The sequence below is a fragment of the Lutra lutra genome, unplaced genomic scaffold (genome assembly GCF_902655055.1).
Source record: "Lutra lutra unplaced genomic scaffold, mLutLut1.2, whole genome shotgun sequence".
Classification (NCBI taxonomy): Eukaryota; Metazoa; Chordata; class Mammalia; order Carnivora; family Mustelidae; genus Lutra; species Lutra lutra.
Genome location: NW_025923846.1, coordinates 70,888 through 142,976, shown reverse-complemented (window position 1 = coordinate 142,976; position 72,089 = coordinate 70,888). Strand labels below are relative to the sequence as shown.

General features: G+C 45.0%; 2 pseudogenes; one reads left to right on the top strand and one right to left on the bottom strand.

Moving 5' to 3' along the window:
• Nucleotides 1-12,594: 12,594 nt before the first annotated feature.
• Nucleotides 12,595-67,626, bottom strand: LOC125092703 (uncharacterized; annotated as a pseudogene).
• Nucleotides 51,794-53,988, top strand: LOC125092702 (uncharacterized; annotated as a pseudogene).
• Nucleotides 67,627-72,089: the final 4,463 nt, after the last annotated feature.

The window sequence follows — 72,089 nt, the reverse complement described above, 5'->3', positions numbered from 1 at the left end:
CAGGTTTAAAGTGAGGGGGTGGAAAAGAATTTACCATGCTAATGGACATCAGAAGAAAGCAGGAGTGGCAATCCTTATATCAGATCAATTAGATTTTCAGCCAAAGACTATAATAAGAGATGAGGAAGGACACTATATCATACTCAAAGAAACTGTCCAACAAGAAGATCTAACAATTTTAAATATCTATGCCCCTAACGTGGGAGCAGCCAACTATATAAACCAATTAATAACAAAATCAAAGAAACACATCGACAAGAATACAATAATAGTAGGGGATTTTAACACTCCCCTCACTGAAATGGACAGATCATCCAAGCAAAAGATCAACAAGGAAATCAAGGCCTTAAATGACACACTGGACCAGATGGACATCACAGATATATTCAGAACATTTCATCCCAAAGCAACAGAATACACATTCTTCTCTAGTGCACATGGAACATTCTCCAGAATAGATCACATTCTTGGTCCTAAATCAAGTCTCAACCGGTATCAAAAGATTGGGATCATTCCCTGCATATTTTCAGACCACAATGCTCTAAAGCTAGAACTCAATCACAAGAGGAAATTTGGAAAGAACCCAAATACATGGAGACTAAACAGCATCCTTCTAAAGAATGAATGGGTCAACCAGGAAATTAAAGAAGAATTGAAAAAAATTATGGAAACAAATGATAATGAAAACACAACAGTTCAGAATTTGTGGGACACAACAAAGGCAGTCCTGAGAGGAAAATATATAGCGGTACAAGCCTTTCTCAAGAAACAAGAAAGATCTCAGGTACACAACCTAACCCTACACCTAAAGGAGCTGGAGAAAGAACAAGAAAGAAACCCTAAACCCAGCAGGAGAAGAGAAATCATAAAGATCAGAGCAGAAATCAATGAAATAGAAACCAAAAAAAAACAATAGAACAAATCAACGAAACTAGGAGCTGGTTCTTTGAAAGAATTAATAAGATTGATAAACCCCTGGCCAGACTTATCAAAAAGAAAAGAGAGAGGACCCAAATAAATAAAATCATGAATGAAAGAGGAGAGATCACAACGAACACCAAAGAAATACAGACAATTATAAGAACATACTATGAGCAACTCTACGCCAACAAATTGGACAATCTGGAAGAAATGGATGCATTCCTAGAGACATATAAACTACCACAACTGAACCAGGAAGAAATAGAAAGCCTGAACAGACCCATAACCAGTAAGGAGATTGAAACAGTCATCAAAAATCTCCAAACAAACAAAAGCCCAGGGCCAGACGGCTTCCCGGGGGAATTCTACCAAACATTTAAAGAAGAACTAATTCCTATTCTCCTGAAACTGTTCCAAAAAATAGCAATAGAAGGAAAACTTCCAAACTCATTTTATGAGGCCAGCATCACCTTGATCCCAAAACCAGACAAGGATCCCAACAAAAAAGAGAACTACAGACCAATATCCTTGATGAACACAGATGCAAAAATTCTCGCCAAAATACTAGCCAATAGGATTCAACAGTACGTTAAAAGGATTATTCACCACGACCAAGTGGGATTTATTCCAGGGCTGCAAGGCTGGTTCAACATCCGCAAATCAATCAATGTGATACAACACATTAATAAAAGAAAGAACAAGAACCATATGATACTCTCCATAGATGCTGAAAAAGCATTTGACAAAGTACAGCATCCCTTCCTCATCAAAACTCTTCAAAGTGTAGGGATAGACGGCACATACCTCAATATTATCAAAGCCATCTATGAAAAACCCACCGCAAATATCATTCTCAATGGAGAAAAACTGAAAGCTTTTCCGCTAAGGTCAGGAACACGGCAGGGATGTCCGTTATCACCACTGCTATTCAACATAGTACTAGAAGTCCTAGCCTCAGCAATCAGACAACAAAAGGAAATTAAAGGCATCCAAATCGGCAAAGAAGAAGTCAAACTATCACTCTTCGCAGATGATATGATACTCTATGTGGAAAACCCAAAAGACTCCACTCCAAAACTGCTTGAACTTGTACAGGAATTCAGTAAAGTGTCAGGATATAAAATCAATGCACAGAAATCAGTTGCATTTCTCTACACCAACAACAAGATCGAAGAAAGAGAAATTAAGGAGTCCATCCCATTTACAATTGCATCCAAAACTATAAGATACCTAGGAATAAACCTAACCAAAGAGACTAAGAATCTATACTCAGAAAACTATAAAGTACTCATGAAAGAAATTGAGGAAGACACAAAGAAATGGAAAAATGTTCCATGCTCCTGGATTGGAAGAATAAATATTGTGAAAATGTCTATGCTACCTAAAGCAATCTACACATTTAATGCAATTCCTATCAAAATACCATCCATTTTTTTCAAAGAAATGGAACAAATAATCCTAAAATTTATATGGAACCAGAAAAGACCTCGAATAGCCAAAGGAATATTGAAAAAGAAAGCCAAAGTTGGTGGCATCACAATTCCGGACTTCAAGCTCTATTACAAAGCTGTCATCATCAAGACAGCATGGTACTGGCACAAAAACAGACACATAGATCAATGGAACAGAATAGAGAGCCCAGAAATGGACCCTCAACTCTATGGTCAACTCATCTTCGACAAAGCAGGAAAGAATGTCCAATGGAACAAAGACAGCCTCTTCAATAAATGGTGTTGGGAAAATTGGACAGCCACATGCAGAAAAATGAAATTGGATCATTTCCTTACACCACACACGAAAATAGACTCAAAATGGATGAAGGATCTCAACGTGAGAAAGGAATCCATCAAAATCCTCGAGGAGAACACAGGCAGCAACCTCTTCGACGTCAGCCGCAGCAACATCTTCCTAGGAACATCACCAAAGGCAAGGGAAGCAAGGGCAAAAATGAACTTTTGGGATTTTATCAAGATCAAAAGCTTTTGCACAGCAAAGGAAACAGTGAACAAAACCAAAAGACAACTGACAGAATGGGAGAAGATATTTGCAAATGACATATCAGATAAAGGGCTAGTGTCCAAAATCTATAAAGAACTTAGCAAACTCAACACCCAAAGAACAAATAATCCAATCAAGAAATGGGCAGAGGACATGAACAGACATTTCTGCAAAGAAGACATCCAGATGGCCAACAGACACATGAAAAAGTGCTCCATATCACTCGGCATCAGGGAAATACAAATCAAAACCACCATGAGATATCACCTCACACCAGTCAGAATGGCTAAAATTAACAAGTCAGGAAATGACAGATGCTGGCGAGGATGCGGAGAAAGGGGAACCCTCCTACACTGTTGGTGGGAATGCAAGCTGGTGCAACCACTCTGGAAAACAGCATGGAGGTTCCTCAAAATGTTGAAAATAGAACTACCCTATGACCCTGCAATTGCACTGCTGGGTATTTACCCTAAAGATACAAACATAGTGATCCGAAGGGGCACGTGCACCCGAATGTTTATAGCAGCAATGTCTACAATAGCCAAACTATGGAAAGAACCTAGATGTCCATCTACAGACGAATGGATAAAGAAGATGTGGTATATATACACAATGGAATACTATGCAGCCATCAAAAGAAATGAAATCTTGCCATTTGCGACGACGTGGATGGAACTAGAGGGTATCATGCTTAGCGAAATAAGTCAATCGGAGAAAGACAACTATCATATGATCTCCCTGATATGAGGGAGAGGAGATGCAACATGGGGGGTCGAGGGGGTAGGAGAAGAGTAAATGAAACAAGATGGGATTGGGAGGGAGACAAACCATAAGTGACTCTTAATCTCCCAAAACAAACTGAGGGTTGATGGGGGGAGGGGGTTGGGAGAGGGGGTGGGGTTATGGATATCGGGGAGGGTATGTGCTATGGTGAGTGTTGTGAAGTGTGTAAACCTGGCGATTCGCAGACCTGTACCCCTGGGGATAAAAATATATGTTTATAAAGCTGTAAAAAAAAAAAAAAAAAAAAAAAAAAAAAAAGAAAGAAAGGATGAATCCACAAGTTTTGTAGCAACATGGACGGGACTGGAAGAGATTATGCTGAGTGAAATAAGTCAAGCAGAGAGAGTCAATTATCATATGGTTTCACTTATTTGTGGAGCATAACAAATAGCATGGAGGACAAGGGGAGATGGAGAGGAGAAGGGAGTTGAGGGAAATTGGAAGGGGAGGTGAACCATGAGAGACTATGGACTCTGAAAAACGATCTGAGAATTTTGAAGGGGTGGGGGGTGGGAGGTTGGGGGCACCAGGTGGTGGGTATTGTAGAGGGCACGGATTGCATGGAGCACTGGGTGTGGTGCAAAAATAATGAATACTGTTATGCTGGAAAAAAAAAAAAAGAAGCAAAAAAAAAAAAATCCTGAAAGCAGCTCAGGACAAGAGAAACTTAACCACAGAGGGTAGATACATAAGGGTGGCAGCACATCTGTCCACAGACATCGGGAAGGCCAGAAAGGAATCATGATATATTCAATGTGCAAAATGGGTAAATTGTGCAGCCAAGAATACTTAGTCCAGGGAGCCTGTCATTCAGAGTAGAAGGAGAGATAAAGAGTTTTCCAGGGCAAACAAAACTTAAGGATTGTGAACACTAAACCAACCCTAAAAGAAACATTTTTGAGGATCCTCTGAGTGCAGAGAGAGCCCAAAGTTAGTAAAAATCCAGAAAGGCCAGAGACAATCTACAGAAACAGCAACTTTACAGGTAATACAATGGCACTGAATTCATACCTTTTGATATCACTTGAATATCATTGAGTGCAAATGGAATCAATGCCCTGATCAATAGATATAGTGTATAAACATGGATTAAAAGAAAAACAAGAACCATCAATATCCTGCTTACAAGAGACTCACTGCAGAGGCAAGGACATGTTGAGATTTAAATTGAAGGCAGGGAGAATCATTTATTATGCTAATGGATATGTAAGGAATGCTGGAGGATCCAACCTTCTACATTAGATGCACTAGATTTTAAACTGAAGGCTATTACAAGTGATGAAGTAGGACACTATAACATAATAAAAAGGATGTATCCAATGAAAAGATCTAATGATTGTAAATATGTATGCCCCTAACTTGGGAGGCGCCAAATATACACACCAATGAATTACAAAATTAAAGAAACTCCATGATAAGAATACAGTAATACAAGAGGACTTTAAGAACCCACTCACAGCAATAGACAGATCATGTACGCAGAAGATGAACAAGGAAACATGAGATTTGAATGACACACTTGACCATATGGACTTCATGGAGATATGCAGAGCATTGTCTCTGAAAACATCAGAAAAAGCATACTTTTGGAGGTTACATGGAACATACTCCAGAAGAGATCACATACTAGCTGAGAAATTAGATCTCACAAGTACCGAATTATAGACATCATAAAATGAATATTTTTAGACTACCGTACAATTAATCTTGAAGTTAATTACAAGAAAAAATGTGGAAGGACCAGAACTATGTGGAGGATAAAGAACATCCTACTGTAGAATGAATTGAGAATCAGGAAATTAAAGAAGAATTTTAAAATACATGGAAGCAAATGAAAATGAATGTAGGACAACTCCAAGTATTTAGCATGCAGCAAAGGCGGTCCCAAGTGGGAAGTAAGGTCAATAAAAGCCTTTCTTAAGAAACAAGTTATATTCTCAAATACACAACCTAACTTTAAACATAAACTATCTGAAGAAAAAACAGCAAATAATGCCTAAATCCAGCAGGTGAAGAAAATAATAAAGATTAGAGGGCAAATCAATAATACAGAAATTTTTTTAAAAAGTAGAAATCACTGAAACTAAGAGCTGGTCCTTTGAAAGAATGAATAAGATGGATGAAACCCTAGGCAGACTCCTCAAAAATAAAAGAGAGAGACCCAAATAAATAAAATCCTGAATGAAAATGGAGAGGTATCTAACAACATGGAACAAGCAAGAAAATATTATGTGCAATTAAATGCCAAGAAATTAGGCAATCTGTAGGAAATCGATGCCTTTTTAGAAATCTATAAACTACCAAAACTGAAATAGGAAGAAACAGAAAGCCAAAACATACCCACAATCAGCAAAGAAATGGAATCAAAAACATCCCAACAAACCAGTCTTGGCCCTGATGGCTTCCCAGGGGAATTCTCGCAAATATTTAAAGAAGAATTAATACCTATCCTTCTGAACCTGTTCCTAAAAATAGAAATGGAAGGAAAAGTTCCAAACTCATTCTAGAAGGGCAGCATTATCTTGATCCCTAAACCAGATATTGACCCCACCATAAAGGAGAATTTCAGACCAATATCCCTGATGAACATGGATGGCAACCTGTTCCCCAAAAAAATAGTTAGGAGGATCCAACAGTATATTCAAAGGATTATTCACCACAACCAAGGGGGATCTGTTCCTGGGATGGAGGGATGGTTCCACATCTCTAAATCAACCAATGTGATACAACTTAAGAACCATATGGCCCCTCAACAGATACAGAGAAAGCATTTGACAAACTACAGTACCTTTGCTTTATAAAAACAACCTGTCGTGTAGGGAAAGAAGAAAATGCTTCAGTATCATGAAAGACCATGCCAATACCATCCTCATTAGTATAAATGTGAGATTTTTTCCCCCTATGATCAGTAACACAACAGGAATGTCTACTCTCACCACTATTGTTGATGAAGCAGGAAGCTGGCTGAGGACAAAGCAAAAGCTGGAACCTTGCATCCCCTCTCCGCCCGCTCCCCTCCCCTTGGTAATGTTTGTGACATTCCTCAGGCACCCCTGACTGCCATAAACAAGAAACAAATAGTTATCTTGCAGAGATCACATCCTGCAAGACAGAGTCTCCCTTGGTTTACAAATGTCCTAGAGATCTACAAACAAAGTTACCTTGTCAATAACACAATTTCCAGAGGCAAATAACTCAGTTCCTCAAGCCCTAAATAAAGTTAAATTTCTTCTAAACCCAAATCTCACTAACAAAGACGCTTGATAGCAGAAATGTGAATGGCTTGCCAAAAGACAACATTGATCAAGCTGCAAGGCGTCTGGTATCCAGGCACCTTGTAGACCCTCTTTAGCATATGAAAGTTCCATTGAAACCTCCCTTCCCCTCACCTTCCCCCCAACTGCAAGGTACATAAACTGCCATCCCTCACAACCCGGGACAGCAGCTCTTCCTGCCCACGGGTCCTGTCCCTGTGCTTTCATAAACCAACATTTTGCACCAAAGATGTCTCAAGAATTCTTTCTTGGTCATCGGCTCCAGACCTCAGCCCACTGAACTTCACCTAGGTTCTAGAACTTCATCATTGTGAAACATGGTACTGGAAATGCTACCCTAAGCAATCAGAGGACAAAAATAAATAAATGGACCCAAAGTGGCAACAAAGAAGTCTATTTTCTTCCTCTTTGCAGTTGACAAGCTATTCTATGTAGAAAATCCATAAGACTCCACCCCAAAATTGCTAAAAACCTATAGAGCAATTCAGCAAGTCCCAGGATATAAAACCAATTTGCAGAAGTCAGTTGCATATCTGCACACTAACAATGAGCCAGAAAAAAGAGAAATCAAGGAATTGATTCCATTTACAATTTCATGAAAAAGCATATGATACTCAGGATTGACCCTGACCAAAGAGGTAAAAGACCTTTATTCTGAAAATTATTGATCTCTTATGAGAGAAGTTGAGGGAGACACCAAAGAATGGAAAAATATTCCATGCTCATGGATTAGAAGAACAAATGTTATTAAAATATCTATGCTACCTAAAGAAATTTACACATTCAATGCAATCTCTATCAAAATACCCTCAACATCTTTCAGAGAGCTGAAACAAACAATCCTAAAATTTGTGTAAAACCAAAAAACAATCCAAGAAGCCAACGGAATGTTGACAAGGATAATGAAAATGGGAGGCATCACAATTCCAGACTTCAAGCTGTAGTTCAAAGCTGTAATCACCAGGACAGTATGGTACTAGTACAAAACCAGACACCTATAGCCATGGAGAATATTGGAAAACCCAGGAATGGACCCTCAACTCTATGGTCTCCCAGTCTTTGACAAAGGGGAATGAATATCCAATGGAAAAAATAAAGACAGTCTCTTCAACAAATGATGTTGTGAAAATTGGACAGCCAAAGGCAGAAGCATGAACCTGGACCACTTTCTCACACCAAATATGAAAACATACTCAAAATGGATGAAAGACCTAATTGTGAGGAAGGAATCCATCAAAATCCTAGAGCAAAACACAAGCAACACGCCTTTGACCTTGGCCAATGCAACTTCTTGCCAGAGGCCAGGGAAACAAAACCCTACATGAACCACTGGGACTTCATCAGGAAAAAAAAAAAGCCTTTGCACAGCAAAAGAAACAATCAACAAAACTGAAAGGCAGAATACAGAATGGAAGAAGACATTTGCAACTGACTTAAATAAAGGTTTCATCTCCAAAATCTAAGAAGAACTCATCAAACTCAATAACCATCCCCCCAAAAAATTCCAATCAAGAAATTGTCAGAAGAAATGAACAGACAAATCTGCAAAGAACACATAAATGGCTTACAGACACATAAAAAAAAAAAATCCTCAACATCACTCTTCTTCAGAGTAATACAGATCAAAACCATCATGAGATACCACCTCACAGAAATCAGATTAATCAAATGAACAGCTCAGGAAAGAACCTATGTTATCAAGGATGCAGAGAAAGGGGAACCCATTTACACTGCTGGTGGGAATGTAAATTGGTGCAACCACTCTGGGAATAGTACAGAGGTTTCTCAGAAAGATAAAAATAGAACTATCCTATGACCCAGCAGTCCAATACTAGGTATTTATCCAGAGGGTATAAATATAGTGAATAGAAGAGGCACACGCCCCCAGTGTTACTCCAGCGATGTCCACAAAAGCCAAACAATGGAAAGAGTCCTGATGTCAATTCACTGATGAATGAATCAAGAAGACTTGGTATAGATTCTCAATGAAATATTACTCAGCCAACAACATCAACAACAAAAACCAAAAACAAACAAACAAAAAATGGAAATATTTTCCCTTAGAACAGTGTGGATGGAATTGGAGGGTATCATGCTAAGTGAAAAGGTCACTTAGAGAAAGACAAGTGCCATAATATTTCACTCTTATGTGGAATTTAATATACAAAACTGATGAATATAGGGGAAAGGAAAGAAAAATAAAACAGGCTAAAAACAGAGAGAAAGACAAACCGTGAGAGACTCTTAACTAAATAGGGTATATACTGAGGGTTGCTGGAGAGCAAGTGGGTTGGGGGATGGGGTAATTGTCTGATGGGCATTAAGGAGGGACCTTGATGTCATGAACACTGGGTGCTATACAGAACTCATGAATTACTAAATTCTACTCCCTAATTAACAATACAGTATATGTTAGCGAACCTGAATTTAAATAAAACTGAAATATAAATGTAAAGAAAAGGGTGCAAAAATGAAAAAAAAAAGAACACTCTTCAACATCACTCTTCTTCAGAGTAATACAGATCAAAACCATCATGAGATACCACCTCACAGAAATCAGATTGCTCAAATGAACAGCTCTTTAAAAATATATAAAAAGCCTCTTCGACGTCAGCCGCAGCAACATCTTCCTAGGAACATCACCAAAGGCAAGGGAAGCAAGGGCAAAAATGAACTTTTGGGATTTTATCAAGATCAAAAGCTTTTGCACAGCCAAGGAAACAGTGAACAAAACCAAAAGACAACTGACAGAATGGGAGAAGATATTTGCAAATGACATATCAGATAAAGGGCTAGTGTCCAAAATCTATAAAGAACTTAGCAAACTCAACACCCAAAGAACAAATAATCCAATCAAGAAATGGGCAGAGGACATGAACAGACATTTCTGCAAAGAAGACATCCAGATGGCCAACAGACACATGAAAAAGTGCTCCATATCACTCGGCATCAGGGAAATACAAATCAAAACCACCATGAGATATCACCTCACACCAGTCAGAATGGCTAAAATTAACAAGTCAGGAAATGACAGATGCTGGCGAGGATGCGGAGAAAGGGGAACCCTCCTACACTGTTGGTGGGAATGCAAGCTGGTGCAACCACTCTGGAAAACAGCATGGAGGTTCCTCAAAATGTTGAAAATAGAACTACCCTATGACCCTGCAATTGCACTGCTGGGTATTTACCCTAAAGATACAAACGTAGTGATCCGAAGGGGCACGTGCACCCGAATGTTTATAGCCGCAATGTCTACAATAGCCAAACTATGGAAAGAACCTAGATGTCCATCTACAGACGAATGGATAAAGAAGATCTGGTATATATACACAATGGAATACTATGCAGCCATCAAAAGAAATGAAATCTTGCCATTTGCGACGACGTGGATGGAACTAGAGGGTATCATGCTTAGCGAAATCAGTCAATCGGAGAAAGACAACTATCATATGATCTCCCTGATATGAGGGAGAGGAGATGCAACATGGGGGGTTGAGGGGGTAGGAGAAGAGTAAATGAAACAAGATGGGATTGGGAGGGAGACAAACCATAAGTGACTCTTAATCTCACAAAACAAACTGAGTGTTGATTGGGGGAGGGGGTTGGGAAAGGGGGTGGGGTTATGGATATTGGGGAGGGTATGTGCTATGGTGAGTGTTGTGAAGTGTGTAAACCTGGCGATTCGCAGACTTGTACCCCTGGGGATAAAAATATATGTTTATAAAGCTGTAAAAAAAAAAAAAGAAAGAAAGAAAGAAAAAAATTATATAAAAAGACAACTCTAGGGGAGATAAGATGGTGGGGAAGTAGGAGGAGGCACTATTTCAACATGTCCCCTAAAGTGAGCTGATTACCTATTAAAGAACTCTGATCACCCATGAAATCAGTCTGAGATTAGAATTATACACGTCTGGATCTATGGAGGCAGAAGACACCAGCGGGAAGGTAAAGCAGAATGGGAACATTGGACTGATATCAGAAGATAAACAAAAGGGGGAGGGGGCCACCAGAAGTGTCCCATTCTAAAGTAATACCCCAATACGAGAGTGCTCTGCGATTGGGGACAAGCATTAACTTGGAGTCTGTTTGAAAGCACTCAGAGAGAGCAAAAATTGTAGGGGGAAATTGGGGAAATTGGGCAGTTAGGGACAGGGGCTTAAGCCTGCTGACCCAGGAGAGACACCGCTTGCGCTGAGCCAGAGAGAGTGCAGCAAAGAAGCCAGGTCTTAGTTCCTGAGCCAGCTGCGAGCCTGAAAGTCTGGGTGGCAGTGCCCATGAGGTTGAGGGAGCCTGGCCAGCTAGCCAGCAGATCCACAGCCTTTTGCACTCTCCACAGTTGCGCTGCATGACCAGAGTCTAAGTGGCCCCCTACACCCTCCCCCGAGAGAGGTGCGGGCTGGTACCAGCCAGTGCTCTCTTGGACCCAGAGAGTCTGACGACTCCCAGCCCGGGCTACCATGAAAATCTCAGTGTGCTATCTCTGCTTGGGACCTCTCTGGTGGTCTGGAACTGCACAGACCACTGAGGATAGTATTTCTCGTGGTTTTGGGTACAAGAGGGAGTTCCTGTGACCCCAGAAACCATGACTGGAAACGTGATCTGCCAGCGGCTGAAGGGGAATTTTTGTGCTGGGGTGCTCCAGTCTGCTGCTCAATCTGCTGAGGCTTCTCTCTGAGATGGCAGTCTGGGTGCAATTTGCTTTCCTCCAAAAACCATCAAAAGCCGCCAAGGGGAGAGAAAACAAACAAACAAACAAAAATCCTCCATAGAGCAAAAGCCTGAAAAACCGGTTTCCTCAGAGTCCAACCCCTTGATGGGGGCAGGAGGACTTAACTCTAGGAACATCATTGACTGAAAACCCACGTGGCAGACCCCTCCCCCAGAAAGCCAACCACCCCGCAAAAAAAAAAAAAAAAAAAAAAAAAAAAAAAGACAAGAGGACAACCACTGCTTCTCAATAGATACAACTTTTATTTTTAATTCGTTCCCACTATTCTGGTTCTTTTCATTTTTTTAAATATATACCTTTTTAACCTATTTACCATCACAATGAGATGTTTAGTACATCAAATTGCATAATAACCTTTTTAACCTGAACTTTTTGATACATATACCTGTGTTTTTCTTTTGCTTTTCTATTTTTTAAATTTTAATTTAATTTTATTTTATTCATTACTTTAAAAATATTCATATAGAGATAACCTTCAAGGTAATCCCCTTTCCCCAATCAATGCTACTCCTATAGGTAAACCAGTTTTAATCCCCCTTTATCTTAGGAAAGTTCAGTCCTTTAACAAATGTATCAAGATACATCCAGGAAGAATCAAATAACCTTCCTCGCCCACGCTGAGAACTTATAACCACTCTCCGATCTTTTTCTTCTGTCAGTGTTTCTATGTATTTGTTTTTGTCCTGGTGGTATATAAATCTTATACTTGCTGTTCTTTTTGACAAGGTTATATTTTTTTAATTTATTTTTTTTCTTTTCAACTACTTTTGTCGATCTTTTTGTTTGTCTATTTATGTTTGTATACTTCATAAATCTTACCTTGGGGCCTATTTGGGTAGACCACCGCCTTTATTTTATCTTTCTCCTCCCCCCCCTCTCTCTTTTTTCTTTTTTCTTTCTTTTTGGTGGAGACTCTTGATTGCTCAGAATTGTTCCAGGGCACACCTTGCTTGCACAACGGTCAATAAATTCAGCTATAAATTCATTCAGACATCTCTCAGCAAAATGTCTCAGAGAAGGAATGCCCAACAGAAGAATAATTCAGAGACTGGGCCCTCTGCATTAGAGCTACTGGATATGGACATAGGAAGTATGTCAGAAGGGGAATTCAGGCTAACAATTATCCAGGCAATAGCTAGGGTGGAAAAAGCCTTTGATGAAAAAATGGAATTGATTAGGGCAGAAGTGAAAGCCACCAGGGATGATGTTCGCAATGTTCTCAATGACTTCCAATCTAACCTAAATTCTCTGAAAGCTGTGGTAACTGAGGCAGAAGATAGAATTATTGATCTGGAAGACAAGCAGATAGAGAAAAGGGATCAGGAGGAAGCCTGGAACAAACAGCTTAGAAGCCATGAAAACAGCATTAGGGAAATAAATGATGCCATGAAAAGATTCCAATGTCAGAGTTAATGGAATCCCTGAGAGGGAGGAGAAAGAAAGAAGACTAGAAGATACATTTGAACATATTCTCCATGAAAAATTTCCCAATCTCGTGAATGGAACCAGTGTTCATGTACTAGAGGCAGAAAGGTTTAGCCCGAAGATCTTAGAATATAGAAAGACCTTGAGACACCTGATAGTGAAAAAGATGAATTATAATTGTACACAGGAGCTCTTGAAAGCAGTTAGGGCAAAGAAATTCCTTATGTACAGAGGAAAGCCCATCAGAATAATGTCAGACCTGTCCACAGAAACCTGGCAAGCCAAAAAGGGCTGGCAAGACGTATTCAAGGTACTAAATGAGAAGAACATGCAGCCAACAATACTTGACCAGCAAGACTGACATTCAAAATGGATGGAGAGATAAAGGGCTTCCAAAGCCAGGAAGGTTTAAAAGGGTATGTGACCACCAAGCTGGCACTGCAAGAAATATTAAGAGGGGGTTCTATAAAAGAGGAAAAAGCCTAAGAATATAATTGAACAGAAATATATGGAGACAACTTATAGAAACAAAGACTTCACAGGTAACACGATGTCAATAAAAATGTATCTCCCAATAATCACCCTCAACGTGAATGGCCTAAATGTGCCCATAAAATGACACAGGGTTGCAGATTGGAAAAAAAGACAGGTCCCATCTATATGTTGTCTACAAGAGACCCATTTGGAACCTAAGGATACATCCAGACTGAAAGTGAAGGAATAGAGAAGTATCTTTCATACCAATGGTCCTCAAAAGAAGGCTGGGGGGCACCTGGGTGGCTCAGTGGGTTAAGCCGCTGCCTTCAGCTCAGGTCATGATCTCGGGGTCCTGGGATCGAGTCCCACATCGTGCTCTCTGCTCAGCAGGGAGCCTGCTTCCTTCTCTCTGCCTGCCTCTCCATCTACTTGTGATCTCTCACTAGAAAAAAAAAAAAAAAAGGCTGGGGTAACGATTCTCATATCAGATAAATTAGATTTTAAACTAAAGACCGTAGTCAGAGATACAGAAGGACACTACATCATTCTTAAGGGGACTATCCACCAAGATGATCTAACAATTGTAAATATTTATGCCCCCAATATGGGAGCAGCCAACTACATAAAACAACTGTTAATCAAGATAAAAAGTCATACTGATATGAATACATTAATAGTAGGAGATCTTAAATTGCCACTCTCAATAATAGAAAGATCATCCAAGCAGGAAATCACTAAAGAAACAAAAGAATTGAATGACACATTGGACCAGATGGAACTCATAGATATATACAGAACCTTCCACCTTAAAACAACAGAATACCCATTCTTCTCAAGTGCACATGGAACTTTCTCCAGAATAGACCACATACTGGGTCACAAATCAGGGCTCAACCAATACCAAAAGATTGAGATTATTCCCTGCATATTCTCAGATCATGTTGCTTTGATACTGGAGCTCAACCACAAGGAAATGTTTGGAAGGAATTCAAACACCCGGAAGCTAAAGACCACCTTGCTTAAGAATGTTTGAATCAACCAGGAAATCAAAGAAGAACTTAAACAATTCATGGAAACCAATGAGAATAAAGAAACTTCGGTCCAAAACCTATGGGATACAGCAAAGGCAGTCCTAAGAGGGAAATACATAGCCATCCAAGCCTCCCTCAAAAAAATGGAAAAATCCAGAACACAACAACTATCTCTAAACCGTAAAGAACTGGAGAATCAACAACAGATTAATCCAACTCCACACACAAGAAGGGAAATAATCAAGATTAGAGCAGAGATCAATGAGCTAGAAACTAGAGATAAAGTAGAATTCATCAATGAAACTAGAAGCTGGTTTTTTGAAAGAATCAATAAGATAGATAAACCATCAGCCAAACTAATCCAAAGAAAAAGAGAGGAGGCCCAAATTAATAAAATTATGAATGAAAAGAGAGAGATCACAACTCACACCAAGGAAATAGAAACAATCATCAGAAATAATTATCAAAAGTTATATGTCAATAAGTTAAGCAACCTAGATGAAATGGATGCATTCCTGGAAAACTATAAACTTCCAAAATTGAACCAGGAAGAAATTGACAACCTGAATCTCCTGATATCTTGTAATGAGATTGAAGCAGTGATCAAAAACCTCCCAAAACACAAGAGCCTAGGACCTGAAAATTCCCTGGGTGGTTCCAGAAATCCTTCACTGCAGTAACTTCCAGAGGACAGATGGTCCTGTCTACTCAGGAAAATACAAACTGAAGTTCTCCCCTGCAATCAGCGGTCTCTGCAATTCACAACACTTACACATCGAGGCCCCCAAATGACCAGTACTGACCCCTAAGCAGGGACATCTTTATGCCTCTATTCAGCAGGAAGGAAATACAGATGGTGAGACCATCCTTCTTCAACAAATTTAATGACGGAAGGGTCTAAACTGTTCAGGAGGACATGAGGAGGGTGGAGAAGGCTAGCTGAGGACAAAGCAGAAGGTGGCACGCCACACCGCCCCTTCACAGCATGTGATATGGGTGACATTCCTCAGACACTCTGGCGGACCTAAAGCCAAGAATAGGAAAAAACCAGGTTCTTCACAAATACAGATCAAAACACTGCAAAACCTGAGTCTCCCACAGTTTACAATTGTTCCGGTGATTGCCAAGGAAGAGACGTGCTTGTCAATAGGCTAACTAATTTCCAGAGACCCGTAACTCCGTTTCCTGAAGCCCTAACATCTCCCTCCCCTCCATAACACTGAGGGAGGCTGAGGCAGAAGGAAATGTCAATAAAACGGAATTTCTTCCCAAACCTGCAATCCCTTGAGAAGGACCTGTGAGAAGAAGAATCTAACATTCCTCCAGGAAGCTCCCAAATATCTTTCTATTAATGCCTTCCTAGAAGGAAAAACCACCTTCACGTGACAAGAGCAAAGCCTCCTGTATCCTGTGTGTCCTCTGTCCTACTGCAACATTATTGCAAAAACTGCCTTTTGCCTGACCTCCCCCGACGCCATCCTAAAGAGTCAGCCTCTCATCACGACCACAGCATAGCAACTCTTTCTACCCATGGGTTGTGTCCCCGTGCTTTAATAAAAATCACCTTTTGCCAGCAAAGCCATCTCAAGACTTCTTTCTTGACCATCGGTCTTGAACTCTAACATGTTTCCTACATCAGTCCTATCTCTTGTAGGGCTCCTGTGGAAATAACCATGCAACACGGCCCCGTTTCTGTCAACTCTTCCAACTCCATCCACCTAACCCACTGCACATTCTGTGTCCTCTGAGGACAGGACACTTCTGTGATTCTTGGGCTAAAACCATCACATGGCACCTCTTTCAGTCCTCGACTTTGTTGAGTTTGCCCATCTTAAACTCCCCAGCATCCCATCCTCACTTTCTTTTTCTCACATGTTTATCTGGTCAATAGGTTCTAATCACCAATACCCTATAATAGGTTTCTGCTCCTGAGTAGATGATTTATTCCTTTCCTTTGTCACCAAGCTCAAATATTAACTCTCAGATGTTTGTCTCACAACTTTCAAAATTTTTCTTTCCCCTAATGCCTCTCTACCAGTTTCTCTTCTCTCTTTTTCAAGCCCTTCTTTCCTTCCTTCCCTTCATTATCTTTTTGTTCTTTGTGTTCCTTCCTCCCTCCCCATCTCTCTTTCTTTGGTTCTGTCATGTTAGTCCCCATACAGTACTTTAGTGCTTTTCATGTAGTGTTCCATGACTTATTCTTCATGTAAAAGACCTAAGAGCTCACGGCAATACCTTCTCTATTATAAGGGATGAAGTGATATCCACACAGGTACATCTCAAATGTCTGCTTCTCTGCAAGTTAGTGGGAAGCTTCATGGTCATGAACCCTGACCTTCCACACTACAGCTGGACATGGGGTATGCTAAGCATTCACCACAATCTCCCGTCTCCCAAGACACTGAGCATATGGGCTATCCCACCAGAAATCTGAACAGTTTCATTTCTCGGCTGAAATGGGTCAAATGGACTGAAATCGCCTGAGTGTCTGTAAAAGTCACGGGCTTCAACACAACTCACCAGTATAGTCTTTGAAACTTAAACATCCAAAATTAAATCAGAAGCTGACGTGGGTGTGAGGCTACTATGTAGAAAGATCTATCTGAATTCTGGAAAGTAACACTGCACCCGACTACAAGTGACTTGCAGAGGTAGATGCAGAGACTATTCCTGAAGGAAGGGGCTGGAATTCGTACATCGAGTCAGGATGGGAGGAACAGGTGTGAGCAATCCATCCACAGCCCCTCCTGTTCTGGTCATTAGCAGAGGGTTCACACTGCAAAAGAACCCGGCCAATGCTGGGGCACAGGAGGAAGATTTCTCACGTCCCTAACCTCACTCCCTGTGTGTTGTGTCCTGGGAAGACAAACCTTGTATTTACACACAATGTGGAAGAGCCGTCAGCCATGTGTCCATGGTGCAAGTGACATCAGAGCTCATTCATCCTGGATCACACCACACATATCTCCCCACTGTGGGAGAGCCTTTAGTCAGGGCTCTAACCTCAGGAGACACGAGAGAACTCACCCTTCCAAGGAAAGTAGACATAGTACGCATGGGGGAAACAATGCAAATGGCAGTGCTCACCTCTGTACACAGCGAAACCACTGGAGAGGCACCTTAGGGATGGAAGGAAGGTGGGAGACCCTTCATTCAGAGAGCTCTGCTCTTATTCACACGCAGGTCCTCACACAGGGTAGAAGCCATGTGGTGGGATTGCTGCACAAGAGATCGCAGCAACATGCATCCCTTTGAGGCCATGGTCACGTTCCCACAGACAGAGACTGGTTGAATGCCATCTTCAGGGGAAAGCATTTAGTCCTGCCACACCCTTATCCAGCAACCGAGGAGCCACACTGGCGGGAACCGTGACAAATACAGTCAACGTGGAAGAGCCATTAGCTACAGCTCTCACATTTGGAGACACCAGACAACTCAGAGAAGAGAAACCTGTGACTGTCATTACTGGGGTCCTGCCTGTACCCAGAGCGCCCACCTTTCTCACCACCACAGAAATCACACAGTACAAACCCCGTGTCTCTGATCACTGAGGCAGAGCTTTCTGCCAGAAGTGGGCCCTTTCCCAACACCAGAGAACTCACACGGGGAGAACCACTAGCGCTGTATCCTGGTGGGAGAAGCTTCAACTAGGGCTCAGGCCTGAGCTTCCACTACCATCTCAGAGTGCATGTCATCCCTCACATGGGAATGAAGGAGCAGGCATCTCTTGGGACCCCCTGTATCATCTCTGCTGCTGAATGCCGATGAAATCCATGTGGGAATCCCATTCCCCACAGAGCCAACATGTGAAGGACCTGGGAGTATTCACACACAAGAAAATCCTCCCGGTGTGATGAGGAAAGGAATGGGCTCAGGTATCCCTTCTTCCTTAGCCAGCAACGACACCCTCACATCGAGGAATCACTGATCCCAATGCAATGGGGGGAAATTCTTTCTGGGACACTCACATCAGAAAATCACTGGGCAAATACCTCCCAAGGAATTTCCTAGGGTGACATTGAGATACAAACTCAGACACTCAAATACATACAACTGGGTCCCGTTCTGAGGAATGTGGTATGCGCTCTTCCAGTAACCAATAGCTAGAAATCAAGCACATCTTCTCTGATCCATCAGTACTTGCACAAAGGTCAGGATCACTGAACAGGCGGGGAATCACAACCGTGCACACTGTGCCAAGTAAGAACGGGGAATTTTTCCTTTACAAACTCTCACAACTGACACAGGTACTGTCTTCTGGTAGGAAGTTGGATCACGGGAAGTAACACTACCAGCAAGAAAGACACCCAAGTCAAGGCTTGAACCTCAACCAAGGTGGGAGGTTCAGAACCAAGACGACTTACCACTGCGATGCACATCCACCAGGGAGATGACAGGGGTCACACTCCTGTATGTGCTGCACTTCCATCTGCGCTGGAGAGACAGAGGCCAGATGCTTTGGATGCTGCCCATGAGGCAACGTCCCCTGAACCTCGAAGCACCACCTGTAAAAACAAGGAGAGCATTTAGTTGAGGTCTCAGGACCAGCACCTGGGGAGACACAGTGTCACCAATGATGGAAAGCAGTCCCCTCCCTCTCAGCAGGGAGTGCAGGTTCAAGGAGGCCAAAACCACAGGGCCCTGCCATGTGTGAAAGACAGCTTTGCTGCTGGAAGATGTTCCCCTAATGCATGATTGGCGATTTGGCTGCCAGGAGTTCCATGAGGCTCAAATGGACCTCTGGTCTTTCCTTGGTAACATGCCTCTCATCTACTGGAACTCAACAGGAAAACAACAACAACAACAATAACAAAACCAACAACAACTACCATCCACTTCCACAACACCCTTCCACTTCAGCGTCGTGGCTATGGCAGACTTCACACTGTGTGCATTTTGCCCTGACAAACACCAACCCTCCAATAAAGCACAGAGCATAGAGCCAGGCTACAGCACCCCGGTGACCTGGCAGGCTGCTGTGGCTGCCTGGGCCTGTCTGCCTCCCACCCTCCCTGGCTCCAGTCCTTTCCTATGAACATCTGCCTGGGCCCTGTGACTCTGGCTCTGCCCCAGGAGCCCCAGGCCCTGGGTGCAGGTCTGCAAAAAGCAGTTGAGTGGCCACAGATCCAGCTGGCCGGCCCTGTGCTCCCCTCAACCCAAGCACCGTGGCGACCAACATGGGCTAAGGTGCCAGATCGGACTGCATCCCTCGCCTTCCTGCTCAAACAGAGAGGCCTCTCAAGCAAGGCACATCAGTCCCAAATAACCTGCCCTTTAGCCCTACCCCCACTGTTTGGATAACCCATGGGGACAGAAGCCCCAGAAACCAACACAACCTCCACTCCAGGCAGCGCATTTCACTTGTCCTCACGTTTTGCAAAGGTTGTCTGATGGTTCCAGAAAAATCCGGCTAAGTTATGGCCCACGTGCTATTGTGGTATTTGGAACCCTTAACCTCCCCAGACTTTGAAAGGTCACCTGACCCATTTTGGAGGGCTTTCCCAGCGACCAAGCCCACTTCTCCTGCCAGCCTGGGACTCTGCCTGAAGAGGAAATTCCCATCATTGCTGGCCAGAGGCATGACACTCTAACTGCCCCAGCTGACCTGAGCAGGATCCCCCACAAGTTAGGGGAGAAGGGACAGAGCTCTCGGCTCAGAGACAAGCCCATATGGCACTTGATGAGACATGACATCGCTCTGGGAGCCGCCAAAGAAGGGGCAGCTATGACAACAAATTCATGGGCTTCATCTTATCATAAAGGGCTACAAACAATGAGCTACGGGGCTTTCTCAGACCTGAGAAGGGGCTGTGACCAGCAGGTCTGGCTGATGTGGATATCAGGTTGCTGTGGGCCCACCAGGCACCGTGGGGCACCGAGCACAGACTTCTCGGCAGAGGCCAAGGCCCATACATGCTTAGATTTCCCAGGAGCCATGGCCTCTCTCTGGCAGCAGGTCTTGGGAAGCAGGAGGATGCCTCCAGGTGTGAAATAATCCCTCAGTTCTGAGGGCAAGACTGAAAGCATCTCTCTGTCCATTGGGTTGGCCCAGCCCTCCACAGATCTCCTCATTCCCACCAGTGACCTGGAACCTACAGTTTCCTCTTCCCAGGATGCCCCGGAGCTATGCCCTTCAACAGGGGCACGCTGTTAAGCCCCTGAGAGAGGCAGGCCAGGACTCCCAAAAGGCAGGGTCACCCAGACCATACATGTCTCACTCACAAACACCTCCAGGGCACACCAGATGGGCTCAAGCCGATGCTCTTGGAGGCCGTCAGGATGACTCCAAGGTGCCGGTATTTCTTCACACCAACAGGTGGAAAGAGACATGGATCAGGGTGTCCAGAACCACCTCCTGCTCTTGGAAATGCACTGATCTTCTGTGGGGAAAGCCCCGGGCATCCCCAGAGGGTCTGTGTGGAGCGGCATCCTCCTCCTTCCCTGACCAGGGACTTTCATCCACCCAGCACAACAGCAGACCCACCCAGCCCCTCTGCGCTCAGGGTCAAGGGGACAGCAGGCTCTTTTCCAGAGGAAGAGCAGAGGCACCAGAACACAACGTCATGGGTCTTGCCATTCCTCCAGAATATCTCTGTGAGAACAGATTGGGAAAGACCCCAGCCTCTGAGCAAGAAATGCACTGTTTGGACTCTTGGGTATTTTAAATTTGTCATTTTCCAGTGGCTTCTACATTGCATTTCTCCTTGCAGTACTAATGAAAGTGAAAAATAAGTGTTCCTCCAAGAATACAAGTTAACCATCAGGTCTAACCAGAAATGAGACTCTAAGTACCATATAGATTGGATGTCCTCAAGTCTTCTTCACAGTGGGATGCAGTCTGAAGGCTCAAGTAGCTTGGATGACCCAGGAACTAGGAAACTGCCACCTTCCAGGGGGCCGAAGGGACCCGAAGTAGGTTGCCAGCCACCCAGACAGTGAAAAGGGATGGTAGGAAATCACACTTGGATCATTGCTGTTTTCCTGTTAGAAAGATGGCAGAAAAGAGATGGACAATAATTCTCAAAGAAGATTCATAGCAATGGAAGCTTTGCTAAGAGAGCCACTCTGAAACTAGAGTGTGAAGGACAATCAGGAAGGAAACCCTAGGCATATCTCTTGTTTCAAGTGTCTGAGCACCATGAACTTTTGACTTCTGGCCCATGGACCTACTCAGTGGCAGATCCACCACCACCTGGTACACATCCATCTTCTCTGGACTGAAAGAGAGACAATGCAACACCTGTTAACTGCCAGCACTCATCGTCATCCTTGCAAATCACTTTCCTGTGCTTTTCCCTCATAAACCTGTACTCACTGCTCAAAATTGGGAGCACACCTGATTTCTCTCCAGTCTGTGTCTTCCAGATGACCATCCCAATTCCCCAAACAGAAGTGTCCTTTTTTTTCGTTTCTTTCCCAGCACCCACTTCTTGACTGACACAAAGATGTACCAATGCAAAGGGCCATGGTAGGCTATTTATACATCATCAGTTTATGGCAAACATCAGAGGAAATGTTCAATGCCAACGTCCACCTCACTGTCGTGGCCGTCGCGACAAATCGACCAGGAAATGTGAGCATAAGAGGATGGTGAAAAGAAATTATGAGACAAAGAGATGGGGGCAGGAGGAGCACTGAGGATGATGTCCAACAGTACCGATTTTATTACACAGCTTATAATCATTTATAAGGCAGACCACAATAGAAGGAGTAATACATCAGTATCTAGTCCGATGACTGCAAGTTTCTATAACAAGTTTACATTAACTATAAGCAAACCTCGTGATGCCAGGTAGTTTCGGCTAAAGCCATTAGCAAGACAAGCAATCAGGGAGTGGGTTATGGGAGGTACAGGAACGACAAGGACCAACGAAGAACTCATGACCCTGACCACATTGTTCCCTTCTGTAGGGAGAGCATGAGGGAAGTCACGTAGGCGAGCACACAACACATAGCACAGACCCTTTCTCAGTGTTACTCAACTTTCCTGTCCTTAACCCCTTGTCAAGGTGTCCGGACTTTAAAGGAGACACAAGCCAGGGCCTGATTTGATCCACGACTCCAACCATGCCATAGCCTCCAACATCTCCCCCTTCTTTTTTAAATAAAGCAAGCATATGAATTTGTGCTTGAGCCTGCAGTCGTTGTTGTCCTGTACGAAACAAGGAAACTCCCCATCCTACAATCAATATAGCCAAGACAATGAATATAATGATAAAAATCCAAAAGGAATATTTCATTATATTTCCAGGATTAAACCCGTGCAACCCATCCAAAATCTGAGATACTATAGTAGCAGGATTTTGTACATCTAGTTGTGAATGTCCTATATTAGCAATTTCCTTTTGCAACTCAACAAGATCTAGACTTACATTCCTATGAAACCATATTCCCTGCAAATGATGTTTAACGGCATCTCAAGAATAATTCAAGGCTTTCAAGGGAGTGACACAAATATGTTGAAATCCTCCATGACATACTAAAGACATTATAGTTCTTAACACGGAAAATTGCCCCCCCCCAAAAAAAAAAAATTCTACTGCTTCTTCCAATCCTTCCAACCGGCTTAAAATTTTTTGGTCTATATGCTCCTGAGTAGCCAAGGCATACTTTGGGCTAGATATTTTGGGCTAGAGAATTCACATTTGTGGCAGTTTGTACAGATTGCGAAAGAGCTATAGTAGAAACAGTAGTTGTAGCAATTAGAGAGATTAATAGTTATCCCAACGATAAGTAATCCTATGAAGCGCTTAAGTCTTTTCACCTGAGCTTGCAGTTCTAATGGTAGCTGATACCCATAATTGGCATACCAGGGATCCTCCACTTCCACAGAGAGGAGTACATACGGAGGTTGCATTACTAAAAATATCATAATGGGGTGTCCTTTTAGAACAGAAAATAAATGGGTATACAATTAGTTAATACACATTCATTACACTCTATGTTATGCATGAGATATTCTCCTTTTGGCCCCTTAAACACCGAAGGTGAAATTGTACCGGGGCCCACAACTAATAAAAAGGGGCGGGGAACACAAGCTTTCACGGAAAATTCCTCCCGAGCAGTTCCATCCAGAGTGTTGTCTCCTACTCTGCGTGTGGCGGGGCCCAAGGCAGCTAGCAGCTTCCACAGCTCAGGATGAATCATTTCCTCTGTAGCAAAGAGTCCCACTGGAAGTGTTGTGTTATGAAGGTAGAGATGACCTTTTTGATAGTCTCTGGAAAGATGAACAAAGGGTCTTTCAATTTGAACTCTAGACACCTTAGACCAGTCAGTAATAGTGAATCTGGGAACAACTGGCGGAGACCTAATCTGCGGCACCTCTTGTACACATTCCTTCCAAATGGGGCGTGGAACAGAGAAATTAAGACTCTTGGGACAAGGTGAATACCCCTGTGGGCGCATACTTAATCCACTAAAGGTAGGGTTCTCCTCTCCAACAATTTCATAAATATTCCATTCCTCCATTCGCCTAGCAATGGCCCCCATATGAAGAATTACTTTGAGAGAGATCACTATATGGGGAACTTGTTCAATCATGCAGCCATTCATTAAAATTTGCTCATGAGAGGGGGCTTGAAAACAAATAGGGACTTGTGCCAAAATTCCAGACCAATTCGTATAATATTTGGCATGTTCTATTCCCTCCGTGGCAATACCTCAAAATGTTCTGAGATATTAGTATGAATTCGGGGCATGGGATCATTCCAAGTATTGGGTGCACCAATGGAGGGTCAGGCAAGTAAGCCCAATAACGAGTGGCTTGAACCTTAGGCATATTAACTAAAGCCAATAAAGCATATAAGACAGCTAGAATGGCCTCATTGGGCCGGGCCTGGTTGACCAGGTTCATGGCTTGAATTATAAGATTTCTCATCTGTCCCAGTCGAAAGAGGGGTAAACGTCTCCTTCGTCTTCGTCTTCTCTGACTCCTTCGATCCAGAGCAATCATTGCTATTCTCTGGCATAGCGGTGAGAAGTCGGCACCATCTTTCTGGGAGCCATCGCGGGGTGTCCTCATCCTGTGGGAAAATACAAACAAACCCTCGCCCTTTTCAAAGCACTGGGTCTGGACCTTTCCATACTCTGGTCAAAGGATCTTTCCACCGGGCGTATGGAAGTGGAGAAAAATCAGGATGCCAGAAGCCCTCAGCTGCTGTCCAACCGATATCATCCACATTTAAAAAATTTAAAACATATAGGGTTAAAGTTAAATGCATATGTGGGGAATATTTTACTTTTCCCTGTAGTATCTCCCCCCTTTTTAATTTTTTTAAGATAGGATTTAAGAGTACTATTTCCACATTCAAAATGGCTTGACCCTGAGAATTATATGGGATGCCTGTAGAGTGTGCTATGTAGAAAATGGCACAAAAGGTTTGAAAAGCTTGAGATGTATAGGAAGTCCCATTATCCGTCTTTATTGCTTCTGGGTGACCCAGAGTGGCACATGCTGAAAGCAAATGATTTTGAACATCAGTAAAGGATTCCCCAGAGTGTGCCGTAGCATGTAAAAATCCAGAAAAGGTATTAATAGAAACATGGAGATACTTAAGTCTTCCAAAAGGGGAAAATATAGTTACATCCATTTGCCACAAATGATTAGGCATTAAGCCTCGAGGATTCACAGCATAAGTTGGTTGGGGATGGTGAATAGGGCAAGTGGAGCAGCTCTTAACTATTTGTCGAGCTTCTTCTCTAGTTTACATAAAGCCACTGCATTTTGATGAAAAGGAGCATGACTTTGAGCGGCTTGCTCAAACTTAGTGGTTAACACCAATTGTGAGTTAATGCATCTGCAATAGCATTGCCCTCAGTTAAAGGTCCAGGTAAGTTAGTATGTGCTCGAATATGCGCGATGTAAATAGTATTACCTCTTTTTTGAAGCAAACATTGAATATTTGTAAAAAGATGAAAAAGTTCCTCATCATTGGTAAGAATATAAGCAGTTAGTAACAACGGAATGGCATGTGCCATGTAATGACTATCACTGTATAAGTTACATGGTTCAGAAAATTTCACCAGGGCTAAATGTACTGCTTTTAATTCAGCTCTCTGTACAGATTTAGTGGCATAAAATGCTTGAAAAGACTCCTGACCCGAATGAGAAGATTTATAAATGCCAATATGTCCTCTTTTATCAGCATCTACAAAAACTTTAATAGCAGAAGCAAGGGGACTTGTCTGAATAGGATCATTACAATAAAACTGTAGAAAAGAAATGCAATAACTTATCCACCGGTAAATGATATCGAAGTTGTCCTGGGTAATTAGAAAGTGCTATCTGCCAATCAAGGTTAAATTTGAATAATGTCTGCACACGGTCAATAGTTAACATTGGTAAAATTAAAAAATCAGGTTCTTTACCTGTGATATGAACAATTCTCTGGCGACCCCTAGTAATCAGTTGTGTTAACAATTCTATTTACCCTGTAATAATATGCAATTGATGTAGTGCTAAATGGATCCATTCCAGGGGTCCTTGAATTTGCCATATCACTGCCAAGGGTAATTTTGATGGCATTAACAATATTAGGTATATCGGTGTGGTAGGATCATATTGACAAAGTTGTGCTTGTGACAATTTATCATTGACTAATTGCAATGCTGCCTTAGCGCTTTCAGTTAAAATTCGAGGAGAGGAAGGAGAACCATCTCCCTTTAGGATATCGAATAAAGGTTTCATATCATCAGCTATTAAATGTAGAAAGGGCCTAATCCAGTTAATATCTCCTAATAATTTTGTGAAAATCATTTAACGTATGTAAAAATTGCGTTCTCAAAGAGATTTTTTGAGGGAGAATTCTTTTATTCTCAATGATGTAACCCAAATATTCAAATGGTACCATTTTTTGTACCTTTTCAGGAGCTATAATTAAATTATATTGTTGTAGTTGATTAATTAAAAAGACAAAAGTACTTTGTAAAATGTCTTCTGTTTCAGCTGCCAATAAAATATCATCCATATAATGTCTGCAATAATCCATTGGTTTGAATTGTACTCAAAACGGGGCAACTGCACGAGACACAAACTCTTGACACAAGGTGGGGCTATTAGCCATACCTTGGGGCAAAACTTGCCACTGATATAGCTTAGCAGGTTCCTTATGATTAGTACTAGGAATAATAAAAGCGAACCATTCACAATCCTGAGGGGCTAGAGGAATAGTAATAAAGCAATCTTTTAAATCTAATATTATCAATTTATATTGAAGAGGAATAGCTGATGGTGTAGGTAAACCAGGCTGAAGGGCCCCCATAGGTTTCATGGTAGCATTTACGGCTCTCAGATCCTATAATAACCTCCAGTTTCCTGATTTTTTCTTTATCAAAAATATAGGAGTATTCCAAGGGCTACAGGACTCCTTTAAATGACCCAATAGCAGCTGCTCGTCTGCCAGGGTAGCCGCTGTTGCCAGCTTTTCTGAAGGCAAGGGCCACTGATCCATCCTTATAGGGTCATTAGATTTCCACTTGATAGGCAGCGCATGGGGGGAGTTCAGTGGCCCTGAAGAAAACCTGACCCCGCTTCTGAAGGTTGTGATTGTAAATGAAGCAGATGGGGTTTTCCCTGTAAATCTTCTCTTAAGCCCTTACCTGAAAGATGTCCCATTTTTTCTATAAGGGTCATTGCAACTGAATGCTGCTTAGATCTGGGGATAGGAGCTGTTGTCAAAGAAACACCCATATCTGTTAAGATATCATGTCCCCATAAATTAAGATCAATTTGTAGCACAAATGGTTGGAATACTCCTTGATGACCCTCAGCAGTGGACCAATTTAAAAAATTAGCACATAACTTAGAAGCATAGACTTGTCCTACACCTCTAATAGAAGTATCTGAATCTACAAGAGGCCAGTTTTTAGGCCAGTGCCAGGAGGCGATTACTGAAACATCTGCTCCAGTGTCCACCAATCCTGAAAAGGCTCGACCCTGAAGGAATAAGGTCAAATAAGGTTTGTCTGCAGAAATTAAATGAGCCCAACAAACATCAGTAGAGCCAAAGCCTCTAGTTCCTCCCTTGCCCTTTACCACTGGATTATTGGTTTCCAGCCATGGCATAATAATTAATTGTGCGATAGGAATCCGAGGTTGCAGTAAGAGCACTCCTACTCTTAAAGTGGCCATAATTTTACTTTCTCCTGTATAATCCTCATCTATCACACCAGGATGGACAGATAGTCCTTTCATTGTCCAACTAGATCTCCTTAATAATAAACCCCAAATCCCCTTAGGTAATGGTCCCCAGATTGCAGTTGTAATAGCCTTGGGAGGTTCCCCAGCTTCCATGTAAACAGGTGTATCCGGGGCCAAGTCTAATCCTGCACTGGAGGGGGTACCTCGATATAATTTGTCGATGCCTGGGAGGTCAGCGGTATTGGCCCTGACAGGGGTGACTGAGGAATCATTGCTGCTATTGTTTGTTGGGGCTGCAGCAAGCCCCAATTCCAGTTTCCCTGAATAGGGTTCCCAAATTTGTCCCTTTGGGAACGACAGTCTTTTGCCCAAAGAAATCCTCGGGGACAACGAGGACATAAGGAACTGGGAGCAGACTTTCTCCCAATATTAAAGGAGGAAGAAGTTCCTGAAGAAATTACTCTCAATTGTGAGCATTGAGCTTTAAAATGCCCAGGTTGTCCACATTTAAAACAAAGACGTTTTTGTAATTGCTCCTTTGTAATCATACGTCTTTGCATTTCTGTTGGAGAAATACCCTTCAATGCAGCCGCTAAAGTAACCCCTTGGATATAGGATCATCCGATCTCCGCACATAAGCGAATATAATCCTCTCAAGTACCTGTTTTCTTCCATGGGTGGATAGCAGCTTGACAGGGAGAATTAGCATTCTCAAAGGCCAACTGACAATAATAGTTCCAGCTTCTTCATCTACCACAATTCTACCAACAGCCTTTAAGAGCCGGGCTACAAAATCCTGATAGGGTTCATCTGAGCCCTGCCGAATTTTTGACAAATCCTCAGTTCTCACTCCTGATGAAGGAAGATGCTTCCATGCCTTTAAGGCACATTGCGAAATTTGTTGATAGGCAATTTCGGGATAATCAATTTGTGTTTGTACCTCAGCATAAGACCCATCTCCTGTTAACATTTCATAGGATATAGGTATATTAGTTCTCCTGTTGTATATAGCCATTTCATTAGCCCTTTCAAAGAACTCTGTTTTCCATAAAAGATAATCTCCCCCTGACAGACATGCCTGTGCTATGATTTTCCAATCTCCAGGGCACAAGTCTTCTAAACCTACGCTATCCAGTAGAGACAAAGTGTATGGAGGAGTAGGCCCATATTGTGAAGTGGTCACTTTAATTTTTTCTAGCATTTTAAAATTTAGAGTATTATAAGCCCTTCAGCCATCAGGCAGTTGTGTCACAGGGTAAGCGGAAAGGGCGGAAGTATCCTCTCCCGCTTGTTGGGCTTGATAAAGTGACTGCTGTAGCGGCATAGTTTTTAGCGGTTCAACTCCTTCAGGAAGTTGTTTTGGATAAACAATTGAGTGTGGACTCACGGGAAACATACTTTTAGGCATAGGCTCCCCATCTCTGTAGGGCATGCCAGATTGAGGATGCTACATTACTGGAAATCCTACACTCGAGTCCTTAGGGGTAGAAATCTTAAGGGATTCAGTCTGAGTTCGTCTATGTGTCATAAAGATTGTTTGAACCCCAATAGACTCAAAATTTTTTACAAAGTGGGGATACTCTGGATGACAAACAGAACAGCTGCGGTCTATAGGGGCAGTGGCAAGAAATATGTCTTTATCATCATTCAGAGGCACTCCATCTCCGGGAGTATCAAAAGGATCAGAATGAGAATTGGTGAGGTCAGCAACTAACTCAGAAGAAATACCAGCACTGAGATGTTCATACTCATTCTCCAATTCATCTCTGGGCCAAATACAAAGCGAATCATGAGAATGCTATAGAGGTTAATTCTATACGAATGTTTGCAGATCTAAAGTCTCTCGAATAATCTTCCCAACTTTTCATGGTTCCTTCAGGGTAATCACCATGGCCCTCTAATTTTCAACTGATTTTTAATCTCTTACCCTACTTTCTGCCAAATTGTAAATTTACCATTCCTCCTTTAGGGAACCAAGGACAAAGATCAGACACCACACCAAAAAATTGCTGTAAGGCCTTCTTTGAGTGCTTAGACCCCTTCTGCTTTAAAAGGGCCTGCAATGCCGTAAAAAAAAAAGATCTCCTGTTTCTTAGAATGAGACTGCCCCATATTATTATGCTCCTGCCATCGCCATCAAACCTGGGCTCCTCTTACGAAATCTTGATAACCACTCACCTGTACTTCCATGCTCCCATGAAACGAGCTCACGGTCCCTGTTCATGACAAATCGACCAGGAAATGTGAGGGTAAGAGGATGGTGAAAAGAAATTAAGAGACAAAGAGATGGGGGCAGGAGGAGCACTGAGGATGATGTCCAACAGTACCGATTTTATTACACAGCTTATAATCATTTATAAGGCAGACCACAATAGAAGGAGTAATACATCAGTATCTAGTCAGATGACCGCAAGTTTCTATAACAATTTTACATTAACTACAAGCAAACCTCATGATGCCAGGTAGTCTCGGCTAAAGCCATTAGCAAGACAAGCAATCAGGGAGTGGGTTATGGGAGGTACAGGAACGACAAGGACCAACGAAGAACTCATGACCCTGACCATATTGTTCCCTTCTGTAGGGAGAGCATGTGGGAAGTCACATAGGCGAGCACATGACACATAACACAGACCCTTTCTCAGTGTTACTCAACTTTTCCATCCTTAACCCCTTGTCAAGGTGTCCAGACTTTAAAGGAGACACAAGCCAGGGCCTGGTTTGATCCACAACTCCAACCATGCCATAGCCTCCAACACCTCACCTTAAATTCAGATTCCTGAAATCAATGGGTTTCCAATTCAGTCTTTTTTGAAAATTTCTTTCCAAAGAACCAGCCCCGGCTGTTGGAAATAAAATGTCTATTTTGGGGTTGCTTGAGTGGCTCAGTGGGTTAAAGCCTCTGCCTTCAGCTCAGGTCATGATCCCAGGGTCTTGGGATTGAGCCCCACGTTGGGCTCTCTGCTCCTCAGGGACCCTGCTTCCTCCTCTCTCTCTGCCTGCCTCTGCCTACTTGTGATTTCTATCTGTCAAATAAACAATTAAAATCTTTAAAAAAAAAAAAAAGGTCTATTTTGACAGAACGTCAGAAATCCATCCAATTTCCTCCATCGTAGTCTTTAAGCTACTCTAAATAGTCATACTTGTCTTCACACCACCACCACCACCAAGGAAACCCTCACCAAGTCGTAGACTCCAATTAATTCTTTTATTATAAAAAAAAACACACCAAAAAAAAAAAAAACGCAAAAAGTGGTGGAGATGACCCGCTGTCCACAAAGGGAGACCCTCCCTGCAGACCGGAAATGGAGGATGGGTGGCAGGCAAGAGGGAGGTCAGTGCACTAAGGGCCTTTGAAATCGGACACGCAGGGAGGATCCAGTGTTTTCAAAGAGTATCTCTCTGTCTCCTGCATTTGCCAAAATGACAGAGATTACTTGATATTATTCAAAACTTAATTTCTTTAAAAGTACATATTTTCATAACATCATTAAGAAAGTTTTCCAGGGACGCCTGGGTGGCTCAGTTGGTTAAGCAGCTGCCTTCGGCTCAGGTCATGATCCCAGCGTCCTGGGATCGAGTCCCGCATCAGGCTCCTTGCTTGGCAGGGAGCCTGCTTCTCCCTCTGCCTCTGCCTGCCATTCTGTCTGCCTGCGCTCGCTCGCTCTCCCTCTCTCTCTGACAAATAAAAAAAAAAAAAAAAAAGAAAGTTTTCCAAAACCGTGCCAGAAAAATGTTCTATCTAGATATCAATTGGATAAAAGGCTATAATTGTGTTACCTGAAGCAGCATGACGATTGTATTGTCATGTGTAAATATATGCTGTTACTAGTTTGGTTTTGTTCCCCCTTTCCATCGTATTATGTTGCAGAACTCATAATATATCTTCATTTACGTTACATTTTTATTAACTTGTTTATTTTGTAATGATTTTACTCACTTTGGCAGAGAGACAGAGCTCCCAAGCAGGCAGAGTGACAGGCCAGGGCAGAGGGAGAAGCAGGCACTCCTCCCTGAGCAGGGAGCTCGACATGGGCTGGATCCCAGGGCCTGGACCTGAGTCAAAGGCAACTGCTTAAGCGACTGAGAAACCCAGGTGCCCCAGGTAGAAATTATTTTAAAGAAATCACGTTATATTTGCTGCCTGTAATTGCCTATATCCCCCGGGTTGTTGCCAAGGAGTTCTGAATTGTCACTTTCCAAGAGACCACACGGCATTGGCCACGCCCACAGGGACTTACAATGGATGTGGCCCCCTGCATGCCAAGCTCCAGGGATTACAAGGATAATGGGTGAAACCAGCAGAGAAGTTTTGGGTCCAAACACTCCAGAGTGCACAGACTGACCTTGGCTGCCAAGAGGGTCCTACCCAGCTGTCATCTGACTCATCCTCTGTGTCCATGCAGGGACACGACATATGCATGCCATGTATGCAGGCCCCGGAGGTGCCATCCAATGGTGGAGACGACCTGCTGTCCACAAAGGGAGACCCTCCCTGCAGACCAGAAATGGGGATGGGTGGCAGGCAAGAGGGAGGTCAGTACACTAAGGGCCTTTGAAATCGGACACGCAGTGAGGATCCAGTGTTTTCAAAGAGTATCTCTCTGTCTCCTGCAGAAAGGGCACCTTGCGATCCAAATTAATGCAACTCACTGAAAAATGACAGACATATGTTTGTATCCTTAACTCATGGCTCAGGCAGTCCGCCCCAAAGACAATATTAGTAACTGTCACCCTTGGCTCCAAAGGGCTCCTGGAAGGAACACAGGGCATTCCTGGGGAGGGGAGCCCCACATTAAGCACTTTTTTAAAAACATATTTTCCTTATTGGACACAGCAGGCATGACTTGGGTGATGGGCAGAGGGAGAAGCATGCCCCCCTGAGCAGGGAGCCTGATGCTAGGTTTGATCCTGAGTCGAAGGCAACTGCTTAAGAGAATGAGAAACCCAGGTGTCCCAGGTAGAAATTATTTTAAAGAAATCACGTTATATTTGCTGCCTGTAAAAGCCTATATCCCCCGGGTTGTTGCCAAGGAGTTCTGAATTGTCTCCAAGAGCAGGACCTGAGCCGATGGCCAATACTTAACCCACTGAGCCACCCAAGAACTCCTAGAGAGACTTTGTGAAACAATCTCATTTAAATAGGAGTTTTCCAGAGTAGCAGATAGTAAAATGAATATTTAAGTCTCCTCGTTGCCCTCAGGAGTATCATTTTTTTAATGTTAAAAAATGGAGTTAGTTAACTTACAGTGCAGTATTGCATTCTGCAGTAGAATGCAGGGACTCATCACTTCTCTCCATCACTCAGAGCAGGTCACAACAAGGGCCTTCTTCAATGCCCATCATCCATCGACCCCTCTCCAACCCACTTTCCTCCATGACCCCACAGTGTGCAGGGATGCCTTCACCCTGAGAGTTCTGTCATGAACCACCACCATGGTGACCTGATGACACGCACCCATCCTTCCGTTTCAACTGTCACTCTGTTAGCGAGCCCCTTGCATTTTGGTGAACAGGTGTAAAGGTCCCCACGATGGGAAATCTCAACTGCTGTTCTACGGGTATGTGCCTATCGATTTTCTCAACTCTCTTCTCTCAAGCTGGCTTCCTCCCTTTTACAGAGACCAGCTTCTTCTCTTTGGCTTTTCCTTTCCACCCTCTGATTTCTCCTCCTGGTCCGATGTCTGCGTTTGTTATTTTTTCTGGGTTATTTCATTGGGATTTCTTGAGGAAGCTGACTTGCTTAAATCACTTCTACATTCAGAAAACCATACTCTTTCTGAATGCCAATTTTGGACACAGTCATACAGGGAACAGACCCAGGTCACACACTGCACTGTTGTCCATGGATCAGGAGAATCTTGGTGCAACCCAGGCAACACATTTGGGGGAACGAATTGCCGGTAACCTCTTCCCAATGGAGATGACAAAATCAGAGAGGAACCATCAGCGGTCAAAATGCAGCTGTTTTTAGGAGAGACACCGCAAGGTATCAGGGTGTTTTCATGGGTTGAGGTGGAGGGTTTCACAGGCCGTCTGCTTGATGCCTGGGAGAGGACGAGAACAGCCTATGCCAATGGGTGGGTGAAAAGAACACATGGCAGCTGCACAGTGGACTGTCTGCTGGTCTCAAAGATACCGCTGGGCTGGGTTCTCAAGGCCCAGCCTAAGGAGGGATACAGGAGAGTGTCTCCTAAACCTACAGTCTCCAGAGGGTATCAAGAGACCTGAAAGTAGACAGGGGATGTTGGGGAAGAATGAGAGAGTAGGGGGGAACTCACTCCAGCCAGGGTAGCCTCACTTCCATCCAGGCTCCTCAGAACAGTCCTCACATCAAGAGTAGGCCATTCAGCATCATACATATCCTTCCTGAAACCAACCATCCCAGCCCACATGGCCACCTCCATGTTCGTTCATACCATGAACTGCTCCTCCAGATTGGCCAGCTCAAGGCAAGCGAGTTCTCAGCGGGGTCAAAGTGTCACCATTGGGAGTGGAAGGCAAGCGAATTCCTGGTGGGGTCCTATGTGACCATTGGGAGTTTGAATCAGCTTGGGAGCCAAGCAGAACCCCAGTAGCCGTGGGGTTCAACTGGCCTTCAGGATGGCCATGGGCGACTGTGCTGACCTTGCAGAGAGGTGAGCGAACGTGGCCAATGCTACACGTTCCTGGTCCTTCACTAGGGCTCCATTTGGAAGAAACCACCACATATTTTATGCCAGGGCCACAAACACAGAGGTGAGTGAGGACTGAGTCTGGTTTCGTGGCACTTGCTCTCCCCTACAGAAATACTAGCAAAGGAGGTTTTAAGATTGTGAGGGCAGCTCTTGTTTCAGGGTTTCAGGAAGTTTTCTCAGGGGCCCTGTGTGAGTGTCAGGGACTCGGGGATCTCCATCCACAGGGAAATGATGACATTCCTGTCCCAGATCCATCCCTCATCAGGGTGGCAACTGGGGACAGTCTCTTCACCACCCTATATTTCAGTGCCCTCCACTGTCCAATGGGGCTTCCACCCCATTGCCACCCCCATCGATGCTGCTGTGGGGAGGACAGGAGAAAGGGAAAGGGATTCTCTGTTGGCTGTCAAGCATCGTTCTCATGGGAAGGATAAAGAGGGGGCTTCCATCCTCCCATGTCTGGATTCACCCACAGCCAGCTGTCTAGCTGAGTCCATTGGCAGTCTGTTCCTCAACACGTGCCAAGTGACTGGGAAGCATCCCGTCCCTCCCTAGGTCCGAGGCACTCCTTGGACTCAATCACTTAGGACACCATGACGGCACCCTAAAGTCTAGGCTGGGGGGCAGGGAAAAGGGGCACAGAGGGTTCTTGGGAACACTCTCAGGTAGGTGTGGCTGCTCAATGGGATGTGAACCCAGGCCATCAGGCATGCTCACGGCACTCTGTTGCGTTTCTGTCATGTCTCTGCTGAATACAAGCCATTGCCCACAGAACCTGTGGGTGTGGGAAGGGCGGAATTCAGAGCACAGCCCACAGCAACCTTTTCCTAAGTCCCACCTGGAGGGAGGAATGCCTGATGGGCAGCTGGTGAGTAGGGGCATGAGACGGTTGGATTAGAAATAAAGAATGTTGAATCCCCCTATGGGCTACTGACAACAAGATGCCAACACTGCTCTCTATTTCTATGCATCTCCCAGCAATCTGGTGTAGCTTCCCCCTGAGGATGTGGAGCTGCCCACAACCACACCAGCCCCTGCACGACCACCCAAGAAGAAAGTCTGGTTCTCCCTCCACGATCAGGTCTACACCACTGGGGACACCGAGGAAGGTACCTTGGAGATTGACTCATTATGTTGATTGGAGATGCATTCTTTCGTTCAGTAGCACAGACATAACCAAAGATTTTAAAATTGCTGAGACACATTTTCCTCTGATTTCACTGGTAGCCATTTCCCTCTATGCCATCCGTCCCCATTAAGTCCACAAATCACGATGAAATTCTCATTCAAACTGGATCCAACAGGCACAGGGAAAAAGTGTCTACTAGCTGAAGAGACGGATCTTAGGTCTTTCTGGAACACACAGGTCTATATAGGTCTCTCAAGGAAACATGGTTCTTAGATGTGTAGGAAGGAAGAGACTATGTTTTCCACCAGTAATGCTGAAAGAAAAATGGAACAGAATACGGCAGGTGGTTTCACGATCTCTCCCCTCCACTTCCACCCATTAGCCACATCTTACATGGGTGTGCTATGTACCTTCAAAGGAACAAAATGACCTCACCACATTTGGGGAACCCAAGTACCCAGTACATTCCATGTGTTTACCATTCTACAAATTGGGCCAATGTATTCAGTGACGTCTTCTCATTCTGGAAACAGACAGAAATCTGTGCACTAATGTCTCACACTGCTGTCTTCCCAATAGCCACAGACAGGCACAGCCCCCAAATCCAACATGGGAGGAAAGGACATATTAAATGGCATCTGTACACATCATGGTGTGCAATTCAGGCATAAGAAGAAACAAAGGTTTCCAATATTTTAGGAAATAGATGGACCTTGGAAACCTAACACACCATTTGAAAGCAAACACACAAGGAAAGAGGTACATTACACGATCCCAGGCTTTGAGGACACTAGAGTAGGGGCATTCGTAGACCCAGAAAGTGGAAGGGATGGTGCAGGGAGGAAAGGGGGTGGGCCGGTCATGTCGTCACAGGTACAGAGGTTCCATGAGATAGGATGGCAATGTTTTCCCCATAGATGGCAGCGCTGTCTACAAAGCATCAGGGATGTGAGCAGTGTCACTGAACGTACATGTACTAATGAATACAACCATCCACATTACTTAGATTCCATCACCGAAAAACTCACTACTCCAAGGCAATAGAGGACTGATAGGGTCACAGCAGAGGTGCAGGGAAGACAACTGAACAGGCCCTATGACCAGGTGAAGTAGTGACAAGCTGGCTTGGCTTCACAGTGGGCAGGAGGGCTCAGGGGACTGCGCCCTGAAACCAAGTGTGCCTTGAGTGTTTCCCAGATGGACGCTGATGAGTTCCCACTGATGACATCCCCTCTGTTTGAAAGTCAAGGCCCTGTTTCCCTTTTCCATCCTGCTCCCCTCCTCTGTGTTTCTATGTACACCAAGGATGTGGGTCCAGCAGCACGTCAGGCCTTGCTTGGTCACTCTTCACATCCATTCACTCTGCCCCCCATCCACATCCAGCAGACTTAACTCCCCTAGTCATTCCTGAGTAGTGCAGCCATTGTCCTGATAGCTCCTCTCTGTCCTAGACCCTGTGGAGGGCCAGTCCAAGGGCCTTCCCAGGGGCTGGACAGAGGAAGGCTCCCCAACTCTTCTTAAGGTAAGCTCACTTCTCTTTCTCAGAGACAGTAATGGTGCTTCCTTGATTTTTTCCATCAATGGAGTTTGATGAAAACTGGCACTCGCAGGGGAAGGGGGCAGCAGTCTCCCCTCGGGGAGGAATGCTGGGTCTGACCTCTTACACACGGTGGACGCAAAAAGGGTGATGACACAGGACAGCCTCACTTACAAACACCTTCTTCAGCAAAAAGGTTTTCTCCTTGAAAAAGAACGTTCTGTCTGTTGATCAGAATGGACTTCGGAGATCTGCCATGAACAGTTCCAGCATCATTCAAAGTGTTCTCTTTAACTCGGGTGGGGGGACATGGACTCAACCATGGGACCTCATCCAATTAACTGCCTGAAGTCGTCCCCAAACCAAAGAGCTGGCCCAACAGTGGACAGGATGCTGGGATCCTCACAGTGTTTCCTTTTCCCCAATCGCAGGTAGACCCTGGGGGGAATGACAGCTGTACGTATTTAACAACATCATGCTCTGGGAGGAAATCTAGACGAAAAAGCAGCCTGCCCCCTGATTTTGGGTTCCAACAAGGAATGGGGGTTGAGGGATACTGACTGAGACTATCCAGTGAGGCACGGTGACCACGTAGATCAGGGCCTGGACAAACTCGAACATAGGGCAGGGATGATTTGTGTGCACGTGGGATGAAGGCCCTGTGTGCATGGGAGCGTAGGTGCATGTCTATGTGTGTCTGTGTGCATGTTTGTGTGTTTATGCATTATGCTTGTGAACACGAATGTGTGCCTTTCCCCAGAGATATTTCTCACACTTCCATCACAATCAAAGTGTCACCCTTTCAATACACTCTCATCACCCTAGCACACTTTACATACTCCTTCCTCTGCTCACTACAGCTATGCCTGGAGGATGTTTCCCTTTGCTTTCCTGAGATGGGCATTGTGCGGATATGAATGATCCAAATCCTTGACCTCCTACTTGGAAAGCCAAGATTTGAGCTTAGGTTCCAATCTGAAAGTTGCTCTGGCCTATGCACCTGTGTTAGTCCCTCAGCCAGGGGTTCATGATGTACCATAGGTGCTAGCTAGTAAAGGGCCAACAGCATCTCTGCACACAGCCAAAAACCTAGATTCTATGATGGTCCCCAACAGGACCCAACATGACTCAGTGACTTCCAAGGTCACAGAAACCAGGGCAAGGATAGAAGCCCATGTTAAAGATTACAGCCTGGTCCCTGGAGTCAAGTGCACAGAGAAAAGCCACATCCTCGTGCTCAAGCCCACATTGCTGGAAAGGGGGTGGACCCGTGGAGGACAGAACAGGGCAACATCAGTCATAGCTGGTCTCAGTGTGTACACACGACCTATGGCAGAAAAGCATCACGGAGGGAATTTACTGTACTTGATAAGATTTCCGTAAGCCCCAGGAAGGTTCAAATTCTCTAAGCACACACTCACACACCACTGGCAAATAGGAAATCAAGTTCAAGCTTGGTTGGAAGCTTTGGACCAACACCCCTGGGGCAAATCTCTTGCAAAGCTGGCCTGCAGCGTGTCAGCACAGACTCTAAGACTCTGTGTAAGGAACTTCCCACTGGTCAGAACACCTGGGAGGGTTCAGTCAGCCACTGTCTTCACGAGAAACACCCACACACACATGGGAAAGCTCAAGAATAGTGGAAGGAATCTATCAAACTCATCAACGTTGCCAGCAGTTTACATAAGCTACGATGTCAGTGCTCTCAAGCGTTGTACATGGGATTTTCGGAAGACAAATGATGAGTGAAGCAAACTACTAGGCTTCTTTTCTGAGGGTTGAATTCAGCCCAGCAAGCAAGACTGCTTTTTATGACGTGCAAAATCTTAGAGACGTGGTGCAAAATCTTACAGAGACGTGATGCACGTCTCTTACAGAGATGTGACATCACAGCATATTGGGATCTTGTGCCCAGAACTAATTTCCAAAGAAGAAGCATGGGACACCTTAGTGGCATGTCACACAGGAGAGGATATGGGACTCAGTCCTCACACAGAAGCCAGGTTAGGGTTCACATGTATTGGACTGACTATTTGGCTTTGATCGGGCTCACTTTAGCTAGAAAGACAAAAACACTCTTCGCGTTTCCTCCCTGCTCCTCTCCAGTCCCTTCCTCTCTGCACCAAAGAGAAGGCCTGGCAGCAGTGCGGCCAGTACCTGCTATGCACCCACATGCACACACTCGCCTCCTGTCCTCATGCATCAAAACTCCCTGCCTACTTCCTGGGTAGCTGCACCAGTGTCCTCACAGTGGCTCTGTATCCTCCTAGCTTCCCCCAAGGGCCTGATGGAAGAGCTACCCATTTTGAGGGTAGAGGAAGAAACTCCAACTCTCCCTCAGGTAAACTCATTTTTCTCCAACATTTTATTTATTTGAAAGACAGAAAGACAGAGGAGAGAGAGAGAGACAGAGAGCACATGAGAGTGCAAGCAGGGGGAGTAGCAGAGGGCGAGGAGGAAGCAGGCTCCCCTTTTGAGCAGGATGCCCAATGTGGAGATCCATCCCAGGACACTCTGATCAGGTCCTGAGCTGAAGGCAGAAGCTTCAATGTCTGAGAGGCTCGGTCACCTCGGTAAAGTCATTTTGTGCTTCTGAGGGACAACCAGTGTTTGATTTCTCTTTCCATGAACATCTGAGCATGTACATGCCAGAGGGGAGAGACAATTTCCTTGGTGCTGAGAGCCTGCAGTGAGTTTATACCATTAACGGACACCATATTTAGACGGGCACTGAGAAAACATCACCACCATTCCTTCGCAATGGATGGTCATGAGCATTTTCCAGGAGGTCATTCTGTCTATGGAAAATGGCTTTGTAATGAGTTGCTGAAGAAAATGGACTTGGGACGTTTGACATTCCAAGCCAGAGCCTTTTCTGGAGCTCATTTACTCTGTCGCTGGATCTTAAATGTAATGACTGCATCCCATCTAGCTTGCTTATGATACCCAGGGCATAGAGATGTGTGCATATGGTGTGCACAGGGTGCTGGGATCCTCACTAGGTTTCCCTTTCTCCAACTGCAGGAGCAGCAACCAGATACGTGTGTTCCCATCACTCACTTTAGTGGGATAGATCTAGCTGAAGAACAAGGTAGGGCTTTTTCTCCTCCTTTGGTGTGGAGAGCTTCCCCAATTCTGAGTTCCTGCTGGGAACAGAGGCTGGGGTGAACTGAACAAACAGCATGTCCTGTAGAAAACCAGACCCTGTACTACAGTCCCTGCAAATCACTAGGCAATTCAGATGGTGTGCCTGGTGCGTATGAGGGTTGGGGCTTGTTCTTGTATGGGTCGATGTGATGGGACCGGGCATGTGGGTGTGTTGACTGGGTGTCTTTCATCAGAAGACATCTCCCACTTAATGAAGTTCAGTGCACAGGTCAAAGTTTCAAAGCCAAACCTCCATCCCCGCTGTGCACACTCCCCTAGGACACCACATTCCACGCTAACCACAGTTCTACCTGGAGGGTTGCTTAGGATTCCCTTTCCTCAGACAGGGATGGGGAGAAAGGGAGGGGCCAACATCTGTCCTAGCTGGGGACATTTCTCAGAAATGGTCAAAACACAAAAGAATCAGAGGCTACTTTAGTCTACCAAAACATCATCACCAGCCTTACAAAAACACTCACATCTTGAATGCACAGAGGGAAGGCTCACTGGCAAATGGCAACTGCCAGAAAATCTTCATCATTAGCTTGGGGCCCGATCAAACTTCCTGACAATCTGCTACATGACCAGATTAGAGAGTGCCCTTCTCTCACCTGGCCTCAACTCTCTCATGAACTTGCTGGTTCCGGATGTGGGGTGGGGGTTGGGTCCTGGGAAAATGGGTCCTGATGACTCAAAGGACACACCCACATGCCACAGGGAAGGAAGACTGGGAAGAATCAGCACTTTGTGGATGGGGACTCTGTTGGAATGCACAGATGTCACTATGTAGAAATCCTGTGTCTTTGGTTTTCCTGACCATGCATGATTCAGGAACAAATGTAAACCCATAGGGTACTTGTGCTTGCATTGAATGCAACCCTGCCACACAGTATTCTTCTAAAGAAATACAATCTCCTAGAAGAGGTGAGAGATAGGTAGGAGCAGCAAAGAAACGGTCTTAACAATGACCACGACACAGTCGCTGGTTGGAGGAACTTGCCTGTCAGTACAATGGAGTGTGCATATTAGTGTTTACCCTTTTTCGGGTTGAAGAGGTCACACTGTTTCAATTCCCTGTAGCTAAAGTTCAGAGTCAATGTTTCTCTCTCTATTCCTGCTCCTTGCCCTGACCTCTGTTGATGCAGCAGCAGCTTGCTCAGTCCATACCCATGTAACCCAAGGTCTCCATACACTTCCATGCATTCCCACCCCGAGCTAAAATCCCTGAGCTCTTCCTGCCGAGCCCCACCAGTGGACTGACCATTTGTGTATCTCTCCCTAGCTTTGCTGGATGGACAGGCGGGTGAACGTTCCACAGGAATGACAGAGGAAGACGCCCCATTTTTCACCAGGGTGGTATGTTAATCATTCTTTGTGGGAGACACAAAAGTCTTTTGGCTTTTCTAATCAAGGTCACATACAACAATCTCAGCATGCACAATTGACATGGTAGGGAGAATCTTGAGTGAGCATCTGTTACCAAATGCTACCTAATCCCAAAGGCAGTGCAGGGGGGCGGGGACGACCACAGCAGGATCACCTACCATCTGGAGGGCAGGGAGCTTTGGTACAGGTAGCAGCTATTCCTCCTTGCCACCTATTTTGTCCAGTGGGATGGAACGTGGGACCTGTAGGAAGACTGGGCGGATTTGGGCAGGACTCATTTTGCTCTCTTCATACTTTGGGGCTCACGGGCCTCTAGCACACTTCCCCATCTGGTTTTCTCCCATCCCCCAGGGAATAAAAGAGCCACGCAAACAGGACAAAGCCTGATTTGATGTTCCTACTGTTTTCCTTTCTGAAATCACAGGTGTCCCTGCTGGAGGGGATGGCAGTAAGTGTTCTAGACTCTAGAGTCACTCACTTGTTTGCAACAACCTGGAAAAGGGGAAAGGTGGGGCTTCCTTGCAGGCTCCATGATGAGAACCATCCTGATTCCAGGTCCTGTGGGACTGAGAATAAGGGTCGGAATAACAGAAATGGATTTTCTGGGCTCATGGCCCTGTCCCCGGAAACTACTTCGCTGCTCTTAGGTGGTGCAGGTTTGGGGGCAGGGAGTATGTGTGCCTTGGTGATGGACTATTTCATAACTACTCCAGGCCCTGTAGCTCCAACAGGAGGCAGAGTTTCTATTCATGTTCCTGCTCTGCTCCAGGACCTTTCATCCTCCATCCAGAAAGGGCCAACTGCAGCTCAGTCCAGACTGATTAGCTCCCCACCTCCACACACTTGTCTGCACGTACACACCAAATAAAGCTCACTGAGCGATTCCTTAGAGCCCTGCCGGGGTCCTGACACTCTCTGTGTGTATCTACCTAGATCCCCCGGCAAGCCCATGTGATGGCCTTGACGTTGACAGCACAGAGGGAGAGGCCCCATTTTTCACCAAAGTGGTAAGTTAGCCTTTCTTCATGTGAGGTACAGTAACCCTTGTTTCTCTTATTCTTGAAATCAGCACGTACAACATCCGTAGTGGGGAGATTATTGAGAGAGCGTCTGTTAGCCATGGAGACCACATTCCAAAGACCCCACAGGAAACAGCAGGTTCAGTTAATGTCCACAGGGTAGTGAGCTTTTTCACGGGTGCTACTGACACCACCTTGCCACCCAATGGACCCAGGGCATGCAACCTCTAGGTGGATTCCATATCACTGCCCATGACCCTGCCCATCACCAGGAGGAAAAAAAAAAAAAAAAAAAAAAAAGCTGTGCACACAGGACAAGACATGACTTGATGTTCATCATGTTTTCTTTTCTGAAATTGCAGGTGGCCCTGCTGTAAAGGTAGAGTGGTAAGTATGCTGTGCTCTAGAGTCATTCATTGCTTTGGAGCAACCTGGACAATGGGCAAGGTGGGGCTTCCTTGCAGGCTCAATCTTGAGAACCACCCAGAATCCAGATCCTGTTGCAATGAGACTAAGGGTCATGTTCCAGACCGAGACCCAAGGCCTCGTGACTCTGCCCCCGGAAGCTACCGTGCTGTTCTTCAGTGCTGTAGGATTGTGTGCTGGGCATGAGGTGTGTTGACATGGGAATCCATGTGCTATGGTTCTCAGGGTTGGTGTGTCTGTCAGGTGGGTGAATGGTATGTTCTCAAATGTGTCTGGTCCCCTCAACATGGCGATTAATGGTGTCCACATTCTCAGAGAAGTTTCCCATCTATGTCATGTCATGAACGTCAATTCATATGAAAACTTTTCATCATCTACGATTGAAATAGGTGTTCTTTCCTTGCAAATACACATAAATTCCCCTAGAAAACAAATCCCGTCGCTAACTAGGAAGGACTAGACTGTGCCCAAAGACACAAGTGTGTCTTTTCCAATCCCTGTTACTGAATCAATGTCCATGGGTCTCTCCCATCAAGGTAGTTCTCAGGCATGAATGGTCACAGTACCTCCCTCTTGACACTACACTCACACACATGTCTCTGCATCAGAGGCCCCATGATGCATCTTCCCAACCTCATCGGAAGCACTGAATGCTGGGGCACATTCCTCCCTTCTGTAGGTGGCTTCCAGGGCAGCTTTGTGCAACAGCCCGTTCAGGGAGGACCTGACAAAGGAGCAGTGGCCAGGAACAGATGGGGCCAACTCAGTCCATGTTTCTCCGTGGAGCTCTACCATTTCCCTGCAGATACGGTGTCTAAGAATGCAACTGGCCTTCTCCCAGGGGAAATTACACACCCACCACTGGTCCTAGCTGGGGCTCTCAGAGGTGGCCCCAAAAGGTGTCCTATCAAAGGGGGAATGAGGTTGTCTTCAGGGACTGAGCATCACTGGGGGGACCTGGGCCCCCTCCATGCAGGAACGAAGGGTGCTCTGTGCATTGCAAGGTGGCGAAAGAGTTCCTCAAACCTCAACAGGTGTGACAGGACAATCAACACACATCTCACTCACCATCTGTCCTTGCAAGAGGAGCTTGTTTTATTCGGAAGGTTTGGACCAATACACAAGTCAAGGGAGTTCAGTGCCTGGGAATGGAAACAGCGAAATCAGGGTTTTAGGGTTCTTTGGCAGCAAACAAGACTTTCTCTCATGAGAAACACGTTTTTTGACAGAATCTGATTTTCTGCCATCTCTTTTCCTTACTCACATCTGCAGGATCCACGGGAGTACCTTTCGCTGCTCTGAGGACACCCAAGAGGCTGTTCCCGGTTAGTTCCACCATTCTGCATTCCACTAATTGCATACAGAGTCTTAAATTTTCTGCATCCTTCCGACATGAGTTTTGTTTATTTTATTTATTTTTTTTATAAACATATATTTTTATCCCCAGGGGTACAGGTCTGTGAATCGCCAGGTTTACACACTTCACAGCACTCACCATAGCACATACCCTCCCCAATATCCATAACCCCACCCCCCCTCTCCCCCCATCAACCCTCAGTTTGTTTTGAGAGATTAAGAGTCACTTATGGTTTGTCTCCCTCCCAATCCCATCTTGTTTCATTTACTCTTCTCCTACCCCCTCTACCCCCCATGTTGCATCTCCTCTCCCTCATATCAGGGAGATCATATGATAGTTGTCTTTCTCCGATTGACTGATTTCGCTAAGCATGATACCCTCTAGTTCCATCCACGTCGTCACAAATGGCAAGATTTCATTTCTTTTGATGGCTGCATAGTATTCCATTGTGTATATATACCAGATCTTCTTTATCCATTCGTCTGTCGATGGACATCTAGGTTCTTTCCATAGTTTGGCTATTGTAGACATTGCTGCTATAAACATTCGGGTGCACGTGCCCCTTCGGATCACTACGTTTGTATCTTTAGGGTAAATACCCAGCAGTGCAATTGCTGGGTCATAGGGTAGTTCTATTTTCAACATTTTGAGGAACCTCCATGCTGTTTTCCAGAGTGGTTGCACCAGCTTGCATTCCCACCAACAGTGTAGGAGGGTTCCCCTTTCTCCGCATCCTCGCCAGCATCTGTCATTTCCTGACTTGTTAATTTTAGCCATTCTGACTGGTGTGAGGTGATATCTCATGGTGGTTTTGATTTGTATTTCCCTGATGCCGAGTGATATGGAGCACTTTTTCATGTGTCTGTTGGCCATCTGGATGTCTTCTTTGCAGAAATGTCTGTTCATGTCCTCTGCCCATTTCTTGATTGGATTATTTGTTCTTCGGGTGTTGAGTTTGCTAAGTTCTTTATAGATTTTGGACACTAGCCCTTTATCTGATATGTCATTTGCAAATATCTTCTCCCATTCTGTCAGTTGTCTTTTGGTTTTGTTCACTGTTTCCTTGGCTGTGCAAAAGCTTTTGATCTTGATAAAATCCCAATAGTTCATTTTTGCCCTTGCTTCCCTTGCCTTTGGTGATGTTCCTAGGAAGATGTTGCTACGGCTGAGGTCGAAGAGGTTGCTGCCTGTGATCTCCTCAAGGATTTTGATGGATTCCTTTCTCACATTGAGATCCTTCATCCACTTTGAGTCTATTTTCGTGTGTGGTGTAAGGAAATGATCCAATTTCATTTTTCTGCATGTGGCTGTCCAATTTTCCCAACACCATTTATTGAAGAGGCTGTCTTTCTTCCATTGGACATTCTTTCCTGCTTTGTCGAAGATGAGTTGACCATAGAGTTGAGGGTCTATTTCTGGGCTCTCTATTCTGTTCCATTGATCTATGTGTCTGTTTTTGTGCCAGTACCATGCTGTCTTGATGATGACAGCTTTGTAATAGAGCTTGAAGTCCGGAATTGTGATGCCACCAACTTTGGCTTTCTTTTTCAATATTCCTTTGGCTATTTGAGGACTTTTCTGGTTCCATATAAATTTTAGGATTATTTGTTCCATTTCTTTGAAAAAAAAATGGATGGTACTTTGATAGGAATTGCATTAAATGTGTAGATTGCTTTAGGTAGCATAGACATTTTCACAATATTTATTCTTCCAATCCAGGAGCATGGAACATTTTTTCATTTCTTTGTGTCTTCCTCAATTTCTTTCATGAGTACTTTATAGTTTTCTGTGTATAGATTCTTAGTCTCTTTGGTTAGGTTTATTCCCAGGTATCTTTTAGTTTTGGGTGCAATTGTAAATGGGATGGACTCCTTAATTTCTTTCTGTCTTGTTGTTGGTGTAGAGAAATGCAACTGATTTCTGTGCCTTGATTTTATATCCTGACACTTTACTGAATTCCTGTACAAGTTCTAGCAGTTTTGGAGTGGAGTCTTTTGGGTTTTCCACATAGAGTATCATATCATCTGCGAAGAGTGATAGTTTGACTTCTTTGCCGATGTGGATGCCTTTAATTTCCTTTTGTTGTCTGATTGCTGAGGCTAGGACTTCTAGTACTATGTTGAATAGCAGTGGTGATAACGGACATCCCTGCCGTGTTCCTGACCTTAGCGGGAAAGCTTTCAGTTTTTCTCCATTGAGAATGATATTTGCGGTGGGTTTTTCATAGATGGCTTTGATAATATTGAGGTATGTGCCGTCTATCCCTACACTTTGAAGAGTTTTGATCAGGAAGGGATGCTGTACTTTGTCAAATGCTTTTTCAGCATCTATGGAGAGTATCATATGGTTCTTGTTCTTTCTTTTATTAATGTGTTGTATCACATTGATTGATTTGCGGATGTTGAACCAGCCTTGCAACCCCGGAATAAATCCCACTTGGTCGTGGTGAATAATCCTTTTAATGTACTGTTGAATCCTATTGGCTAGTATTTTGGCGAGAATTTTTGCATCTGTGTTCATCAAGGATATTGGTCTATAGTTCTCTTTTTTGTTGGAATCCTTGTCTGGTTTTGGGATCAAGGTGATGTTGGCCTCATAAAATGAGTTTGGAAGTTTTCCTTCTATTGCTATTTTTTGGAACAGTTTCAGGAGAATAGGAATTAGTTCTTCTTTAAATGTTTGGTAGAATTCCCCCGGGAAGCCGTCTGGCCCTGGGCTTTTGTTTGTTTGGAGATTTTTGATGACTGTTTCAATCTCCTTACTGGTTATGGGTCTGTTCAGGCTTTCTATTTCTTCCTGGTTCAGTTGTGGTAGTTTATATGTCTCTAGGAATGCATCCATTTCTTCCAGATTGTCAAATTTGTTGGCGTAGAGTTGCTCATAGTATGTTCTTATAATTGTCTGTATTTCTTTGGTATTCGTTGTGATCTCTCCTCTTTCATTCATGATTTTATTTATTTGAGTCCTTTCTCTTTTCTTTTTGATAAGTCTGGCCAGGGGTTTATCAATCTTATTAATTCTTTCAAAGAACCCCTAGTTTTGTTGATTTGTTCTATTCTTTTTTTTTCTTTTTGGTTTCTATTTCATTGATTTCTGCTCTGATCTTTATGATTTCTCTTCTCCTGCTGGGTTTAGGGTTTCTTTCTTGTTCTTTCTCCAGCTCCTTTAGGTGTAGGGTTAGGTTGTGTACCTGAGACCTTTCTTGTTTCTTGAGAAAGCCTTGTACCGCTATATATTTTCCTCTCAGGACTGCCTTTGTTGTGTCCCACAGATTCTGAACCGTTGTGTTTTCATTATCATTTGTTTCCATGAATTTTTTCAATTCTTCTTTAATTTCCTGGTTGACCCATTCATTCTTTAGAAGGATGCTGTTTAGTCTCCATGTATTTGGGTTCTTTCCAAATTTCCTCTTGTGATTGAGTTCTAGCTTCAGAGCACTGTGGTCTGAAAATATGCAGGGAATGATCCCAATCTTTTGATACCGGTTGAGACTTGATTTAGGACCAAGAATGTGATCTATTCTGGAGAATGTTCCATGCTGACATGAGTTTTGGGCTTGAATTTCTGGTTTGGGTCCTCGCTATCCTAGCAGACGATGCAACAGCTCAGTGTCCTTTGGATTCACATTGCCCTCATGATGCCTTATGTTGAGCATCTTTTCATATGTCTGTTTGGCCAGTCATTTGTTCCCTTTGCAGCACAGTCTATTCAAATCTTTTTCTTGATTCTTTCATTTGGCGAAATCCCATTTTTCTTTCTTTGTTTTAGTTTTGTTTGTTGTTTTTCAGTTTTGTCAGTGAACACACCTTTTCTGAAATAAGGATTGCAAATGGCGTCTCCAATCTGTGGGCTGTCTTTTCATTCTGTTCGCTGTTTTACCATTGTATTTATTTATTTTTTTTTTTCAGCATAACAGTATTCATTATTTTTGCACCACACCCAGTGCTCCATGCAATCTGTGCCCTCTACAATACCCACCACCTGGTGCCCCCAACCTCCCACCCCCCACCCCTTCAAAATTCTCAGATCGTTTTTCAGAGTCCATAGTCTCTCATGGTTCACCTCCCCTTCCAATTTCCCTCAACTCCTTTCTCCTCTCCATCTCCCCTTGTCCTCCATGCTATTTGTTATGCTCCACAAATAAGTGAAACCATATGATAATTGACTCTCTCTGCTTGACTTATTTCACTCAGCATAATCTCTTCCAGCTGTTCGCTGTTTTAGAATAGGATGCTTTTTCTAGGTGTCCTCTTGCCAAGCATCGTGATGCCAACATGAGTGCATTTGGCCATTTCTGTTTTGCTCCCACGTGCCCCAGCCTATTTAAATGCCAGCACCATCCTGTTGGCTCAGGGGATTGATCCAAAGTATTGGAAGTTCAGCTTCTAAGGAACCACCAAGTACTTCTTCATATTCAGAAAAGTTTTGATTCCTTGTGTTCTCTATGGTTCCATTGTCTATTCCAGCTGTTTCTCTGTTTCAAGAACATCACATTATGCTTTTGGTCAGTGCTGCACTGAATCTGTTCCCCATTTATTCTAGGAACTGGGGGTTCACCTTAATCTCTTACGGTACAAAGGCCTCCAACAGTGCCTGGCAGGTGTGCGTGAGCCCAGGAATGTCTTATGTATCAACGGCCCTGTCAAGCCAGCCACAAGGCTGGAGAAATACACAGGAGAGTAGGGCTTGTCTCTCGCTCCTGGTTGGTTTCTAACGCTGAGTTAACCAGGAAAGAGTCTGTCTAGTGTCCATTTTACACAGTCATTTATTATCTCAATGAGCTATGGGGAAATCATTAAGGAAAAGAAAATGTCCAGTTCCTCACTCCCACTAGCCACATGTCAAGAGTCCCATAATGACTGGAGTTTTAGTTGGTTGCATGGGGAGGGGAGTGCGGTCATGGGCATGTTGAACTGACACTGAGGTGACTGCTGCAGCACCCTGGTCTTATTAGAAGGGATGAAACTCCAACCCCTGTCTCCTCGAAATGCTCTGGTTTCACCAGCCCCAGGAACATTTGACAGCAGAGCAAAAGGGTCAGGCAGATGCTGCATGGCCCATAGACATCTCAACAGAACTGGGATGAATGGGTGAGGCATTCTCTCTCATAACAGCATTGCTCCTGTTTCAGTTCCTACAGATTTGCATGTAGAGAGCATCAAAGACTCCAGCAGTGAGGATGAAGTCTCTTCAGGTAGGGAATGGCACAGAGGAAGGGAACAGTGGGACAGGGTTCCTGGGAATAAGGGACTGCGCCTGCCGGTCTGGAGAAAGAAAGTGGATAAAAAACCACCAGGGAATGGGATGCATTAGCAACAGGTATGATTTGCTCATTTCATAGTTTCTCAGTGAAAAGAACAGACATTGTGTCCACGGGCCTTTGGGGCAGGCTGGGTTTGTCATCACCACTCGACTCCTTGTGTGGTTAGTTTAAGGATCTTTCCCATCAAATCTGCTCTTGCCTCCCTTTCCCACTGCCACATGTCAAAGCTTGGTCTCTTTGCTCAAGGCCTCTCAGGAATGATGCACAAGAGATTCTGGGTCTTTCTTGGCATGGGCCCAGACCTGGTCATGGTCATGACTTGGCAGCTCCAACCACCCTCTCCTGTTCAAAAGAACCAGGACACTACGTTCTATTGGGAGCCAGGACATGGAAGACAGGTAAGCTCGCTCCCTCCTAACGTCCACTACCAAATCTTCCTGGTTCTGTCCAAGCTGCTGTACCTTCAAAGGGACTCTCAGAGCTGGAGAAGGTAAGGCAAACTTCCTCTGGGTTCACTACACAGGCTCCTATGTCCCTTAGCTTCTGCTCGCCTTCACACCCTATCTGAGTCTGACCTGTGGACATGTTCCCAAGGGAAAAACGTCCCCATTCAGCTGCCCTGGAGACCCCCTGTCACAGGCCAAGGTCCTTCAAGCCTATGTGATGGGGCTTCTGGAGCTGCTTCACACACTTGCTGTCCCAGTCCACTCAACCTCTTACCAGCTGTCGTCTAGGCATAGCACAGAGCTTCTTGGGAGCAGGGCCAGGGAGTCACGGCTCCTCTCAGAAACGGAACTCTCCAGCACACAGTCCTGGCCAAGCTCCCCACTCCCCAGCCATGCCCAAACTGCAAACTTTCCTCAGGCCTGCCCAGGGCCCTACACACACCCCTGCCCCGTCCATTGCCTGCCAGCATCAGCAGGAGCTCTGGCAGGAATCCTGTGATTCAGTGACCACACCGCTGGACATTTTCCAGGGCTGCCCTGAACAGCTGAGGGCACCTACTCCCATCTCCATTCAACCTCTGTAACACTTATGGAAACAGAGGGCATTGTATTAGCTTGAAACATGTCCCTAGGAAGGTAATCTCAGCCACTGGGCAGACATGGCTATGGGGAAGTGGTGGGCCATCTCTCCCTGCACTTCCCCAGCAATCCCAGACCCAGGACAGCTGCTCCCAGCACAGAAGGATCAGGGGTTTGATTCTGTGGAACCAGGATATCTCCTCTCTTCCCTTGGTGGCTCCCTCTTGGACAACATTATGACTGGTGGACCTTGGCAACAGGAAGGACATGGAGCATCACTAAGGGAGGAGGAGGAGGAAGGGGAGCAGGGAGGAAGAGGAACAAGGACGGAGGAAGGGAAGCCCTGCAGAGGCAGTCTTAGGGACAGTGATGGCCTCCAGGAGGGAAAGGATCATACAGATGGGGTTCTGGGTCTTGGAGAGAATCAGAGGTTGGAAGAGCATGTGGGCAACCAGATACCCACCTGCACCCTGTGGAGATCAAGCGGCCAAGGCCAGGGAGGACTCAGATATGAGGCCCCATCCAACTGAGAGCAGAGGCCATTATCCCCAGAGCAGCAGGCCAGAGGTCGTCAGCTCCACTAACTCCCCTTTGTCTCTCTCACGGCCACCCCACCATCCTTGCTGCTCTCTGACCTGGAGGAGCATTCCACGGAAGACAACGATTCCAATGGAAGGAGTCACACTGTGCCTGTAATTCATTTCCACCTCCATCTCTTGGGCTTCTTCTCTCATCTGTCCATAAGCACCTCTTCCCAGCTCTTCTCCTTTCCCTGCTTTGATGACACCCAGCCTGGAGGACCTAATCCCTGACGGACACTCAGGCTTTGCATCTGAACTGCTGCATGATAATCCCTGGGTATCTCTCTTCAGCCCTTTCCTAGCATCACCCTGACCCCTCACCACTGAGTCTGGAAAGCAGCCCTGTATCACAAAGCAGGCAGTAGGCCTGGGAGTCAGCAGGGCACAGATCACCCTGCTGGAGGGTCCTCAGGAAGGGAGCCTGGGCCTGGGTGTCCCCACTTGGTTCTCTGATGCCTGGGAGTCTGTGCTCATGCCCTGTTCTGCTCTTGCTTTCAGCTCTCAAGAAGCTTCCCTTCTGTGGACTTGACAGAAACAACAAGGAAAGCAGAAGATGAGAAGGACTTGGGAACATGGTGAGTTAGGCAGGAAAGGGGGCAGGCAAACATGGATACATGTTCTCCCTCATTGCACTGACTTTGTTGTGGGCACCTCGGGAAACCACACAAAACCTGGGGTGCTGCCCTAGCCTCTGACCACAAAGAGGAGAGGAGAGGAAGGTCACAGTCCCTGCAGGCACTAGGAAGCCTGAGAACATCCCTCAGGGAACCTCCACCTTATCTGTGCAACTCCCTGTGGTGGTTCGGCACTGTCGTCCAGGAGCTGCTGATCTTGGAGGGAGGGCACTGACTGCCTGGAGGGACTGGACCCCAGGCATGCCATGCATGGTGCTCCTCTGGAAATGGCCCCACACCCCATTGATCCCTCACTCTGCACAACCCAAGCCTTTCTCTCCCACCCTGTAAAAATCAGCAGAATGTCTTGCTCCTGGGGCGCCTGGGTGGCTCAGAGGGTTAAAGCCTCTGCCTTCAGCTCAGGTTATGATCCCAGGGTCCTGGGATCGAGCCCCACATCGGGCTCTTTCCTTGGTGGGGAGCCTGCTTCCTCCTCTCTCTCTCTCTGCCTGCCTCTCTGCCTACTTGTGATCTCTCTCTGTCCAATAAACAAATAAAATCTTTTTTAAAAAAGAGAGAGATTTCTGACCAGGCAACCCTTTCTTTCTGGAAAAAAAAAAAGAATGTCTTGCTCCTGAACAACACTAGTTGGGAAGAGACAGCGGTGGGGTGGCCCCATCTCCCACTTCAGGCATCTGAGAAATGAGCAAATAAGACAGGCCCCCAGGCTCATAGGAGCAGGACAGCTCACCCTTCCCAGTGCTGCATCTTTGTTGGCATGGAGTAGGCACCACTCTCCAGCTGAGTCATGTATGCTGATCACTCTTGTAGGACCTAACCAACACCTCCAGTCCCCCAATCCTCCAAGATGCCTTGAGGGAGGTAGCATGTCCCCTCATGGCACCATATCACTGTGTGAGTTTGATATTCTAGAGATGCTCCTCAATCCCTTAATCTGCAGGGAAGACCCATCACAGAAAGGCCACCCTGCCTGTTTCCACCTTGCCCACCAACTGCACACAGCATGGGGCCCATGCAAACTCACTTCCCATGGGAGTCAGGAGCATGCCTTCCCCGTCATGCCTCCTGCAACACTAGTGTGGGCAAAGGCTCCCCCCACAGAGAAGGGCATGTCAAGGGCTCTCAGAGAGGCTGGGGAAGGGACAGCCCACCAGGAGGAGGACCTGACAGTAATGGAGGAAGACGGTCAGTGAAGGGGCCTGAGTGACCCTGGGAGTGTAGCCTTCATTCAGCCCCAGGGGGCCCATGGGAAACTTCCATTTCTTCATGACACACATGGGTCCTGCAGCGAAACCTCTACCTGAACAGCTCAGAAGACGTATCCCACAAAACCCCACAGGCCTCTGCTAAGAACTGCCTCAGGCCACATGCCACTCACTATCTCATACCACTCCACCTGCTGTCTCAACAGCCCCACCACAGGAAAGTCTGCCCACGACCCCAAAACACCAGAGTCTCCAGAGTTGCTCAGACAAAGGGAACCAGGAAGGCCCTGGGGCCTCTCTTGTGGCTTCGATTTGGGGCCGGAGGAAGACTCGGCATGAGAACACAAGGAAACACACCTGCAGGAACAGCTTTCTTGCACCTGACCTCCGCAGGCCAAACAAAGAGAATACTTCTGTGCAACCCACCAGAAGAAGGCACTGGAACCCCAAGGATGAGACAAGAGGACCCTCTGAGTCGGCCACAACACCCAGAGTTGACTTCACAAGCCCTGCTGATGACTGACACTTGGAGCACGAGGCAAAGATCTGGGCCTACAATAGTTAATTGTCTGGTGAGACTGGGCCCCCCTGGGACTGGGGGGCACAGCAGCCTTCCGGTCTTTCCCCTGTCTGCTTCAAGGGCTTCTCCCCTTCCTGATGTCCCTCTAGTCCCTAGAAACCATGGAGAGCATGACAGATGAAGGAAGAAACAGGACAGCCAGGGCCCCTTGACCACCCTGGAATCGACTCGAGGGACAGCAGCCACCCCAGCTGTATTGCCCCAGGGTGCCACCCCTGAACCACCTCTGTTGCTTCCACGCACCTGACCATGACCAATGCTGTGCTAACACTGGCAGTGGTCCCACAAAATGGGCCCCGCTCAGTCCGTGTGTTTTGCAGCAGCAACAGGTGTAGGGAGGAGAGACTGTCCCTAACCGGAGCTTGACTTCTGGAGCACCCATGCACCATGGCAGAGGAAATAGGGCCCCAATCACCATGCTGCACCCTGGGGAAAACATGGGCCTTAAGGACAGTAATGCTAGACACCTAGGGCTTACAGAAATGGGATCCAACATTCCTTTGGTGGGAATACTAGTTGATGCAGTCAATTTGGAGAACAGTGTGGAGATTCTTTAAGAAATTAAAAATAGAGTTTCCCTATGACCTACAATTGCACTACAGGGTATTTACCAAAAAGATACAGATGTAATGAAAAGAACGGCCATCTGTACCCCAATGTTCATAGCAGCAATGGCCAACATTCCTTAGGAAGCATGTTAAAGCATTGCACATTTTGCTCTACCTGAGTCCTCCAAGTTCAAAGGACTCAGGAAACATCTCTTCTCCTAAGGCAACCCTAATCTCTCTCCCTATGTTCAAGAAGAATCTCTTCCCCTTGTAACAGGGCATCATTGGAAACATGGGTGATTTGACCAAGGCTTGGATGGGACTGTCCTATGGAGAGAGCTAGGCAGAGACTCAGATGGGACCAAAGGGCTATAAGGAACTAAGGCTGACTTTTGGAAAACCTGAAGCCATAAAGTCCTTTGGGAATGTTGGCCTGACCCCTTGCTTCCAGACTGCCCCACTGCCTCACCAGGAGCATAAATAATGTCACTCTCTGGCAGGTGTAGGAACCTCAGATATATCGGACATCTCGGGAAGGGGAATGTGCCCAAATCCACAGGTATTGCAGACATGTCTGATGGCAAGCTTTTCCCTTGGCTTCTGGCCTAGAGAGACAATGATTAGAGATTCCTCAAAAAAGTCCCAGTGATGCAGATTCTAAGCGATCACCATGATTGACCACTAGGCTCGCTAAGCTTAAACTGATAATTGCACCAGATCAGTTAAAGCGGGACTTGCTTTCCAAGGATGTGAGCCCTGAGCTGGCTGTCTCTGGGAAGGAGCATTCTTTGGAAGAGGAAAAGTATGCTTCAAAAACCCACCTTTGTGGATGTTCAAGTCTAACTCTGGTGGCCTTTCCATATGTGTTGCTTACTAAGGTAGACAACTTGAGATCATTTTCAGAAACATTTCCACATTTTTCATGGACAGGCAATCCACTTGCTTCTTATTCTGTGGGGATACCAGGACCCCATGGGCTCAGGTCTAATTCAACAACTGGAACATGCGAATGATTCCCCCACGACTGTGGAACTCAACAAGCACCCTGACCAATTGGATGGGGCTGGGATGAGGAACTCATTCCCTCAAAGCCAGAGAACATACGCCACTCCACAGGGTTCTCTGGGGACTTATGGAGACAATGAAGGACCCAGCTGTCCCTGTAACTGGAGTGGAGGGTGCATTTAGGAAGGCCCTTATCTGCCGGACAAGTTTTCTCCCACTAACCAGCGACTCCTACTAACGAGGTTATTCAGGCAAGACCTCAAAATAAAAGGGCTTCTTGGAATGGTTTCTTCCCTCCCAGTCCTACTAATCCAAGAAGCCACCCCATTCAGGTACAATGGCAAACAAAGGCTTTAGCTAAGCATCCAACTGCCTTCCTGGGAAAAGGAACCTCCCGATTCATACAGGGATGGCCCCTGACTCTAAGGACTTGGCATCAGCTCCAGAGCATCACAGAGAACAAAGGCCACAAAACAATGATAAGAGGCCGATTTATCAACTACCAGCTTACATTTCGAGATATGCCTGAACTAACAACGGAAACCAGCCCAACTTTAAACCCAGCGACCCTTAGGCCTGGACCCAACCACTCTATGCCCATGACTCATAACTCTTGAAAAGTTCTTAAGTCGACCAGACTTAAGATGTCCCTACGGAAATGCAGACAGTTGCTTTAACAATGGCAATAGTTTCATGGAAAGGGGTTAAGAAACACCAGGATTGCTGTCATCAGTCAAACTCAGACTGCTGAGGCCAAAGCCTGTCAGCAAACATGCTTTGCCCCCAAAGCAGAGATCCTAGTGCCCACCTGTTGGTTGTAATTGGCAAAAATCTTACAAGCGTTTATCCTGACTCCAACAGGCCTTCCTCGTCCTCTACACCCATGAAGCAATTACAGAAAAGGCTCTTCTTCCAAGCCATAACCCAACATATGGGCCTGAAATAATTGCACATTCCAAGAATGGCCCTCCAAACCCGAGGAGCCCTTGAAAGCCTGACTGCAGTTCAAGGACAGTCAGGATTAGATAAGGGCCCCTAGCTGGGACCCAATGGCCATGAAGCTCTAACCTGTGCCCATGGCTTCCCCAAGCTCCAGAGGCCTCCGGACACTTGGGGTGGGCCTAGATGCCTGGGCGCATTATGAAAACCTTCACTGACCCAGCCAACCTTCCCCATTTCAAGCAACGGTGCACGTGTGCTCCGTTTCATGGACATGGCCACCTAACATCCATCTTTGTCCCTTTTTGGGACTGGAGGATGTCGTGTGGCATGGGGAAGTCCTTACAGAGTACACAGTCAAGGCCCTACATATCGGTCCACTCAGGATTTCTCAATGAAATAAGGGAATGATCCCAAGGCATGAAGCTGTTCTACAAAACAGAGAGACTTTAGATGTTGTAACTGCTTCACAAGGTGGAGCTTGTGCCAATCTAAAGACAGAATGATGTGGGTACATTCCCCACTATCACAAAGAGATTTCTGGGTTCCTAACAGATACCACTGCTCAAATCCGCACTTTCAAGTATCCCTCTCTTTAAGGATTGGCTCAACTCTTGGCCTGGGGGAGGGTTCTCACCCACTATCAAAGGACTCTTCATGGGGATTTTCCTTCTCTTTCTTCTTCTAACCATGTTGTGTTGTTCCCCACCCATCCCCTCTGTCTCTACAGGTGGTGTCAGGAACTCTTCACTGCAGTAACTTCCAGAGGACAGGTGGTCTTTTCCACTCAACAAGATCCAGTCACAACTTCTCCCCTGCACTCAGCGGTCTCTTCATTTCACAACTCTGACACAGAGAGGCCCCCCAACTGACCAGGAATGACCCACAGGTAGGGACAGCTCTACACCCCTATTCAGCAGGAAGAAGTTACAGAAGATGAGACCATCCTCCTTCAACAACCTTAATGACAGAAGGGTCTAAACTGTTCAGGGGCACATGAGGAGGGAGGAGAAAGCCAGCTGAGCACCAAGCAGGAGCTGGCACGCAACACAGCCCCCATCCCCAACATGTGATATGAGTGACATTCCTCAGGTGCTCTGAGGTGCCCTAAAATAAGGAAAGGAAAAAACAGATTCACCACGAATAGAGATCAAAACCCTGCAAGACCAGATTCTCCCTCAGTTTATAAAAGTCCTCGTGATTCTCAAGGAAATGACTTTCTTAACAGGAGGCTAGCTACCATCCAGAGACCCATAACTCCATTTCCTGAAGCCCTAACATCCCCCTCCCTTCCTTCACACTGAGGGAGGCTGAGGCAGAAGGAAATGTCAATAAAACGGAATTTCTATTCAAACCTACAGTCCCTTGAGAAGGACTTGTGAGAGGAGGAAAGTAACATTCCTCCAGGAAGCTCCCAACTAACTTTCTATTAATGCCTTCCTAGAAGGAAAAACCACCTTCATTTGACAAGAGCAAAGCCTCCTGTATCCTGTGTGTCCTCTGTCCTACTGCAACGTTCTTGCAAAACCTCCCTTTTGCCTGACCACCCCCAACCCCATCCTAGATAGAGTCAGCCTCCCATCATGACATCAGCATAGGACAGAAATCTGAATAATTTTATTTCTGGGCTGAAATGTGCCTCAAGTCAAACCATCGCCTGAGTGTCTGTAAAAGTCACTGGCTTGAATACGACTCACCGATATAGTCTTTGAAACTCAAACATCTAAAATTTAATCAGCAGTTGACATGGGTGTGAGGCTACCATGTAGAAAGATATATCTGAATTGTGGAAAGTAATACGGCACCGACTATAAGTGGCATGCAGAGGTTGATGCAGAGACAATTCCTGAAGGAAGGGGCTGTAATTCGTATGTTGAGTCAGGAAGGGAGGAACATGAGTGAGCCATCCTTCCACAGCCCCTCCTGTTTTGGCCATTAGCAGAGGGTTCACCTTGCACAGGAACCCGGCCAATGCTGGGGCACAGGAGGGAGATTTCTCATGTACCTCACCTCATCCCATGTGTATTATGTCCTGGGAAGAGAAAGCTTTTATTTACAGACAATGTGAAAGAACCTTCAGCCATGTGTCCCCAGTTCAAATGACATCAGAACTCGTTCATCCTGGATTGCACCACACACATCTTGCCACTGTGGAAGAGCCTGTGGTCGGGGCTCTAACCTCGGGAGACACGAGAGAACTCACCCTTCTGAGGAAAGTAGACATGATATGCATGGGGGAAACAATTCTAGGGCAGGGCTCACCTCTGTACACAGCAAAACCACGGGATGTTAGGGATGTAACAAGGGTGGGAGACCCTTCATTCAGAGAGCTCTGTTCTTATTCTTCCCCATGACCTCACATGGGTTAGAAGCCATATGGTGGCATTGCTGTACCAGAGCTCAAAGCAACATGCATCCCTTCGAGACCATGGACACATTGCCACAGACAGAAACTGGTTGAATCCATCTTCAAGGGAAAGAATTTAGTACAGCCACACCCTTAGCCAGCATCTGAGGATCTACACTGGTGGGAACCCCGACTGATGTGGTCAACGTGGAAGAGCTGTTAGATACAGCTCTCACATTTGGAGACACCAGAGAACTCAGACCAGGGAAACCTGTGTCTGTCATTACTGTGATCCCTCCTGTACCCAGAGTGCCCACCTTTTTCACCACCACAGAAATCACAGAATACAAATCCTGTGTCTCCGATCACTGAAGCAGAGCCTTCTGCCAGATGTGGTCCCTTTCCCAACACCAGAGAACTCACACGGGGAGAACCACTAGGGCTGTATCTTGGTGGAAGAAGCTTCAACTGGGGCTCTGGTCTATGCTCCTGCTACCATCTCAGAGAGCAGGTCATCCCTCATACAGGAGCAAAGGTACAGGGACATCCTGGGACACCCTGCATCATCGCTGCTGCTGAATGCTGATGAAATCCATGTGGGAATCCCATTCCTCATGGAGCCAACACGTGAAGGACTTGGGAGGATTCACACAGAAGAAAATCCTCCCAGAGTAAGGAGGAAAGGAATGTTCTCAGGTATCCCTTCCTCCTTAGCCAGCAAAGATACCCTCACACCGAGCAAACACTGATCCCAATGCAACAAGGGGAAATTCTTCCCTGGACACTCACATCAGAAAATCACTGGGCAAATACCTCCCAAGAACTTTCTTAGGGTGAAATTGAGATACAAACTCAGACACTGACAATTTTTCACTGCAAACACATACAACTGCATCACGTTCTGAGGGATGGTGAATACAGTATTTCAGTAATCAATAGCTAGAAATAAAGCAAATCTGCTCCCAACTATCAGTACTTGCATAAGGCCAGTATCACTGAAAAGTAGGGGTCTCACAACCATGCACACTGTGCCAATTAAGATCGGGGGACTTTTCCTTTACTAGCTCTCACAACTGACACTGGTACTGTCTCTTGGTAGGAAGTTTGACACATATATACACTGCGTGGGATCCATGAGAACATCAATTGAAGGGTTAACTTAGAATCTTAGAACAAAGGGTGATTGACGTATGTTCACGAAAACATTAATCTATCGATGTATGTAGATCACAAGGATGAATGGCAACAAGACTCAACAAACACATGGTTTGTGATCTACCTCTCATGTGGCCTTAATTCTACTAATATTGTCCTCATAAATTGGAAAAGATTTATAAATTAATTACATGCCTAGAAATATTTCTATTTTCTGTGCTTATTTGAGAGTGAGAGAGCTAGAGAGGGAGCAAGAACAGTCCAGGTTGGGCAGCAGAGAAGAGGGAGAGAAAGCAGGCTTCACATTGAGAAGGGTGCCCAATGCAGGAATTGATCCTCCAGGATCCAGGGATCCTGACCTCAGCCAAAGCTAGATGCCTAACCAACTGTGCCATGCAGGGACTTGCAAATTTAATTTCATGTTTTACAATGGTTCTGTTTTTGAAGAATTGTGTGTATCAGGACAGGAATTACACTCTACTGTTCAGATTCAGGCAGTGAGGGCTTCCTCCCCCTCTATGAGAATTTGGTAGCCAACTGATTTTCTCCACCACCAAGAATAGCTCCTTATCTCTTGGCCTGAGAAGCTGTAAGACCACTGCTGATATGGAAACAGTCCCCAATTTAGAAGATTTAGAACAGGAAGGGATACGTATGCTCCCTTCCATAAACACAAAGCACATCCAGGAATGCCTTCATGGTTCTTTTTTTTTTTTTTAAATTTTTAATTTTTTCAGCATAACAGTATTCATTATTTTTGCACCACACCCAGTGCTCCATGCAATCCGTGCCCTCCACAATACCCACCACCTGGTGCCCCCAACCTCCCACCCCCCACCCCTTCAAAATTCTCAGATCGTTTTTCAGAGTCCATGGTCTCTCATGGTTCACCTCCCCTTCCAATTTCCCTCAACTCCCTTCTCCTCTCCATCTCCCCTTGTCCTCCATGCTATTTGTTATGCTCCACAAATAAGTGAAACCATATGATAATTGACTCTCTCGGCTTGACTTATTTCACTCAGCATAATCTCTTCCAGTCCCATCCATGTTGCTACAAAACTTGGGTATTCATCCTTTCTTTTTTCTTTCTTTTTTTTTTTTTTACAGCTTTATAAACATATATTTTTATCCCCAGGGGTACAGGTCTGCGAATCACCAGGTTTACACACTTCACAGCACTCACCATAGCACATACCCTCCCCAATATCCATAACCCCACCCCCCTCTCCCAACCCCCTCCCCCCATCAACCCTCAGTTTGTTTTGTGAGATTAAGAGTCACTTATGGTTTGTCTCCCTCCCAATCCCATCTTGTTTCATTTACTCTTCTCCTACCCCCTCAACCCCCCATGTTGCATCTCCTCTCCCTCATATCAGGGAGATCATATGATAGTTGTCTTTCTCCGATTGACTGATTTCGCTAAGCATGATACCCTCTAGTTCCATCCACGTCATCGCAAATGGCAAGATTTCATTTCTTTTGATGGCTGCATAGTATTCCATTGTGTATATATACCACATCTTCTTTATCCATTCGTCTGTAGATGGACATCTAGGCTCTTTCCATAGTTTGGCTATTGTAGACATTGCTGCTATAAACATTCGGGTGCACGTGCCCCTTTGGATCACTACGTTTGTATCTTTAGGGTAAATACCCAGCAGTGAAATTGCAGGGTCATAGGGTAGTTCTATTTTCAACTTTTTGAGGAACCTCCATGCTGTTTTCCAGAGTGGTTGCACCAGCCCCTGCATGGTTCTTTTAGTTAAGGGACCAACTCTTGATTTTGGCTCAGGTCCTGATATCAGGGTTGTCAGATCGAGCCCCTGACATGTGTCATGCTCTGCACTGCAGGTGGAGCCTGCGTAAAGGTCTCTCTCTCCCTCCATACCTCCCCTTCCAAACTTGGCTACCAGAGGTTCCATGATGTCTATGCCAGACTAAAGGAGGAGCGTGTAGGACAAGAGGTGACCCAGATGACAATCACCAACTAGTGCCAAGAGACTAAATAAACTTCCTGCTGTTCCCAGAACCAAACAGAAGACTTGCAGAAACCCTATTACAACTGCATTTCACATGACCATCTTAGCGATGCATACTTCTCCTAGAATCTTCATATTAGAAATATGTTCTCATTCATCTACCCTGAATCTTCAGTGATATGAAATTCCTATAGGAGATGTGCAAACACTCTACCTCCTCACGTCTTCTCTACTCTATGTGACCTTCTTACTGACCCTCTTGATTTTGGCTGAGATGATGATCCCAGCGTTGTGAGATTGAGCCCTGTGTCATGCTCTGCAAAGCATGTGGCACCTGCCCAGTGTCTCCCTCTCTCTCTCTCTCGCACTTCCCCTTCTAAAAAAAAAAAAAAAAAAAAAAAAAAAAAAAAAGGCATCTCCACTCAGAGATCCATTTGTAAAGATGCCCAATATTCTTTACTCCAGTTTACTGGCCCTAAAAAGAATGTGTTGACAGAAAACACTATTTTGGAGAGAATGTCTATTTATAAGATAACCCTGCAATAACTCAGGATTCTGCTAACAGAAGCAACCTGTCGTTCAGATGTTTTGTTTGGGGCAGGGACTTGCAGAAACTTCTCCATATGTGCCACTAAGTAATTTTCCCCAAGCAACAAACTCTAGATATTCTGGTTAAGTTAATCGAAAAGAAGAGGGTATCTTTCCCTTTGGAAGAAAGACAGAAGCCAGCAAAAGAGGGACCCAAGTCAAGCCCTGAACTTCAACCCAGGTGGAAGTTTCAGAACCAGGACAACTTACTGCTGTGATGCACATGAACCAGGGAGATTACAGGGGTCACACTCCTCTACGTGTTGCACTTGAATCTGCATTGAAGAGACAGAGGCCAGATGCATTGGATGCTGCCAACGAGGCCAAGTCAGCTGAGCCTTGAAGCACCACCTCTAAAAACAGGGATAGCATTTAGTTGAGGTCTTAGGACCCATACTCCGGAAGACACAATGTCTTACAAAACTGAAAGCATGCTCCTCCCTTCCCGCAGAGAGCACAAGTTCAAAGAGGCCAAAACCACAGGAACCTGAAATTTGTGAAAGACTTAGCATTGCTGCTGGCAGACCTTCAAATAATACATGCATGGTCAATTGGCTACCGGGAGTTCCAGGATATCTATGCCAGTCCCAAGCAGGAGGATGTGGGTCAGGAGATGGCCCAGAGGTCAATCACCATTTGCAACTAGTGACGAGAGTCTAAGTAATGTTCCTGCTGCTCCAGAACCCAAAAAGAAGATCTGCAGAAACCCTATTTCAACTTCATTTTGCATGACTGTCCTAGGGTTGTTTACTTCTCCTTGAATCTTCTTTCACCTTTGACAAGCATTCTCATTAATCTACCCTGTAACTTCAATGACACAGAACACCCATAGGAGATGTGCATGTACTCTACCTTCTCAATGTCTTTTCTACTCTACGTGAGTGACTCTGTTAGTCTTTCTTTCTTTCTTTTTTCACAACTCTCTTTGGCTGAAATGAGCCTCTGGTCTTTCGTTTCTAAGACATGCCTCTCATGGACCCTAGAACTCAAAAAAAAAAAAAAAAAGAAAGAAAGAAAGAAAGAAAGAAAGAAACCAACAACTAATCACCACCCAAAATGAATGTAACCTACACCTTGGAGATTGAAGATTGTTTCACTCCTAACCAGCAACTATGCTACTGACCCAAAGGGCAAGCCCTCCAACAACCAGCTTCTAGAGGGTTCTGGGACAATTTAGGGTATAGTTCTGATAGGATTTTCCCAATAAGAAAATATTGCCAGCCTCCAAACCTGATTGCAAACTAAATAGATTCAGAGCTTCACGGGACCCATTGTGAGGCACAGAAATGCCTGGCGGTGGTGGCAGCGGGTGCCAGTCCACATGGCTGATGGATTTCAGTTCAATGAACTTGGGATGGTTTCTTAGATGCAAGAAAGCAGCCAGAAGCACACTTGGTTTCTTAGCATCAATTCTAACTAATCCTGGCAGGCATAGTGACAGATCATTCCATACAGATTTTGAATCCCTGCTGTGTTGGAACTTTTCATGAGGAATCTCTAGAGTGAATTTTCAGTAGTGTGTCCAAGCCAAAGCCAAGCACAATACTCCCCTCAGACTTGACTGCAATACTTGTCGATTTGGGTTGATTCCTCTTCTCGAGGTCCCCCAAATATCCTGAGGTTCCTATACCTGCCAACAAGTAACTTTCCCTACTCATCTGGCAAGGCTCCTGGGCACTGTGTCATCAAGGTGTGAAGCCGCTATTGCCAAGGGGCTCCACAAAGCCAACCTTAATTCCTGAAAATTATTTGGTCATTATCTGAGTCTATAAACGTTACTCTCAAATTGGACATTTCACTCAATCCTTTGGTAAAATAACCAATGTTTCCAGTGGTGTCCTGTTACAAGGAAAAGGCACTTGTGCTGAACTTACACCAATAATCCTAAGTACCTTGGAAGAAAGAATTCTCCCTGAGAGTTTCTGAATGATGGAGGGTTCAGGAAGGGAGAGAAGTTAAATGCTTCCATTTCCTCACACGGACATTTATCATCTCATTTCTGTAGATCACGGATACTTTCAGATAGAGTTTCCCTCAATCTGGAAGAAGAAAGATTAAAGAACCAGCAATGTTTCAAACAAGAGTCACAAAGGGAGACTCATCTTCCTCAACTCACTCAGTCCCCCCCTTATTAATTCTTATTAATAAAGAATGCAGCTTTTCCATGAGTTCTGCAAATCTGTACCCAGTTGAGTTTGAGGATTTTCACGATCGGACACTAAGACCCCATGTGACACATCACCATGTAAAGTGACAGGCATTTAGTGGTAGAGTAGGGATGAAAGGCCCGTGGACAAATGCTTAATGAGATATATTTTCACCAACAATTGAAGGCAAGACATCAGCATGGAAGCAGAGAGGCCACAAGACCTGCATCCCGGTCCCTAGGCCATGGCATGTCCATGAGTTTCCATATCTCCAATCCAAACACACTCATGTCTTCTGAGCTAAGGGTTCTGCTTCTAAAATTTTGTCCCAAGAAGAAAACCAGAGGGGTTGTAAAGGATTTGCAACAGTTTTCATGGAGGCTTCCTGGATGATGGTGAAACCCTGCAGCCCACCGCCTTGCCCGAGGCCCACAAAACTGTTCAGTGCCCACTTTGCGTCCACCATGGTCAGGCAGGTCTAGCCCTTTCTCCACCGGTTGCACAGCACACTCTCTCCTGATGTCCACCAGGCCACACAGCCTCTGTGTTCCATGTCCTTGATGGTTCTCTTTGGAAGATGGTAACCGGCATAGGGGTGGAAGGAGCAAATATACTCCTTCCCACCCTTTCTCCCTCCTTGCACCCATCCAAGGTTTGTGCAGGGAGAGCAGAGCTGCAGGGACATGCAGATGAAGTTCTTCTTCTGTGGCGCTCCTAAGAATCCCATTGCACTGAGCCTGAGACTTAGTGCTTAGCAGGATATTTTGGTCTCTAACCCTACCGCCCACCCCAGCCAGGGGGCAGCATTCAACCTGCCAGCCTCCTCAGAAAGAACTCCTGTACCCTAGCTAGCTTCCCTCCATCCAACGCCCAGGTGCTGACCTAGGCATTCGAAAGGAGACTGGATTAGGAGACACACACATTGTATCCAGGTGCCTGACTGCGCTCCACACCATACCTAATACTTCAGGGTTGTGGTGATGGCAGAATTCCTGCTGTGTGCTTTTTGCCCAGAGACATGCCAACCCTCCAATGTGTCACAGAGTACAGAGCTGGGCTTCAGCCCCCCTGTGATCTGGCTGTCTGATGCGGCTGCCTGGGCGTGCCTCCCTCCCTCCCTGGCTCCAGTCCTTTCCTATGAGTATCTGCCTGTGCCCTGCGACTCTGGCTCTGCTCAGTTGCCCCAGGCCCTGGTTGCAGGCCATCAACAGGCAGTTGAGGAGCCACAGATTCTGTCGGCTGGCCCTGTGCTCCCCTCAACCCAACCACCATGGTGACCAATGTGGACCCAAGTGCCAGATAGGACTGCAGCCTCCGCATTCCTGGTCAACCTCAGGGGGCACTTCAGAAGCAAGGCACGTCAGACCTAAATACCTGCTCCCAGCCCCCTCCCCACCAGCTGAGTAACCCCTAGGGACAGAGGTATAGGGAGGCAAACACAATCTACACTCCAGGCATTACATATCACTCAGCCTCTCATAGTATGCAGGTGAATCAGAGAAGGATTCAGCACAACTGCACAAACAACATATGAGTAGTGAGCAAATGGGTTTCTCCCAGGGCAGAAACATTTCAAGATACCCCGCATTAGGCCTGGTTGTCAGCCTACCTGTGCTCAGTAAGAGCAAGCCACATACCAAGAGTACCTCTGCAGGTAAATGGGCCCAAATGTATCCTGGATCCTTTCATTTGGTTGTTTTGATTTTGCTCCAAAGTCCAGGGAGATACCTGTGGGGCATGGATGGGGCTCTCCTTTCAAGAGCACAGGAGGTAACTGGGCCATATCTTCCCCTCAACACCACTCTTGTGTCAGGCCAGGTCAAGCTACTACCTGTGTGCTACCCTGTGACCTCAGCAGGGCCAAAGCACAGCCTGCTCCCCGGATGTGGAGAGAACAGGGATGCAGTCCCTGAGCCACACATTCTGAAGCCAGAACTCTAAGAGAACTATGCATGTGGGCTGGTAGCACAGAAACTGGCAGGCATCACGCTGCCCTGTAAGCCACCCAGGCTCCTGGCTGCATCAGAGTGGGGGTTGAGTGCCTGCTCTGCATTCCAGATTGCCTCTGCTCTGTCCTGACTCAGACATAAGCTGGAACCCCTGTGGTACCTCCAAGGTCAGGTGGCATAAAAAGGGCCTAGAGTGGTTGGGATGGCCCTGGGAAGGGAACCCACTGAGGCAGATCCCAGAATGAGGCTGGAGGACATATCAGGGGCTCACTGATATGGGAACCCACAGCAGATTGCTGAGGGAACAGGGAGCCCAGAGTCTGTGGACGGTGTTCACATCACTGCCTCAACAGCTATGTCCCTGGTGAATGACTGAATCTGTCTGTGCCCCACATCTTCTATAGAACTGGGCCTCACAGCACTTTGGCCCCCAGGACTTGCTGAGGAGAAACCAAGACAATGAACAATAAGCACCTCACCAGTGCTTGGAACAGAAGCGGCATCCATGAAGACACATCTCCCTAGCATTGCTTGATAGAAAACGTGTTTTGGAACCCCTGGCTCAGCTGGTCATGTTGTTTTGAACATCAGAGAAAAAGCGCCTGGCTTCAGGGAGCCTCCCTCCAACATGGTCACTCAGAACCACCCTGATCCAGTTACACAACCTATGCTCCAGAGACATTCCTGCCAGTCTGGTAAATATTGTGCTGTGTAGACACACTACCCTGCAAGCTCTGCCCCAGGAAGCTGTGGACCCAGCAAGTTTGTGGCTCCCAATTGGGCCCAGCTGTCCTCCCCTTGTCTCCAGGACAGTGGACCTGGGCCTCTGGCCTTACCTCGATTCTCATTGGTGATGATGGTGGCCTCTAGGGTCTCCCCCAGCCCTGCTTCATCCTGGTCATCAGTCTGAAGATGTATGCTGACTCTGGGGCCAGCTCAGTGGCTGTGAATCACCTCACCATGGCACCCATCTCCACTGTGGTGAACATGCTGGAGTTGCTGTTGGACAGGCAGTAGATGATCTGATACCCTGTGGGTGGGACAGGAGGGCCATGCATCAGTCTCATCACCCCCTCGGACCCCACATTTTCACCACCCCGCCACCACCACTCTGCCGTGATTCCGCCATGTCCTTCCTCCTCTGCCAGCATCTGAGAGGAATGGCAGAGCCGCAGTGGCAGATGGAGCCGCTGAGTGCTGGGCCACCATGACTCTCATTCCCCTTCATCCAACTCACCACCAAGATGTGGAAACAGTTTCATCTTTAGTGATCCAATACTTACATAAAACACCAGTACTCATCATATCAGCAATTTAAAAGCTCCCAAAAAACCAAGTTCCAGAACCAGATGCGTTTCGTGGTAAATTCTACCATGCAGGGAAGGATTCATAGCAGTCCTTTGCCCACTTTTTCAAAAACCAGAAGAGAAAGCTTCTAAACTCATTTGCTGAAGCCAACATAACCCTAATGCAAAAGTAAACGAGGACCCTCCAAGAGAACAGTCTTATAGTCCAATATCCCTGATGACCATAGATGCAAAAATGTTCAACAAAATACTAACAACTCAAGCTCACCAATATGCTGAGAAAATCATATACTATGATCAAGTGGGATCTTGCAGGAATGCAATGATGGTTTACAGGTACACATTGATCAAAGCGATACAGCACATTAAGAAAATAAAGAATAAAAATGATGTGATCATCTTGAGATGCAGGGAAGCATTCAAAATTCTCAACAGTGTGTGTAGACCAGGAACATACCTCAACACCGAAAAGGCCATATATGGGGTGCCTGGGTGGCTCAGTGGGTTAAAGCCTCTGCCTTAAGCTCAGGGATCAAGCCCTGCATCAGGCTCTCTGCTCAGCAGGGTGCCTGCTTCCTCCTCTCTCTGCCTCTCTGCCTACTTGTGATCTCTCTCTCTCTCTCTCTGTCAAATAAATAAATAAAATCTTTTTTTAAAAAGGCCATATATGACAACCACACAGATTACGTCACATCTGATAGTGAAAAGTTTTAGCTGTTTCTACTTCCTCTAAGATCGCCTAAGTTAGGAACACTGCCGATCTTTCCTTGCCACTTTTGCTGAACACAATATTGAAAATCCAAGGCAGAACAATTATGCAAGAAGATAATCAGAAGGCATCAAAACTGGAACGAAAGAAGTAAAATGGTCACTACATACAGATGATATAGAATATAAGGAAAAACTCAAAGAAGCTAGTGAAATATTGTTCAAACTATGACTAAATTCAGTAAAGGGGCAGGATACAATATCACTACCCCAAAATCTGCTGTGTTTTTATATGCTAATAACGAATCATCAGAAAATAAATTAGGAAGATCATCCCACCTGAAGTTGCATGAAAAAGAATAAAATACCCAGGAATATATTTTCATCAAGAGGTAAAATCTTGGATGATGAAAACGACAAGACGGTAAGGAAAGAAACTGAAGGCAACACACATAAACCAAGAGAAACCGCATATTCATGGGTGAGAAAAATTAATAATGGTAAAATGTCCATACTTCCCTAAACCATCTACAGTTTCATTGCAATTCCTGTCAAAATTCTAAGGACATTTTTGACAGAAAGAGAAGAAAGTTTCTAAAAATTTGTATGATGCCAGAAAAGACTCTGAATACCAGAGCAATCTAGAGAAAGAAGAACCACACTAAAGGCATCGTGCTTGCTCATTTCAGACTAATGACAAAGCTAGAGTAATCAAAACAGTCTAGCATTGTCATAACAACAGACACACACATCACTGGAAGACAGGAGAGAGCCCAGAAGTAAACACACACATCTATGGTCTGTGACCTTATGACAAAGCAGCCAAGAATAAACAGGAGGGAAAATCAGTCTCTTTCATCAATGGTGCTGGGAACACTGGAGAGCCACATGCAAAAGAACAAAACTGCACCATTCTCTTACACCATACACAAAAATTAACTCAAAATGGGTCAAAAAATTGAATATAAGTCCTGGAAATATAAAACCTGTAGCAGAAAACACAGGGTTTGGAAAGGTCCTTGATGAAAGATCTTGGTAGTGGTGCTTTTAAGTGGATACCAAAGTAAAAACAAACAAAGAAGCAAAGTGTGGGCCTACATCAAACTATAAAACATCCAAACAAAGGAAACCATCCACAAAATAAAACGGTAACCTAAGGTAAAACATTTGTAAATTATGTAACTGGTAAGGGGTTAATATTCAAAATATAAAGAACTCATGCAACTCAACAACAAAACAAAACAAAACACACAAAAGCACCAAAAACAACAAAAAACCCATAAGTTATCTAGTGTATCAGGAGAAGTTCCAAATAGACATTTTCCTAAAGAAGACATACAGATGGTCTACACGAACATGAAAAGATGGTCATCATTAATCATCAGGGAAATGCAAATCAAAGAAGAATGAGGCATTACTTCACACCTGTCAGAAGGGCCATTATGAAAAACAGAAGAAATAGCAAGTTTTGGTAAAGATGTGGAGTAGAGGAAACTCTAGTGCACCATTACGAGGAGTATAAATGGGTGCGGCCACTATGGAAAACAGTACAGAAGTTCCTCAAAAAAATGAGAAATAGAGCAACCAAAGGAGCCAGGAATTCTCTTTCTGAGTATTTATCTGAAGGGAATGAAAACACTAATTCACAAAGGTATATTCACCCCTGTGTACACTGCAGGATTATTTAGAACAGTGAAAATAAAGAAACAACCTAAATGCCATCAGTGGATGGATGAATGAATAAAGAAATTGTGGTTGATAAACACAGTGGAATCATACTCAGCCATAATAAAGGATGAAATCTTTAAATTTACACATGGTGGCCCTTGAAGGCATTATGCTAAGTAAAACAGGCCAGACAGAAAGACAAATACTAGAAATCACTTACATGTAGAACCTTAAAACAAACAAAACAAAAACAAAAATGTGAGCTCACAGACAGAACAGATGGGGGCTGGCAGAAATTTGGGGTTGGAGGTGGGAGAAATGGTGAAGATGTCAAAAGGAAAAAAGAAAACAAAACCAAATATAGCATCTTTTTTTTTTTTCAATTAAGTAATCTCTACCCCCAACATGACTCAAACTCATAACCTGGAGATCAAGAGTCACACACTCCACTGACCCCGCCAGCCAGGATCCTGGAATTGTCGCATCTTCTGATACTCAATGTATGGAGAAAGGGGAAACTAATTTAATCTATGGTATTTTGAGGGCTACGTATTTTTTGGTAAAGGTACAAATGAAAGAACACATTCTTCAGGGTCACACACTCAGTTCTGTATCTAGTTCTAATATTTACCATGACACTGAGAAATTAACTTGACTTTTTAATTTAATTATTTATTTGGGAGACAGAGAAGGAGGGGACATAACCAGGGGGAGGGACAGAGGGAGATGGAGAAGAAGACTGCCCACTGAGCAGGGAGTCTGAACTGGGGTTTGATCCCAGGAACTAGGGATTATGTCCTGAGCCAAAGGCAACCTTCGACAACTGAACCACCGTGGTTCCCCTACTTAACCTCTTTTCTACCTGTTTCCCCACCTCTGAGGATATTATGAATATTTGCTTTTAAAACAGCTTCTATTTTTAATTTAATAATAGCTTTTAGATTTGAATGAAATAGAGGTCACTTAGAATAATACCTAGAGAATAAGCCCTCAAAAATGTTTTTAAAAACCTTATTCTGGGAGTACCTGGGTGGCATGGTCAGTTAAGCAGCTGACTCTTGATTTGGGCTCAAATCAAGATCCCAACATCTGGGAGAGAGCCCCACACCAGGCTCCACACTCAGCGGGTACCCTGCTGGAGGATTCCCTCTCTCCCTCTGACCCTCCCTTCTCTAGCATATGCTTGTGCATGCAATCTCTTTCTGTCTCTACAAAAAATAAATATGACTTAAAAATCTAATCTTGAAAATTGGGTGGTTGCATAATCATTTTCATTATTGGGCAGTATCTCCTAGTTTACAAAGCACTTTTATATATACTTTCTTATTGGAGTCAGGATATGGTCCTGGGAGAATTTATTGTGTTTATTTATATAGGAAAAAAAAGAAAACCAGACTTAGAGCAGGGCTGTGCCTTGCTCATGACTGCAGAGCTAACAGATGATCTTCTGATTTTCAGTCCAATGGAGGAGGAAAAGAAAAAATCCAAACAATGCAACAAGAGCCAATGAAGGGCACTAGAACCTGATAATGGAATCAATGCAGTAAAACGATGCAATATTTATAAATATTTACTCACCCAGCAGTGGAGCAACTAAATATGTAGAGCATATATGAACAGACCTAAGAGAAACAATCAGCACTAATACCATAGGGAACTCTAATACCTCACACTTCTCTCAATGATACACCATCCAGACAGAAGTTCACAAAGGAAACATTAGCCTCAGTAACCCGTTACTTAGATGGACTTGACAGATACACACAGAACCCTCCATCCAAAAGCAGCACATGGAATGCACTCCTCTCAAGTGCACCTAGAACATTCCCCACCACAGGTCATATGTGAAGCCACAAGACAAGTCAATAAACTCCAGAAGCCTAGGATTTTCCCAAATGATGAGTGAAACCAAATCAACCATCTTTTCCAAACACAGTGGTATAGAACTAGAAATCAATTACAAGAAGAAAACTGGGAATTCATAAACACAGATACTAAACAACATGCT